At 35.5% G+C, this 52186-nt stretch overlaps 1 protein-coding gene across 1 annotated transcript; it reads right to left on the bottom strand.

Annotated features, from left to right (window-relative positions):
• Positions 1–9176: 9176 nt before the first annotated feature.
• LOC140148020 (ADP-ribosylation factor 6-like) lies at positions 9177–42202 on the bottom strand. Its single transcript, XM_072169849.1, is given in 8 exon segments — positions 9177–16983; positions 16985–17020; positions 17023–17090; positions 24938–25111; positions 25114–25135; positions 27066–27169; positions 38829–39032; positions 41766–42202. Coding segments are annotated over 7 exon segments (525 nt in total). The 5' UTR covers positions 38911–39032; positions 41766–42202; the 3' UTR covers positions 9177–16944.
• Positions 42203–52186: the final 9984 nt, after the last annotated feature.

Below are 52186 nucleotides of genomic sequence, written 5' to 3'. Positions count from 1 at the left end.
GTAATTTTTCCGAGTAATTGAAATGCAAGATATTTTATTTTAGGCTGGGTTTTAGGTATGTTTTTTACTGCTGAGAATTTTGTGCTGAATGTAATATGGGATCAGTTCCGAAGGATTTGAAGGAAGTGGGATTGAATTACATTTGACAAACAATATCAAAACATTGAAAGAAAGTATATTCAAAATATCATGAATATTGATTTGTTTGTTTTGTTTGTTTTTAATTCTTTTTGGACGGTGAAGTTATAGTGTGTGAAGGAAAATTATATCCCCACCCCCAAAAGGGTACCCAACTATAAACATGATAAATCTAAAAATCATTTTGAATAAAATTTCAAGCAAATTATGCCCATAAATCAGAATATTCTTTTACTTCATTTATAACAAAGTGAATCTTGCTATATATTTGGCTTTTCATTGGGACGTAGAAGAAGGAAACTTGCACCCAAAAAAGGAGTCAAGATTCTTCATTTTGTGGAGTTTCCTAAAATTCTATCTATGAATAAAAATTGTAAAAAAAAAATCAATTATGTTTTTATTCTATAGTAACTGCAGAAGTATCGTGATAAAATAAAGCAGGGAATTGGCAGAAGAAGGGACGGCAAAAGAATTATTAAAAATAGACATGATAGAAAAAAATACAAAAACATTTGTGCAGCTGAGAGAAAAAGTTAACATATGCGTATAGTAGGCCTATGCCTAAAAAACATACAGTCGGGTCGATCGAAGTAGGTCTTATAATAGGCCTGCAATTACTTTAGGCATTGCTTGAAGGCGGGTCCTCGTCCTAAAAGCATGTGAAAAAAATATTCAGGGCCCGTTAGCGTGTCACATTTTGTGACCAAGTCAGTATATATTAAGACGGACTCCGTGCTGACTTTAACACCAATACATGCATGCTTTAATATTGTGAGTCTCAACTCTCAAGTCTTGTAAAGCAATGATTTAAATAGTGTAAAAATGATGCACCAAATGGCTTCAATTGGGCCTTCATTTTGAACAATTTCGCAACTTCTGAGGGGGGAACATCCCCCTCAAACACCCCCCTTTGAGTGGATAAACAATATGCATTTTAATTACTTACTGCTAATTTGACTTCATAATTTATGTTAAAATGGTTGATGCAATCGCTTCAATTATCAAGCAAAAAAACTCTTTGAACAGCTTATCTGGAGATCCGTATAGCCATTTTCGCTTCTGCTTTCAATATTTGCCAGACTTCAAACTAAAATTTTACAAAATAGTGCCAAAATGGTCCACCAAATCGCTTCAATTAGGTCTTCATTTTGCCAAAGTTTCTTACAGCCCCCCTCGGACACCCCCCTGTAGTGCACAAACAAGTAGCCATTTTTTGCTTTCGACACTTTCCAATTTATGTTAAACACAATTTATATAAGCTAATATGTAGGGAAAACTTGTCCATTAAATTAGCACGAAAGGCTTCATGGACCGCCCATTTCATTTCAATTTTTTTTCGGCTTTTCAAACTAAAATTGTACACTCTAGGCCTTTAGTGTCAAAATGGTCCACCAAATCGCTTCAATTAGGGGCCAGACACCCCTCTGCATTGTGGCCAAACATATTACCATTTCCGCTTCTGTTTGCAACAGTTCCCAATTTTTGTTTAACACAATTCATAGGCCTACAATAATAGGGAAAACTTGTCCACAAGTTTCTTACTCCTCAGGAGGAACATCCCCCCTCAGACATCCCCCCTGCGTTGTGGTCAAACAAATTACCATTTTTTGTTTTTGCTTTCGCCAGTTACCAATTTTTGTTAACATGTTTAACACAATAAATTTATAGGAAAAACTTTAAAAAATAAAAACCTGCTTGAAATGCCAAGAAGGTATGACGATCCCCAAGGTGTCAAATGAAAACAAAGTCCCCCCCCCCCGGCTGATGCAACATGGTTCAGCTATATAGTGACAACTTGCTCTAGTAGGCCTATTTGGTATGTCGGCACACAGACGGCTAGCTGCTCGTCGGCAATCATTGACTCTTATACACCCCCCTAATGAAAAAGGTCTGGTGATGCCCCTGTATCTATGAATAAAAATTGTAAGAAATTATTAAATTTGGAGCTGGGGCAAACATTTTTTACTCAGGTCAAGGGTGGGGTGTTACTTTTTCCAGCCGAGAAGGGGAGGAAGCGATTTTGTCACATATTCATGGGGCGTCTTCAGTGCCCGAATTAGCCATTTCCCGGGGCAATGTGTGACCCTTTGATCAGTGATGTGCAGGACTTCATAAACAGTGATAAGTGTGTGTGTGGGGGGGCAACAACGGAGGTTGGTGTAAAATCCTTAAACATAATGGTGCAGCAGAGCAAAAGTAGCATGTTTAGCTGCCAATAAATCAAATATGAACATGACAAATGACAAAAGCAGCACAAATTTGCAAAGATAAAGTCGCTTTGTAAAGTATAGCAAAGTAGTACTTTTGGTCAAAATGAGTGATAACCAGATTGGTAAAGGAAGCATCTTTCTGTTTTGATTTATTTGATGAAATAGTTCAAGTTTGGTATTGCCAAATTTGATTTTTCAGCAACTGAACACACGGGACCCTTTGATCAGTGATGTGCAGGACTTCATAAACAGTGATAAGTGTGTGTGTGGGGCAGAGGAGGTGGTGTAGAGGGACGGAGGTTGGTGTAAAATCCTTAAACATAATGTTGCAGCAGAGCAAAAGTAGCATGTTTAGCTGCCAATAAATCAAATATGAACATTGAAGGAGACAAATGGCAAAACGCGCACAAATTTGCAATTCTAAAGTGGCATTTTGCTCCCAAATAAAGTTTCTCTTAACAAAAAAAAAAAAAAAAAAAAAAAAAATTGCCAATTTTAAGCCAATTTAAGCTAAAATGATCCAAGTATGAATCGTTAAGTTGGTCAAAATTTGCAATTTGAATTAGCTTAGTTTTGCTCCCAGATTGGACTTATTGACTTAGGTATTGAAACAAACTCCGTGCGAAGGGCTGAAAAATTGCCAATTTTAAGGTAAATGATCAAATAGGCCTAATAAACTGATGGGCACAATTTCAAAATGTGCAATTAGTGTTCCCATGATTAAGCTGCACTCTCCTGATTTCTCAAAGATTTCATTATATCGAGGATGATCAAACAGAAAATCAAGTGAAATATTTATTAGAGGGTGTGCTTCAAAGGCTATCTTGGTTTTTTTAAATGCACGCCTCTTTTCTTTTGCTTTTTTTTTTTTTACGGGCCCGCAATTTGTTTGATTTTTATGAGCCAACGCGTAAGAAGAGCAAAAGAAAACAGACCTTATAATGGACCCGTGCAAAGAAAAGAGACCGTAGTGGGCCCGTAAAAAGCAAAAAGATACCATAGGCCCGTAAAGGAAAGAAAAGAGACCTCAGTGAGTATGTAAGCAAAGAAAAGATACCTTAGTGCTCTGCGTGCTAGCCATGCGCTACAATGGAAAAAGTTAAGTTTTGAAATATTTTCTCAAAATATCAAGAGCTATCTTAAGAACTACTGGATCAATACTAGGCGTGTTTGTACTCATTTTAATGCATTTTTCATGCTGATTCCAAGTATGGTCATGAAAATTTACATTTCTGAAATTTTTGAATTAAAAAAATAATTGAAACTTGTCGCCGTCTGTAGTCGATACCAGGAAGAGAGTTAAGGGATCTAAAATGAGCGTTTATTATTTTCGACAGCATTTTCTGTGGGACATGAAATCGAAGTTGCATTCTGAATTGCATGTCTTTCTGATATCAAATAATTTTCATTTTTTGAAAATCACAATAATACAAATTTTATGACAAATTATAAAAATTTGATATTTTCAAATTTTTTGATATATAACAGTCCTCGAACATGTCGAAGTAAATTATATAAATCTATAGCAGGAGGAAAAGTCATTGATTTGTCAATTTATTGAAAAACTTATTTTTGTTATGGGCTGAAAAATGAAACTTTATTTTGGGTACAGTCAAATTTAAAGCCAAATAAAATTTTGGAAGGTCATTTTGGGGTCATTTTTTTAAGGGGTCATCTGAGGTCAAATTAGTAAAACTGTTAAATGGACATGAAACTTGGTGGGTACAGTCAACATTTAAAGCCAAATTATATTTTGGAAGGTCATTTTGACCTTTCATATTGAAGATATGGTCAAAAAGACCTTAGGGTCATCTGAGGTCAAATTAGTAAAACATCAGATTTATGGACAAGTATGTTAAAATCAAAAAAATATCAATTGGTAATGATTTGGTAAAAGTATTAAAACATTTCAAAAGCCAAATTATTTAAATGTCATTTCAGAATGGTCATCTGAGGTCCCAAAATTACTGTCCAAACATTCATACCCCAGCCCTTAAGGGACCCATAAAAAAAAAAAAAGAGACCTCAGAGGGCACGTAAAAGCAAAGAAGAGATACCTTGGGCCTAATGGACAAGAAAAGAGACCTTTGGTGGCCCAGTATATAGTAAAGCAAAGAAAATATGCCTTAATTACAAGGTATCTTTTCCATTCTGGCCCCTGAGGTCCCTTATCTTTTCTTTTACTGCCACATAGTAAAGTATGTTTTCTTCACTTTTTACGGACCCGGTAAGCATCCCGCCCCCCCTTGTCGGCACTGGCGCCTTTGAAACAAAATGCTATAAGACTTAGGAAAACAGCACGGAAATCCCCGCTTGCTGCACTCGCAATATAGGCAGGTCCTATCTAGACCTTTTAAAATTTGCAAATTGGGATCCCACAAATTTGACATATGCAAACTGGAGGGGGGGGCAAGTGATTTGTGGCAGGCCGGGAGGGCAAGAGATTGTTATGCTATTTGGAAATCCCCATAGCCCAGCTCATAATTATTGCACAGCCCCTGAAGTGAGGGAGATTGTCCAAAAAAAGGCCATAATATGGCTGCATAAATCGTTTTAGTACTTCGAGTATCCTGATATATTGGCTAAAATAAGAAATAAAAATGCTGATCGACACATAGATAGGCCTAAAAACTTTATCTTTTACCATACTTAGTGTATAAATTTATGCATAATGTTCATTAAACTTAGAGTAATTTTAGCATTTTTTAACACTAGCTTACGGCCTTTTCATGACAGATAAAACACGTTAATAGCCCTGAGAAACTGTAGAACTATGAGAAGAGAAAAACGTGCAAACGAGACCTTCATGTTAACACTTTCTTTGCATAGTCTTTTTTTAAATACATCCTTACACCTCATATTTTCAACTTGCTAAATAAAATCATCTGAATAGGATTTATTTATGCAGTGCAGTGAACTTAATATTGTTGGCATACCATGTCCCCAGACCAGCGTCGGCGTGCCAGATGAGCTCAATACCGTTCAGTTGTTTACAAGTGTCCCAAACTCGATCTCCAGCGCAGCGCTAACAGTTTTGATGAAATCCCATAGCCCAGCTTTCATAGTCTCGATGAAACGTGAATTGAAACTGGGGGGTATCATGTTAATTGACGGCCAGATAATCGGCTTAGTTGATAACCGATTCCAAATTCATTTGAAGTGAAACTCTCTACCAGAAACAGTTGAATCGATTTTTGGAAGTGAAATCTCTAAAGAACAGTCTCGGCGTGGGGGCGGTCACTGAAATTTAGCGTTCAATATAGGAGGTGTGATTAGTGTAGTGGCATCAATTTGTGTAGAAAGAGGAATTGGTTTTTTTTTTTTTTTTTTTGGTTTTGGGCGCTGTGTATTTAGAATCGGGGGGTGAAGGACTATGGCATATTTTGATAGGCTATTATGTTATTATGTAGGCCTATACGTTCCATTATCCAGGCCGGACCGAACCGAGACTGTGGGACAGTCTATATTTTCACCTGTAAGGACTCTAGTAATGCTTGTTTTGTTGTGTGTACCTATAAATAGAATGTATAAATGTTCTTAATTCCAGACCGTAGGGGCTGTGCAATAATTATTTGTCCCCCAAAATGGTGTATCAAAATGCTTGCCTACCCCGGCATGTTAAAAAACCTTGCCCTCTCTTTTCAGCGTGCTAAAAATTGCTTGCCCCTCCCCTCTCAGCATGCCAAAAAATCCTAGTTGCAAACCTTAAATAGTCTAGATATAATGCAAGCGTAGCAAGCAGGAAATTTTGCCAAAAATTAGAATGTTTCCGTACTATTTTCTCAAGCCTTTTTAAGCATTTTATTTTAAGAGGTTTACCATCAATGAGTGCCAAAAGTCTCTTGCCCCGCTTTTGACTAGACTTGCCAAAAAATCTCTTCCTGCCCTTTCAACCTGCCAAAAATTGCTTGTCCATCCCTTGTGCCCTGCCAAAATTTGCTGGGGGGGGGGGCAGATGATTATTGGACAGCCGGTGAGCCCCAACAGGTGTGGACCCACACGTTCTGTAATTTCATTTGAAGGAAATTTCAAAATCTTCAAGAAGGTTTTGTCCCTACTGTGGAGCTCTATAAACCAGCTCTATGGTCCCTACTGTTCATCTCCTTCATGTCCATGTGTAATGCTCATTTCCATCTTAAATATTTTCAATATTTTTGTCTGAAAATATTACCAAAGAAAGAGTGGTGTTATTCTGATACTGTTATGGTATTAATGCCATGAAGTGCCAATATGTGCTATGTGTCAAAACTGGCACTGTGACTCTCCTTATGACCATGCAATTCTATAAGTACTAATACTATCCATTTAATATAGCAGTGGTAATATAATGCTATATTTAGCTATATCATTGTTTGTAAGTTAAAATATTTATTCAATTTTGTCCAAACCTTTACTGTAGTGTTATTATTCTAAGCTATAGGGGAAGCAGGGTGTCTTCCACAATTTAGGCTTCCATGCCATGTCCTTATTAAAAGTATTTGGTAATGATGGCGAACTTTAAGATAAAAACATTATGTAAGTTGGTGCTAATTTCAGCAGCTGTAAATAATTATTATATGGTTAACTGTAACCTAAAAAAATTGAATAACAATTTGATAAAATATGGTTCGAGAGAGCTGTGCTTAGGCTCCAATTTTGTCATTTTAGATTGGTTTTTGGTTCTTAAACTTGGACAATATTTTACCCTATGGTGAAATTGCCATTTAGTAATATTTTTAGTACTTTCAGTGTAAAATATTTTACCTTTTGGAAAATGACTGAGATATGTCTACCTTGTCAGTAATGTGTATGCAATTGGGCTATTCAGTTGAAATCCATACACCCCCTATGGAAGACATGCCTTAATTGCCCACACAGGGAGTGTGAATTTCAAATCAGGTTACCTGAATGGGTGAAATTTGAAATCCACCCCCTGTGTGGGAGATTAAGGAAATGTGTTCCATAGGATTGTATGAATAACCCAATTGAATCTTCTGCTGTTGCCAGTGGGAACAAAATTGTGTTTAAAACATTTACCAAGATCAAATTTTAACAGATTATTTATTGAACAATATTAAGCTGAAATGTTATATTTTCTAACAGTTTGTACATAATAACTGTAAATATATGACTAATAATATTAACTCTTGCATAAAGGATGTTTTGTATTTTTTAAAGTACAAAGATCAAAATAGTGTCCACAAAAGTGGACCCAAACAGTACCGCTAAGAGACTGGGTTTATCGAGACACCTTGTAATAGAGCTGTATAAAAACAAAACTAATTGTGAAGAATGAAAATTTATTATAACATTATGCTGTTATTAAAAAATAACATAATTAACATTGATATCTAAGAGTTGTGTCAATATGAATTATTGTGGTGTGTCTGAAATTATAATTCCATATGAGTTACTGACTACTGAGATTTGTAAAAACAGGTTATGGGCATTAACATAACAACTAACATGTTATTTTTCCAACTAAAAATTAATATACATAATATCACAGAAAAAAACCTACATACTGCTATTTAAAAGATATTACCGACTTTGTGGATCAAATTTGAAAAGTGAATAGCAAAATCAGGATGGTAAAAAAACATTTTCGGTTAAATCAGCCCTTTCTGAGCCGTCTTTCTATTCTAACCAGGACAAAATTCTCAGTACATCAAAAACCTCGCCCATAATAATACAATTCAAATGAGGGGAGGATATTATGGCCAACTATTATAGTACTAGCATCCTGTGCTTTCAGGTTAGAGTTATAGGTTCAGGGTAGTGTTAAGATGCCGAGGGTTTTAAGCTAAAATTTATAGGGGTGCAAAATTGCCATTGATTCAAATGTGACGCATTATTATTGTTTTGAACGAATTTGACCCATGATCAAATATCAACCAAGGTGAATTTTGATATTGAACAGGCTTGTAAACTGCAGGTTTATGTTGATTTCCTCTCAGAATTTTATGCCAGAACTAGGCCCCCAGTCACCTGCTTCATGCAACACCGCATGTATGCGCTGCTAATGACTTATCATTATCTATCTCTATGTATGAATACATTTAATAATTCAATCGGGGTAGCTTTTGGTGGAGGGTAAGGTCACCTACTTTGAGGCCAGAGTTTTCAGTTATTGTTACGATTACGGTTATACAAGGTATTGTTGGTCGAAGCAGCCAAAAAAAATTGATTTTCATAATCTGAATCAATATATTATTGAAAAATAACACTTGTGTTTTGCAAAAGTTCATTCTACAAATCATATACTTTGAAAACCTGCTTAATTTATTGTTGTTAATGAGTTATGTACGTTTTACTAAAGTGTTGTTGTTTCAGCCCTCTTTACAACATAACTCAAGAACCACAGGACCTACAAAAGTATATCTGTGATATTTGAATTCTTCTACACGCTCGCTACAAATTGAGGAATGCAATTTTTGCTGAAGCTCACTACCATTCGCAAGATGCTGTGAACTAAATTTTTTTTTTGCTGCTTTAATTCACTGTAGAAGTGATGTAACAGGATTAATTACCATACCGGTGGTGTTTTGAATGTGTTGCCCTCTGGGCTGCCCTTCACTAGACATTACGCTGTTCCTCTGTATTGCACCATAGATTATCAAAGAACCAGGATAAAGTACATGGATCGTAATTCTACATAGAAAAGCCAAATCCATGTATGTTTTACTAGCAGCTGCAAGATTAATTTCATGGAAACGACTATTGTATTCAATCTAACGAGTGCATAGCAATACATTAAAAAATAGTGTAGATGCATCACTATGATAATTAATCCTGCTATGGTGAATTGTTATAACTACAAAACTAATCAATCACAAAGAATACAGCAGATTCAGTTTTTATAACATTGCTCAGTTTATTTCTTCCAATGACTTATTTTATACTTAAAAGAAACATACTAGCATATGTTTTACATAATCATCACTCTTATAGTAATGAAAACGGCCATTTGCGTGTACAGCAACTTGTGAATTCAAGATAAAACTTACATTAACCATCAATGTGAAGTGGCTGTGAATAATTATCATATTTTTTGACAATATGAAGATGGGGATTTGACAAACCTAACACTTTGACTGCTCAGTGTCAGAAATGGGTAAGTGCAATAGCTGCCATGTGTAGATGAGTACAATATAGTGTGTGTAAATTGCCAAATGTTCACAGGGCAGCTAATGCACTTACCCACTTCTGACACTGAGCAGTAGACCCTTAAATGTTGGGTTATATAAAGCATATAAAACATTTTTTTAAACATTCAAAACATTTTTTGATACCTCTGCAAATATTCTAACATGTTATGTAAGTGGTGGCAAATTATAATTTGCAATGTTTGCAGAAAACATTTTATATAACATTCATACAAACTGTTCTAAATGTTTTCATGACCTTTTATATAACCCAACACCACAACATTTAATATGATGTACCCTATAGAAGACATGACCTTAATCTTCCTCACAGGGAGTGAGAATATCAAATGAGATTCCCTGGATGGGTGGCTCCATTTGAAATCTACACCCTCTGTGGCGGATATTACATATGGCTATGTCTTCCATAGAAGGTTTATGGATTTCAACCAAAGCAGCCCATTGAGCCCAATATCTTGGAGAAATCACTCATGTCATGATTTCCACGTTTTTGTGCTTAAGCTCTAGGTACAGGTTGGGAAATCACCACCTTGAGTTGATGGAAATATACAAGTTTTAGTTCAATGAAAGCAATTTGGTGTTTCTCGCTTTTTGTGCTTGTTCAGCGAAACATGAATAGCTTGACTTAATTTGATCCTGGTTGATCAGGATCCCCACCTTCAAACATTTACTGCATGACTGACCATTTTATTTGACAGTATCAAAGGTTGTAAAAGCAACAAAAATCATCTCAAAGAAACAACCAAATCTGTAGCAATAGGCTATTCCAGTTGAAATCCATCACCCCTATGGAAGACATGACCTTAATCTCCCATACAGGGGGTGTAGATCTCGGGGGGCGTCATTCAGGTAACCCCATTTGAAATTCACACTCCTTGTGAGAAGACGAGAGTGTGTCGATTTCAAATGGAGTCACCCATTCAGGTAACCCCATTTGAAATTCACACTCCTTGTGAGAAGTTTAAAGTCATGTCTTTCATAGGGATGCATGGATTTCAACTGGAACAGCCCAATAAGTTTTTGAATTCACAAACTTAAGTACAAAAACCAGTTTTCATTACTTTATAATAAAGAGTACAAACTCCCAACTTGTAAAACAAAATTTAATACACCACTGGGCGGGAGCAGTAAGAAAAATCCTTGTCATTTAATGTGGCTAATAATAATCTTCAAGGACTATTTTTTTCTTCAAATTATAAAATTCCAGCACATTTTATTCTCTTTTGGTTTACGATGAGCTACTGTATTCATGCCAGACTAAATGGAACTTGTAATAAAAATAGTTTGGGGGGAAAATCACCTAATAAATTTAATATTTATTGAGAAAAACAACTTGCTTATTATGGCATCAAGATGAATGGGTCTACTATACCCCTTACTGCAGGGCAAAATGTAAGATTATCATGAATATTCATCAAGTTAATGAATATTTATAATTTCATTTTTCATCCAGCCTTATTAGGTTCACTGCCACAATAAACAAAGTCTCCAGAAATTTTGATAGGTTGTTTTACTACAACAACTGCATTTCTGGGTTCTTTTTTTGACATTTACATATTTTCCCTTTAATCATTACACAACTTAGCCTTTTATGAATGCAACCGAGTATAACAAGTTACAACCAGCTTTTTGAAAATTTGCCACTGAAGCCATGAACACTTTTTGTTTGAATGATATTCGATGAAAATAACATCACACAAATGTCTGCAAACATTGTGCAAAATTTACACAGACACTAAATTTTATTATTTTATTTTCACTCCTTGCCATTTGAACACTACCAATATAAATACATGGCAATTACTTTTCACAAGCACCCATAAATGTCTTATTAAATCTGTTTTATCATCTATTTTTTTTTCTTATAATAATAATAATCCCATGGAAGTATGACATCACTTCATGTCATATATAAATAGTTCCTCCTATGACTGACTGAGTAGTAATCAGGTATATACATACATCCTCAGTTCATATGTCAGCAAGTATTGCCAGTCTTTTTTGACAGCATAATTAACACACATTGTTACTATAGTTACCCTTACAGCTTGCCATGAAACAAACTGGACTATTCCAGTTGAAATCCATACACCCCTGTGAAAGATGCAACCTTGACCTTCCACACAGGGAGTGTGAATTTCAAATGGGGTTACCTAATTGGGTTGACTCCATTTGAAATCTACACCCCCTGCGTGGGAGATAAAGGTCGTATCTTCCATAGATGGTGTGTGCATTTCAACTGGAATAGCCCGAATCAGTGTAATAGCACCAATACAGATGAATTAATACTGTACAGGCGCCATTTTGAATCAACTCGTTGGTTGCCACATAAGGGTTGCTATAATTATATTCATGTTTGGAAGTAGTGCATCAACCTTTTTTTACAAAGTACACCAGCACTGCAAAATCCAAATTTTACAATTTGTTCTGTAATCTTTATACAGGACTTAATAGACGCTCCTCAAATTGGGGGAAAAAACTATACAAAAATTGAGGAGGCAGAAAGCCCTTATCATTGAGTCTACCATGCACTATTGTAATATTGTAATATTTTAATAAAAGATGGTGTATGACACTAGCCAGTATGATTGTTTAGACAACCTAGGACATGCCGACACGCCCTTGATATGCATGCAATTACAGCCCCTATGCAAAGCAAGTCTCTCAATGAAGAATACACCAGTTGGGAAATTCCCAAAAGCCTTGGCAAATTTTACCAAGAATACATTGTTGTTGTCTCATAGCTACTTCAGTTCTAATGTGCACATCGCTGAAGATATACTTTGCACAAGATTCCTAGTAATTACCAAAAACTGTAAACCAATTCAGTAATGATCTGGTAACGTGACAATAAGCTAATCATTACCACAGGCATGAAAGTGAGTGGCTTTGCTTGAAAAAAGCTAAAGTGGAACAAAAAAGCTGAAAAACAATGTGAAATTGGCAACAACAAAAAAGACCCTAAATTGGGCTGAAAATAAATTAAAATTTTTGTCAAAAAAGCTTAATTCAGCTGATCAGCTGTAAAATCTCATGCCTGTTACCAGTGTCCACATGTTACCAAGTTAGGTGTAACTAAAAAAAATCCCCTCACAAATTGCAACTACTTGCTTATTATTATCGATGGTTGACATGCATTGTGTACAATTTTTTCAAATCCCTCACAAATCTTCTACGGGTACTTGCTTATTTATCATGGTTCACTTCCATCATGTACTAGATATGTGAAGAACAAATCCCTCACAAATCCCAACAACTTGCTTATTATCATTGGTTGACATCCATTGTGTACTAAATTTGTGCACAAATTTTTTTCTTCACCCAATGATGAACAAATTCCTCACAAATACTATCAATGGTTGCCATCCACTATGCACTAGATTCGTGTACAATTGGTTTTTTCACACCATCCAAATTTGTGATAAAAAAAATTCAGATGATTTGAGTACAAAAGGATTTATATTACAATACTGACATGAAATGTATGAGAAAAGCTTGTTATATAAAGAACAATGTGACATACTGACTGACTGACATCTTTATTAGAATAACTACTTGGGTTCCTCGAGCCAAAATTGGTTTCATTCCTCTTTGCTGTGCGGAATAATTTACAAACAGACATGACAGAAACATGCGGTTTTTATGGCATCACAATATTCCAATTAAAATACTCACTTTTCAAAAAAGCATATAGTTTTGAGAGGGGGAAGGGGGGGATTTGATTATGAGCATTAAACTTTTGCACAACCTACCAAAAACACATCTCTTCTTCTCATTAAAATATTGTACAAGTCGCATATATAAACTGGTTTCCTCTGTCTCAAACTTACTACCAAAAATAATAAATAAGATGGTCATAATCGTTTCAAAGTATATGCTTTTCCAAAATGTCATACTTTTATATGCAATATTTACAATTTAATAATTAGCTATATACTATAAGTGCAAAAACAAAACAAAAAACCACAAAATCAATTTGTTTCTGTCATATATAAAGAGCAGTTAATGCTACACTTGAGGAAAGCGAAAGTAAAGATCTGAATAATGCACCATAGCAACAACAAAAAAAAGTAACAAAATAATAAAGTTCTAGAAGAGAAAGCCATTACAATTATAGGCACAGACCAATCCACTTATACCTCTCATGAACTACACTGTGTTCTGTGTAACTTGATTTGTGACCTTAACTTATTATAATGCTGTTCCACAATTCAGCTTCCACTGAACACATAGCTTCTTACAATATTGAGCCTGCCTAAACCATTTTTCTTTGAATACCCTTTTAATCTATTCAACTTGACACGCTGCGGCATAGTCTCCTCCTACTACAAATCGCATGCTTTAAGTCACTTGGATTGAAGAAGGTGTCTACTGGGTCCACTCCGCCTCGTTTAAAATCACATTTAAACATTTGCCATGCAGTCTATGTCAACACCCGATGTTATTTATACTATACAATATAATTGTCAAAATAATAACAGTTCCTACTGCAAGAGTAGTACCACTTGGCACTACACTACAATAGCATCGTTGTCATCAAATTCATTCCAATTCTGAAAGGCTGATGTCAATGACCCTAACATACTTTCATACACCAGCCATGACCTCATCAGATATAATGGTACTCATTTCAGACTCCCAATACAAACAAGCGAAACCTAAAAAGGAAGTGAATTTCCTGCAGCGCTGTATATTGACACAGAGCAGATGCCGGCACATCCCAACAATTTCCTGGAACATTATCCTGGATTCATTTTCTGTTCAAGATCATACTATATTCACTCATCAATCCTGTCCCACTTTTGTTTAAAAGTTTGCATATCGTCTCTCCCTACATCGTAAGTCGGAGGTTTTAATTCTATTGATTTTATTGGTTATTTTTCAACCCTGTGTGGCAGTCAGTTACAACAAATACAGCACTATATGAAGGATACAGCATGTAAAATGATGCATATATAAAGAAAAACATTGATACACCCGTATCAAATATATTAATACACAATGATTTAATGCAACCCAATTAATTTAACTGTCTTGGTTCAAAATTATCTTAACTTTCTCTAGGAAAGTTCCCACATTTTGAACCATTGTAACAGCTCACTGTACTGGGTCAAATCAACAACAAAGAAAAAAACCCATGAAAATAAAGAGTACTACAAACTTCCATTTCAACCATTTCAGACACCTATTATTAGGTGGTGAATTGTTATGTATCTAATTTTGTCTGTTATTATCAACAGGTACTGGAAGACTGTATAATTATTTGTCAGCAATCAATAACCAATTGATCAATATCTTTGGATACATGCCTAGTTATTAAACAGCACCTCATGATATCCAACTTAATTAATAGTGAGTGTTAGCCACCAACTTCACCATGAAACTTGCGCAGCAAGATAATAACACTAAATTTTATAGGATGATAATTAATAGACACCCAATGAACCGGGTCACGTTGAAAATGTTCGCATGAACTGGGTCGGACTGAAAATGGAAGTTTGATGTTCACAAGAATAAAATAAGTCAACCCATTCTAGTTTTGAATACAATAAAAGCAATGTTTATGATACATGTTTCTCTTCAGTTTAATTTTCCTGCATGAGCTTCCATCAAACGTAACAAAAAAATATAATCATGATGATGCACTGAGGATCACATTAAAGAAATTAATAGGATATGGGGTAATTAAGAAGTTAAGGTAACAGTTAGCTTCCCTCAAAACATATTTATATCAAGGTTTTTAACAGAAGGGTTTCCAATTTGCAAATCAGCAAACAGCGGCATCAAATTTATACAACATTCAACTACGGACACATTTGATGGCCAAAAATATAGGACTTGCTTAGCAGAAAAAAAGCTTAATATTTTTACCATTTCTCCAAGTCCACAAATTTTAAGCCATTCATATGAGCAGAAACTATTTTCTCTTACTCATTCCCAAAAACTGGATCAAAATGTTTTAAACACTTGATTTACAATAAAAAATAAACATAAAAAATGTTGATCTAGCAGCATTTCAACTGCAACATATTTATTATTATTATCTTACAGTGCAGTCAACACACTTATTTTTTTCAAACAATTGGAAGGGAGACAATTCGTGTACAGCAACATATTTTCACACAGATATTTAAAACCAATTTTTAATTTCATATTCAGCTTTTTCACTCTTGTTAATTTTTCTTGTCTGCCTGAAGAATCTCAACACTAAATATGGGCACCTGCAGTAAAAATTTCATTTGAATGAACATACCATGGAGAATGTCCGCAGAAGTGAATCCAATGCGGTCTAATTGGCTGGTATTTCAAATATCTTTCGTTTGTCTTGATCAATATTTTTGTCCGCACACATAATTTTGTATTTTCAAATACAATCGCGGTCGGATTGCATACAGCCGTTGGCAGCTGTGTTCATTCAAATGAAATTTTTACATTATAGCTGACAAACAATGGCTCGATTCTGTATTCCAAGAACGCCAGGATTAAGGTGAGATTTAGGTGCTATTATTGAGGGGACCTGATACATGTATTACCCATGCCTTGACTTTAGGGCCAACTCTATGCATGGCACCATTTTGGGTCAAAACACAGTAGATACTTGCAAATAGATACCATATATACTGTGTTTCGACTTTGGATTGGGACGCGCTTATTTTTGAGTACTCCCAAAGTAAAAATGCAGAATCTACATAAACCTACAATAGTAAATCCTGCATTTTTTGGTGTTTTTTTATCAGTTTGCTCCCAATTAATCATCAATAAATCAGACACTGGGTGACCGACCATACACGGGAAGATGGCTGCGCATCAATGTGATCTCTTCTTGTGCACGACAGTGCAGGCAGGTGGAAATCGTGACATGAGTGCCCTTCACACACTGTAACACACTTACAAGACACGCACAAGAGACACTTGCTATTATGGACGTGCATCCCCGGCGACTACATCGATGCGTTATGATGTGGGTAGCACTCTCATGTGAAGTCACCCAATGTGTTTTAACTAGGGGGCAGACTATGAAACATATTAGTACATCATTGGGTAGGAACACCCAGCTATGTGCTGGTGGCCCCTGAACATGTTTAAAACAAAACTGCCAACAGATTACATGGGAGGTTTTGCTTTAAACATGTTCAGGGGCCAATGACAATAAAGAAATACATCCAGTGAAAATTTCTTGCTATACAGTATTGTAAAAGACACAAATGTTGCACTCATGATACCAGATCAGAATAAAAAATAGTTTGGCAACCCCTGTTTTTTTTTGTCTTCTTTTCTGTACAGAAGTAGTTTGTGCGCGAAGAAGGCTTGTTGTTGTTGTTGACGTCACCGGGGCCACCGCCGTCGTCGTATTCTGCGTCCTGATGATACATCTATTTTTTTTAGCATTATGAGCAAAAAAGAGTAGTTCATATGATACAATGTGCATAACGTAGAAAAACCAGGGTGTGTTAGGATTTATGATTCGACATGAGCCACGTGAGACCTTCAGTATAATCCGTCCCCTGATGTCGCGCATGAAGGCTGTATGCGTACCAGTTGCGATCCCGTATCCGTGTCAGACCAAGCTTTTCCTGTATTTCATGTGGTTTCATAGCTGTGTCAAATAAACAAACGACAAAAAGAATGTTTTAGTAAAATAATCATAATCACTGAGCAGGGCATGGGATAAGCAGTATTATTCATGCATAAATGTCACATTTTCATTTCAGACACATCCGCTACAAACTAAATATTACATATGGAAACAAATTTGTAGTTCTAAGAATATGGAAACAATTTGTTCTTATCATTGTTATTAATCAGGCCTGGAAAAATAGGCAATTTGGTAAATCTCCTTGCTGGGAATTTTGGTCATTTGCAGGGAAATTTTGCTTTTCTGGATTAAAGAAATACACAAGTAATGGTGGGAAATCCTGCGAAGGTGGAGGGAAATTGGTTTCTCTTGCCAGGAAATAAACATATTTTCCAGGCCTGGTTATTAAATTAATATTGGTAATTTCAAACTGTAAACTATTTATCAGACAGAGCGAGCAGCTACATGTTTTGGTACTCATGGAAACAGATTAGTTATGAAAACTAGCATGCTTAAAACTTGACATATTTTTAATGGAAAGGGATTTTCCCCTACTCTTTTGTATACATTATGTGAATGTCACATTTCAAGCTGTTAACTTATTTTTCATCCGACAGATCAGCTGTATAGTCATGGAAATGGATAGAACTTCTGAGAATTTGGTTAGAGTATGAAGTTTACCGTTTTCTAAAATCTATTTTCCGTGTTGTAATCCGTGTTTTAAAATTTGTAAATCCGTGTCATTAATAAAGCTTGAATGTATAAACAATGATATTAATATCACAATAAAGTGTTACGATGTTTGAGGGATATAGGGGTTCATGCCTTGGTAATATACTAAAGCTAAGAATTTTCGCGTTACAGGAAATTCCCGCTAAAATCATGAATTCGGAGGTAAAGCGGAAAACGATTTCTGAGAAAAAATAAAAAATATAAGCAAAAATGACCTAGAAAAAGGAAAAAAATGAAATGGGTCTTCAAAATTCATCAAAATAAAGTAAAATCCGTCACAGATTTACCGTACAATGCCTGTCCTACCTCCCATTGCAGCCATGATACCCAACCACCCATCCCAACTTTGCAAATCGCAATGATCGTCACAAGATTCTTGTGAAAGTTTATTATGTCCGAAATGTGCTAAAATTACAAAGCGGAGAAAAGCGGAATTTAGCATTTGTAAAGCAGAAAATTCTTGGCTTTATAATATACCTTTATTTCGGTATATTAAACAGTATTTTTATCATAAAAATTGACATACACAACTCATGATTGTTTTTAAAATTTATTTCTCTTATCTTTTAACAATTTTTGTCACATCATACAAAAATGTCATTTTCTGTGTTGTACCTCCGATTCCGTGATTTTCTTCTGTTTTCCGTAAAACGGAAAACTTCCGACTCTAAATTAGGTGTGTGCTTTGGTTTTTGTTTCAAAACAGAACAAAATACATGATATAATTTGATGAAAAAAGAATGTTCTTGTCTCTTACTAGTTTGTTAAAATCAAATTTCATATAATTTTTTTTTCTTTAACCAACAGATCAGCTTTATACTTAATGTTACATATGGAAACAGAGGAACTTCCGAGAAATAGCATGCTTAGGTTTTGATGTATACATGACATCATGTATATATGAAAAAGGAAGTGTTACATGTATTACACCACATGGGTGTTTACATTATAAATTTCCACTGAAAATCTATTGTATGCTAAAGAATGAGAATGAAACGAGAAACCACAATAAATTTCAAAATATGAAACGAATCTTTTCACACAGAAGTTGAGGGTGGTATGGTTACATATATATATATATATATACTGTAAAACCACTTAATTTAAGCTAGGGATTTAATTTCGCTAATTTAAGCTAGAAGCCATAATTCGCATGAAATTAAATACCAACAAATTGAACAGTTTTACATTGAATTGTACACATAAATTGCTGGATTAGCGAAATTAAATACCCACAAAAATAGTGGTCATTGGCAATTAGCGAAATTAAGTACTAGCGAAATTAAATAGCTTTACAGTATTCAGAATTTTGTTAAAAAACCTGCTCAGTGTATGCTAAACAAACATGCACACATACACAAACAACTACTGTTTGGTTCCAACACATGAACCTGGGGCTCTTCTTGCTGCTGACTCTGCTCAAATTGTGGGCTGATATATAATTTCCCCCTCCCTTTAGGGTCTAAAGGTGGGTTGTTCAGATCACCTGTTTGCCACAGCTTTGTCGCTGGTTAATAAAACTATGTGTGCATTTGCTGTATGGTCGCATGTCACAAGTTGGTACCCTAAAAAGGTGGAGGTGTTACAATTTTTCGAATGTAGGCGAATGAAAAATGTCATAGTGAACCAACCCCTTGTCCTATTGAGCTACTTTGGGTCTCATTTTAGAGCTAAAGAACAGGGCTAAAACTGTGTAAACTAGTACTGAAAAGTGAGTCAAACTAAATAAATGACATCAGCTGGAATTGAAAATTGATGGGGTGGAGGAGCAGGTGGGTGAGGAGCAGGTGGGTGAGGAGTAATGTATTAGCATAGGAAAATGTAAGATTTCCATAGTGTTGGTTTGAATAAATTATTGTATCTTCATAACTCCTTGTCATATTGAGCTTTTTTATGTCTCATTTTAGAGCCAATTACTCAAAGAAACAAGATTGACTTCAAAATTGATCAATTTCATATTCCATATTAGTTTCTCATTACATTTTGTACCACGGGTTGCCTCTAAATGCACAGAAGTCAATGCAATCACATGCAAAAACTGCAAAGGTCCATATCTCCTTTAATATTCACTGTATCATGATAAATGTATATATTTTCTGAAAGGAAATTGCACAAGGAAACTAATTTTTGCATTATAAAAATGGTAGGAAGTAGTGTTGGGAAAATATGAATTATTAATTAAATTTTAATTTAAAAATATCAACTTTTTTGGAGCACCATGTATATCGTGAATGCGATTACATAATTTTTTTTTTGAAGGGTGAGACTGATGCATCACTATGTTGTGAACATATCCTAGCACATTGGACAAAATCCAACTTCAGACATTTGTTGTGGGGTATTTTATGTGAATAAGGTCCAATTTGAGAAAAACACATTTGAAAATTTTGATTTACATTGCGGCCTATGGGCTAATTAGTTATTAATTAGGCAATTACGCCCAAACCATAAACATTTTTGAGGTAGAAATGGTATGAGATGTTGCAGTTTTACAATATTTATAACATATTAAAAAATAATTTTTTTGACCATTTTGACCATGTAACACAAAATGGACCACCTCATGACATGCGACCGTATAGTTATTGTGTGCAATATATTTAATGTTTTAAATTTTATGTTCAATGTTTAATAAATAAATAAATAACCTACCCAGCCCCCACTCCCACACACGTAGTCACATACTATGGTACACGCACACCCACAAACTTTAGCTTTTAAAACCTTGTTCCATGAAGTCAAAAAATTTGATTGAAAAAACCAAAAAAACAAACATACATTGTACATGTAGTAAATGAATGATCGAGGGCTGTGATCATTTGAAATGGCGCTATATAAAAATCTATTGTATTATTATTAATAAATGCAATCATCCAATTATAAACAATGAATATGTCACCAAATTAAGCTGCAGAATGCAGATGTATAGAATCCACAGCAACAGAGCAGACGCACTGCCATGCATGTATAATAAGATTTAAAAAACCAAAAATAGAGACCGACTTGCTGTATACAAAATAGGATAAATTGATCCAATTTGGGCTAATCTTAATGTGAAGAAAGGAGGTTCAAAGGCTAAATAAATTAAATCTTCAACTTACATTACATTTTTGTTTTCATTTTTTATGTTTGTTTTTTTGTATTTTTAGACATGCTACCATGTACAAATCTGGTATAACCAGAAACCAAAAATGTATTCCTTTCTCTTGTTTCATTTAAAACCACTGAAGTACATTTAGCTTACACATAGAAAATGCTAAGGTTTGCTTGCAACTGTAACAAAAAAAACTGAATGGCACAATTAAATAAGGAAATTGATTCAAAATCAATGAAAACCAAATTCATGAATTCCCTAATAAATACACACCTCAGGCACAATGAAGGATATCCAATTTTATCACATAAAGGAAAATGTCATTGATTTTATTTTCAACAGAAAACAGCAATGATATCTGTACAAAGTAACTAATATGATGTTTTTCTAAAATGCAATTGGCTAAATTTTTTTTCTTTCAAAAATATTTTAAGCCATTTATTTTTACATTTGCTGAGGAGAAGGCTCTCAATTTTGTCAAAATTCTGATTTTTACATGATTAGTAGTAGAAATACAAATATCTACTTTTTAAGGAAATTTTATAATATTGGCAGAAGTCACATCACGGTATATAGATTGTGAAGAAAATTGGTGATTCTCCTGAAGTTATAACAAGAATTTCTTGCAAATTAACTAGGAATATGAGTAAAATCTATACAAGTTTGCAGCCTTTTAATATTCATTGTACACTGTACTAGTTAAGAGTTTCAGACAATGATGTATTATTAGCGATGCTTCCCAGTATATTTGAACACAGTTTACTCTATGCAAGAAACATAATCCAGAATTCTGTTAGTCAAACAGAGACCAAAATTTGCCTAGGTGTGCTGACGGAAGAATCAGGATTATGAGCATACACAAGCATTGTATCCATTTCGCTCAGCGCATAAGGTCTCGTCGATCGGCAATTCGATCTGTAATATGTGCCGAGGCTGTTGCAGGTGCTGGGTATTGACATTTAATGCGTTGCAATTATAAATCCCCGATATCTTTTTATATTTATATTCCTAGTCGTACCAACATCAGATAGAATCCAATTGGGGGGATATGCCTCAGATAGTTTCAACAGTACACTTGACCTCTGTACACACTGATTTTAATAGAGGACAGGCAGTTATTTAGAATGGTTCACTTCGGTGGCAAAGAACAGTGCAGGCAGGTACCCAACTGAAACCGAATCATTATTTATGCTCGGCAACTCTTCAGTTATTTCATTCATTCACAAAATCTATGTGGTTCACTGAAGGGGTTAAAAATTAACACTGAAAATTGTGTAAACTGCTTCAAAAGACAGCCCATATGTTATCTTTTATTTTCAAATGTAAGGCCTCAAAAAAATTGTTTGATTGGCGTAACCCGACCGACCCTAGAAGATGGCCCGACCCTAGACTATTTTATGGCATAAAAATAATACAAAAATAAAGAAATTAAAAAAAATAAAAATAAATTTTAAAAAAAGAAGAAAAAAGTTCCAATGCCTTTATTGAACGCAATTTACAGCTTTATTTTTTTATGTTTCGCCAATCAAACAATTTATTTTTTATGGTTTAAATAAATGTTACCAACATTAAGTCCATTCACCATCAGGTGGCACATTCATGTAGAATACATGTATGTAGAGTGTAAGGCATAGGCCTATATATCCTCACCATTTTGGAGCTCTGCTTGATTTTTGTCACTACTATTAAATGCTCCGTGTCAAAAATATTTACACATGAAATTATTCAACAATGTGAATTAGGGGTTCATTCATAGGATTGAGGGCATGATCGCTGTTTATGCCCGAGGCGTTAGCCGAGGGCATAAACAGCGATCATGCCCGAAATCATATGAATGAACCCCGCTCATACATACCCAACATTCTTAGCAATTCAATACAGATGAAAATAATAAGGATTTACAAGTTTAAATAACATTTCCATACCGTTTTCCTTAATAAATTGGAAGAAAATGAGTAGGCCTACTTGCAGGAAGCAGCTCGGCTCATGAGGTCAACGGCCGGGAGTCAACGCGTGTTACGCGTCATCTTTGGCGCTCCGCGTGAGATGGGCGCGGTGACATGCGCGGTACGCAACACTAGCAAATCGTGGATCGTGTTAATTGGGTTCCAACGCTGCGTGATTTAGCTTGTTTATGCCCTCATACTGGTCATAAACGGTATTTATGACCAGCAAAAAAGGGCGCAAATCCAATCAGAAACGTCGTTATATCGTGAGTATGTATGAACTATAAATCACAATCCGAGTTAAAAATTCACCAATATTAGACCCGTATTAATTTGTTCATTAAAATTTCACACACCTAATTTGTTATTCTTTTTTCTTACAAAAATTTCAATTCATCTTGAAACTACATACATGTACAGTGTTTCATGCCTACATGTATTAACAAATGCCACTTTTGGGATATTTTTTCTCTCAAAAAAGTTGCACTATAAATGCCAGAAAATGCCTCTAATTTCTGCAAGAATTACAAAATGGAGTTTGATTTGGCAAATTTAAAATAAGAAATCTTGAAAAATCAAGTAGGCAGGAATATTAATTACTAATCAAAATTTACAATCAATTAATTTGTTTCTGCATACATAATGGGCTTCAATAATATTTTTACAGTTAGCATATGCATGCCAGATTGCCAGTCCAACCCACACAATTCAAGTTATTTCCAGGATAGTTCATGGACAAAAGTCAAACATTCCTCTAGTTAGTCATAATTTACAGGGTCCTAGGCCTAACTGACGAAGTTCACATTTGGTTGGCAAACAACAATGAATGGGCATTTTCAGTTTGAAAAGTGGTAGACCGTTACAGCCCGGGCGTTACAGACACTTGTGCTGAGCAAACTTCTGTACTGGGAATGTTTATGGTAAAATGTGAACAGGTTTGATTTCATGCTCTGAACATTGTATTTTCACATGCATGTGAATACTACACACTTTTTTTTCTTCATTGATTGATTCCACTCAATACTCATTGCATTGTTATGAGTGTGAAGAAACATTAATACAACACATAACCACAAATAGGTGTTACAAATACAAAAAAAAAAAAAAAGTATTTGCTTTATTGGAGACTGTAGAAAATTGAATGATTTAATTTATGGCAATTTCAGGAAACATATACATGTACCGGTACAGTACAGTAACCAGTCTTCATGTATGAGCTTGACTATCCCTGAACTTCCTTGAACTTTGACTCCCACTCGTACAAATATTTTTCCCTGACAAACACTATTCAACAAAAAATGAAATAAATCTGAAACCAGGAACACACTATATTTTTTAGACAAAAATATTGCATGCAGTTTTGCAGTACAAGTCAGTGAATGACAATTGCACAATTAGTCTATTATTAGCATGGATCCCCTGCAGAGAACATTCGGTCTGCTTTCACTACACAAATCCGGTTGAAGACAACTCAATCACAACTTCTCCCCCCCCCCCCCCTCAGAGACTCTAGACTACCATACATGTTTGCCCTTGTGTCACATTTTTCTATGTACCGTACTTATTTTTATTAAAAAAAAAAGATAAATATGATGCTCCACTTGTCACCACACTGAAGAGGACATGCCCTGGCCGTAGAGCATGATGTCCCAACCCACCCCTCGGACATAAAGGGTGGGGGGCTGCTGGGGGCATATATATTATGCACTGCAGGTGGGGTTTTCAGGTATGTATTGCCCCACCTGCCACCACACTGAAGAGGAAACCCTGGGGTTTTATAGGGGTTATATTAGGGTAGTACAGAGAACATGATGCCTCAACCCACCCACCCCTCAGATATAAAGGGGAAACCAGCACTACGGGTGGGTATTACAATGTTTAAGACCTGGGTTATTCAGTTGAAAGCCATACACCCCCTATGGAAGACATGGCCTTAATCTCCCTAACAGGGAGTGTAGATTTCAAATGGAGTCACTCATTCAGATAACTCAATTTGAAATTCACACTCCCTGTGTGGAAGATTAAGATCATGCATTGCATGTCTTCCATAGGGGGGTGTATGGATTTCAACTGGTAATAGCCCACTCCATTCTTACCATCAGGTAGGTCCTGTTTGTTAGCGTATATTAATATTATTGCATCCTTCATTTCTCTGTCATTGATTATACGGTGTAATTCTTGCCTAGCCTCGTCGATTCTGTCTCTGTCTGCGCAGTCTACTACAAAGATTAGACCCTGTGTGCCCGTGTAATAATGCCGCCACAGAGGCGGATTTTGTCCTGCCCTCCTACATCCTGTAATACATGAAATAATGAAAAACGGATTATTATCATAATGCCATTTTTGTTATGAATCAGTTGACATTATTAGGGTGTATGGTTGGTGTATAGTTTTGTTTTTACTGCAACATCCTGCATGTGTTTCTTCTAAAAGCCATGATCAAGTATTTATACAGGGCTGTGAGTGTCCACAGACCAAAAAAAGAGGACAATTACTAACAAACGCCAAAAAACAGCGTAAAATCAGGGTAAAAACACCAAATATGAGCTGAAAATAAAAGTTAACACATAAATTTTGGCAACAAAAAAGAGGAAATCAGCTGAAAAGAGGAACTCTCACACATCCCTGCTTATATTATTATGAAAGTAAAAAAGAAGTGAAGCTCACATAAACTGGCACTATAATAAAAGAGAGAGAAAAAACCCATCTGGATTCGAACCAGCGTGCACTCACGATTAAACGTCGTTGGGTTCATCACCACAACAGCTCATGGCTGTATTTCAGCATGTTGGGTAAAGAATAACAAACAAGGGTGCGAGGCCAGACCAAAAGAGGAAAATTACTAAAAAAAGTTGAAACACAGCATATAATTAGGGGTAAAAATGCCAAATATGAAATATGGATTGAAAATAAAAGAAAATACACACATTTTAGCTAAAAAACAAGAGGAAATTAGCTGAAAAGAGGAACGCTAACATCCCTGAACAAAATTAAAATTTGACGGAAATCATACATTATGGCTTTAATACTTACCCCCTTATAACCCCTGTGTGACAAACTATCATTAATTATGTACAGTGTACATCAAGCCAGACTGCACACTGTGACAGTAGCAAAGCATTTAATCACTCCCTTCCCATGTACATGTAGCGCTGGCATCGATGTTAATGAATATTATGCATTAGTACATATGCTATAGGCTATTATGGGGTAATTGGAATCGAATGACACCGCTGGGTTTACACTACCTTGTAGGTTCAATTACAATATAAATTGGCATTCGCGATCAATCACAATTCATTACAGTTTTGAATGTCTCTCTTATGTAATAACATAACAGATTTTCAATTATAATTAAACTTCATTATTAATCGGAGTTAAAATAAAAGCTGATCACCGTAACCAAAATATCTTGGTAAATATATACCGGTATATTGTTTAAATGTAATTAAGGTTTGCATTACGTGATTACATGTACTTACAGTACTTTCACATAATATCTTAATAGTAGATATTTATTGTTTAAAAATGTAATTAAGGTTTGCATTTACATGTAATTTCATCATCTTGTACTTTCAAAACCCTGATTTTAAGTGAAACATATATCAATTTAGAATGATATGAAATATTATGGCTCCATGCTGTTCTGGAATCAAAATGAAATGAATATGCACATGAGGAGAACAACTGGACTCATTCAGAATAACTTTTAAAACCAAATATCCCAGCAGTTTGGATAGTACATGTACATGTAATTGTAAATATGTATAGACTGCACTACATTCAATGCATTGCCTAGGTGCGTGTGGGTGGTAAATGAAAATCACCACGATACCACATTTTTTTTCACATTGTCTAAATGAAACACATCAAGCCAACATTTTTAATGTGGTTATGAGATAAATACACATGTTTTTAACTTCTTTTGTGCCAAAATCCTTGTTTTTTTTAGTTAAATGGGATAGGGGTATATATTTTCACAATAGGGCCTGTTTTTTCCATACTTATATTTCCATGACTTTACATGTTTTCCAATGGGTAAGAGGGCTTTTTCTTCTGATAATTTCACAAAGTGCTTTTTTTTTCCACACCAAAAATCAGAAAAGTTTCAAGTTTGTATACCCCCTGGTGGGAGGACAAAAATTCTAAAGATGAAATGATATATATATATCAAACCTGTATTAATTTAAATAATTATAAAGAAATGTGTAAAAGAATACTTACCCAAACATTAAATTTGACTTTTTTGTATGTGACTGTTTCTACATTGAATCCCACTGTTGGAATGGTTGTTACTGACTGACCAAGCTTCAGTTTGTATAGAATAGCTGTAGTACACGTAAGGTTAAGGGAAACAATTCATATCATATGGATCAAAAACAATTATGCCAAGGATCTTGTCAACCAATTGGCACATGAAGTTTAAAATACTTCATTTACTCTGATAAGATGAATCATGTCCAAAGACATTCAGTATTATACCAGGCTGTGATGTACCGTACACAATTTGAACTACATGTATAAATATTGGGTGATTTTTGCAGCTAAATATGTGCACTGCATACGGTACATGTACATGCATTGTAGATTGTCCTACAAATATGCACATGTCCATAAAACAAAGAATATCTTAAATCTTCTAACTATATTTCTTTTTAACAAATAATTCCAACTTCCTACAGGCCTGTTACTGACATTTTTGATTCTTTCACCACTACAAGCTCATACTAGGTTCCTCAAAATTGAGGGAGACAACAAGGCTATTGGCCTCAATAATAGCCCACTGTTTGTCAGGGGGACAAACCCCCACCCTTTTAGCACATCACATCAAAGCTAACATTGGACACCACATTCCTTTTTTAAAGGAATTTTTATAATCCCCCCAACACTGTTTTATAGTCAGACTCTTTTTATCAGGAATTTAACCCCCACCCAAAGCTTACGGTACAACATTGTTTGTCAAATTCAGAAGAACATTGTCGCTATTGACTCGCTATCATAAATTTCAGTCATTTTCGGGTTCATTTAACACTATGTGCAAAATCACTGTTTATTTCATAGTCTGAATTGATGCAGAATTTATCCTCATCTAATGTGACATTATTGTAAAGCCAAGAATTTTCTGCTTTACAAATGCTAAATTCCGCTTTTCTCCGCTTTGTAATTTTAGCACATTTCGGACATAATAAACTTTCACAAGAATCTTGTGACGATCATTGCGATTTGCAAAGTTGGGATGGGTGATTGGGTATCATGGCTGCAATGGGAGGTAGGACAGGCGTTATGCACGGTAAATCTGTGACGGATTTTACTTTATTTTGATGAATTTTGAAGACCCATTCCATTTTTTTCATTTTTCTAGGTCATTTTGCTTTTATTTTTATTTTTTCTCAGAAATGCGTTTACCGCTTTACCTCCAATTCGCGATTTTTGGAATTTCCGCAACGCTGAAAATTCTTGGCTTTACATTATTGGCACAATTACTCGCCCCAAAAGGACCCTGGGGCCAAACTGTACATCATCCTTTTAGAACTCATTTTCATCATGAATCCTTTTCGTTCAGACAACACATATACTCGTGCACATGGCTGACATCCTGAATCAATTGCGATACATTCAATACGGCAGGAGGAATGTCAACATGAATCGGAATTATCGATTCTATTATTAATGAGTGATGTTGTACGATTTGCAAATGTCAGCAAATTAATTTCCGTAATTTTCACTCGAAATTTACCAAGAAAATATTTTAATATTTTCTTGGTAAATTTCGAGTAAAATTAAAATGTTTTTGAAGATATCAAATTACTTTATTACCATTATTTTTTCCAATTGGTAGCTTTACCCACACACTTTATAAGTTTATATTTTGCTCCCACGCTTTTTAGAAACCCATCTTTTAATACATCAAAATTTTAACCCAACGCTGTAGAAAGCCCAGCGAGCAGAAATATTTAAAGTAATTCTATCGTGGTAACTAGAGTTGTCCAAGATTCTGCTTTCTGCATAGAAAGCGTACTGGACAAACAGTGATTCATGTAGCAAAGCTGAAGAGTCCTTCTCAAATTCCACCTTGGTGCCTCAATCTTCAAAGCATTGTTTTCAGCATTTGTTGGTGTTCTTATTTAATGATCTTGATTCAAAACAAATCAGTTTGTTTCTTGGATGATCCTTTCCCTCCCCACATTCTTCAGACCAATGTCATTTTTACAAGGTTTACAAACATTTAATTAAAATGTTATCCCCAACAAAACTGTTTCTTTTACAGTATGTCATCAAGGTTGGTTCTTTACTTTGATCATCACCAGAGTGTACACAACTTCATTATTTTAGGCATTTCTATACTTCCTAATCCTATGCACCAATACCCATGGATGCATTTCGCCTGCTTTTGTTTTTAAGAGGCAGATCCAGTGTCAACAAATTAATCCTGAAAGAAGCTGCAGTGTTTCATGTCCATTGCTGCATTAATAATTTCAATCATGTCATTATATCCCCATCTTGACAGCCACTTTCTTATCATTTATAAATTGATAACAAGTGTGAAGTCATACATAAAATTAGTGCTAGCTTCATTTTAAAATCTGCTGGCAAAATTACACCATGGATGCATAGTGACCGCAAGTATAGCATTTTACACAACATATATTACTTGGCATTTAACACCTGCTGCATTGGGTTTGGTGCTTTTCATGCTTTGAAATATTTTATGAATACAACTAGAATTACGCGGTTCGTAATTAAAGGTGCCCCCAAGGTGTGTAACAAAGGTTTGTAAATACAAGTAATATTCAATATGCAAATAAGCTAATTAATATTCATAAATATGCAAATAACATGATACAAAACTATACCGCACATCAGGCCACGATACACTATCACAATACCGTACGGTCCGTACCAAGTTAAGAAGGTGACCGGTTATTGTGTTTAGAGAGTGGATTTATGAAAATGTAGGCAAAATATGCAAATCAGCTCATTACTATTCATAAATATGCAAATAATAAGGACACAAAACTATACAGCACATCAGGCCACCATATACAATCACCTAACCTTTTTTCCCTCTTTTCCGATGTTGAAGTTCATTTTGTGGAATTCAACGAACTTCTATGGCATAAAGCAACATTTTTATAGTAAGTATACTACTTGGGAACTTTCTTAAGGGGGTACTACACCCCTGGCAAATTGTGTGCCTATTTTTGCATTTTCTCAAAATTATAAGCGCATTGGTGACAAGTAAGATATGTATATTATAGGGCAAGGACTACAACTACTGCACTGAAAATTCAGCAACTCAAGGCAAGTAGTTATTGATTTATTGATCAAATAATGGTTTTCCCTCATTTTGACTGTAACTCCACAACTGTTGTTTGTGCTGAAATAAAATTTCCAGTGCAGTAGTTGTAGTCCTTGCCCCTATAATATAAATATCTTACTTGTCATCAATGCTCTATAATTTGTGAGAAAAATGCAAAAATATGCACAACATTTGCCAGGGGTGTACTACCCCCTTAAAAAGGGCTATTTCACATTAAGTGTACACTTTGAGTCCCACAGAGGGTCAAAATTAGAAGTCCTTTCCAACTTATGGGTGTCTGGAGAGGACATTTTGTTTAACAATCAGTTTTTCACTTTTTTTCACTGATATTCAAGCAGCATACTTATCTTCATCAGTCTAAAAGTTTTCATCATATGTTATTACACACAAATACTGCTAAAAAGCATACCATCTCTTGTATTTTACTTTTAATGAAGGCTCCTGTAAATCCAGACACAGGTCACAGCTATTTGGTGAGGCATGAAATCCACACTTTCACCATCAAAACATATCTTGAAAATAGATGTTTCTGACTACAAATGCTCACTTTAGATGTGTTGTCAATATCTAGATGAAACATTCACTTGAAATAAAAGTACATGCTTTTTGTGAGCTGTTACAGACCACAGTTTTTTTTTGTTTTTGAGAGGACATTCTGTTTAACAACATGATATCATCAGATATTGGCTACTTTGAGTATTGTGATTAAAAACTAATGCCTTGTCTTGTTAGAGGGAAGGAGAAGGTTAATTTTGTTAAAATAAAGTGAAACATTTACCCTTGATTTTGTGTCAATTGCCGATTTACCCCATTCTGGAGAGGACACACTTTTAACGCGGAATCAAGACACCAAAACTGGCAGGTTGTGATATTTTATACAAATATCCTCAGAACTAATTGTCCTGTTTTATGATTGCGGAACACCCTGAAGATTCTACAGATGCAAATTTTGGCAGGAACTACCAATTTAGTTTCAATTTTGATAGTACTTGTTTTGGAGAGGACATCGCTTTTTTTGTTTAACACAGAATCTACATAAATTACAAAAATGGTCATAATTTTCGCAATACTGGACCAATTTATGCCAAATAACTTGCATTGCATTGTGTATGCTTCATACTTTGTTACCAAAGCAATAGCTACAAAGGAGGCTTATTTATATTCCTTAGAAATCATTCACAAGACATTCAAAATATGAAGTGGGACTCCAGAAATGTGTTGAAAATGCATGTAAATGCAAAAATCTGATATAAAAAGTTGTCAGAATTTAATGAAAATGCTCCTGTAGCTTCTCCTCCATAACACCCATCTAATAAAATCACCCACATTATATAATGTTCCAAATTCAGGTAACCAGAAATGCTGAAGCACCATTTTGAAAAGTGCACACTTAACGTGAAATAGCCCAAAAGCGAGATAATTGGTTATTAGCGAGAATCACAGCGTGAAAACCGAGATCTCGTTTTTTTGTTTGCCGGGTCTTATAATACTTGTTTAGGGTACGGTAGCATTAGGAGTGCATTTTCAGTCCTCGCAATTTTGCAATACCTTTGAAATGCTAGCCGCTAGAATTTGTTTCTAGGTTTAGGACTTTTTGACCATTTTTGTCCAATTTTGCCCCTCCTGAAAGACGCCATGCCCCCTTTTGACCCCTTTGAATAAACCTGGCTACGCTACTGACTCCATCCATGGTCACACATGACTAGTGCCAACAAAAAAAACCCATTAGAGTGTACTGCGCTATCACAATTGAAGTTTATTTATGCAAGGCTTAAATTTATGAAATTCAAAATGTATGTCAAAAATCACCACTGTAGAACATTTAATCAACACAATATCAATGTTACAACCTTTACAGTATCATGGTAGTCTACTTCATAGCACACTTGTATTATTCACAAGTCTTGGAATATTCACTGTAGAATAGAATGCAGTCCAGAAACTGAACTGAGACCACACAATGTGACCAGCTCCAACAAAACCTGGAACAAGTCGCCAGACATGTTTTTGAGTTATAGGCCTTTAAAGATGACATTCCCATAAAAAAAAATCTTGGAATTCTTTATTTCATGGTATGTAACTGTGGGACTAAGCGGACTTTCAAATCCTTGAAGTTATTAAAAAGAGGTTTATTTAAAATCAATAATTAACAGTTGGACTATGATAATCCCTATTCAATCCTGTGTAAGGCAGGAAACTAATTGGCCTATTACTCAGAATAGCCAATTTAGCTATTTGACAAAAATATCAAGGTATCATTTACAAAATTATCCATCTTGAAAAGTATTGATGCTATTTATATAATTTTGGCATCATTTTAAAGCTTATGGTTTTGTCAGAGCGGGTCACAAATGAGTTTTGCTTACTTTCATCTATGCTCATTTATCCACATCAAAGCACTGTTGCTTACAGTCTATGCCATGCCTACAAGATGTAACTATAGCCACTTAGCTGGCTTCAAAGTAAAATCCAAAACCATTTAATATGATCTACACCTTCTGTGGTCTAGCTAACAGCATACCATGTAGTCAATATATGCTGTGTCTGACAGTGACAGCTATCCAGGAAACAACTATTAGCAACCACAAATTCATTGACACCCACAAACATCAAGGGTATTTGATCATTTTTAGAGTGAAAAAGCCCAAACCATAACTAGAAAGACGCATACCTGGAGCAGTGGACTGCAATGTTAACCCCAACACCCGTGGGTTTTTTTTTTTTTTCGGGAGGGAAAGAAGAAACAAATAGGGATTAGGGAGAGAAGAGTTTTTTTCTGAGAAGATGAACAAAGAAGTCACTTGGTACCCTGGGATTTGAACCTTAGACCGCCCTTGCGTGACAAGCATAAGATCACCGACCAGTAGCCATGGGTGTTTTGCTAGCCTAGCCAAAGATTCCGTAGGTATTTGACTTAGGGTAGGGCTACTAGGAATACGCAATTGCATTATTTGGGGTGCAAATCAGCAGACACTTTGGCTCCAAATGCATTTTTTGATATCTGAGGAAAAATCTAATAAATCTTTTGGATACAAAATTGTAATTGTGGCTGGACGCGGCGAATGAGCCGTAAACTCAGCAAACTTCATTCGAGCTACAGGTGAAATATATGCAAATCTCGTATTTTGCAGATTTGAAATGTTTAAGCTTTCTTCTAAACACATACAAAGTTTTATTTTAAAGAAATTAAGTGGAAACATGAAATAATTGCTTAATCTCGTCTTTCAGAAGTTTATTGTGTTGCACCAATTAGTGCTTAATTAACAGCTCATTAAATATGCAAAACAATAAAATATCAGTCTCAATCTTGTTTTATTATTGTAATAATACCCATAACGTGTCTGTCTAAAATTTGGTGCAATTAGTGATGTAAGGAACATACTGGTTACTATGGAAATATGCTGGTTTTCATCAGGGTTTTGATTTAAATCACGATTTAAATCAAATGATTTTTTTTTAATCACTGATTTAAATCAACTTTTTCAGTTTTTACCGTTTTTGATAAATTTAAGTTAATTTTATCTTGAATTGCCTGTTTTACTTCATTTGTAATGTTTCTACACCTTTTGGATACAACCTCTACGATGTCATTTTATCTATTGCTAAAAATAAAAAGAGGGGGACTTTACGGCTTATTCAAGGTGCCAGGCACAATTTTGTTTTCCAATTTAAAAAAAAATGCAACAAAAATATTGAGGTGGGTTTTTTGGCCTCCAAAATTGCATATTCCTAGCAGCCCTAACTTAGGCCAAAAAAAAAGTTGTTTGTTTGTCCTCCACCGCCCGCTCCTCAGATTCAGGCCTGACCAATTTTTTTTCTATTTTTCTTTTTCAGATTTGGAGTATCTCTGGACCTAGCTAGAGCTAAATACTAAGATCTTTCATGGTTGAAAATTAAAAAAAGCCCCCATAAACATTTTGTTTCTTCAATATGCAAAGTTGTAACTTGTGTTCATGTCATAGTCTATTATTTTTAGTGACTTCAAAATACATTGGAAATCATTAAAAGAACACAAATTATAACTTTAGCTGCATATTAAAGAAACAAAATGTTGGTTTTTTTAAGTCACCATGAATTATTGTAGCATAAATTTAGTTCTAGCTAGGTCCCGAATATGCCAAATCCGAAAAAAAAAATCCACCCACCCATACGTCCTCTTTCAAAGCTGTGGAGGACAAACAAACAATTATTTTTTTTGGCCTTATGGTGATTGCATCATTTGCTTGTTGAAAAGAAGTCAATCATGTTTCACCTTTGTTCACCACCAGTTGCACCCAGTGCGTCTGCTTGGTTTACTTGTCAAGTCACATTCTCTTGACCGCCTTATATATAAATATAATAAAAAAATCATCTTTTCTATTATGGTTAATCACATTCTGGTCATATGATATCATCTCTTACACCGTAACATTCATTATAATATACATAGGTTTAATTATGCCCGAGAGTATTTCCACTGAATTACATCCAAATTATCCAGGCCGACCATGCATTAAATGTACTAATGTAAACACCCCTAGGATATATAAATGTTTGACAATAATGTAAATAAAGCCGCACTTTAATTTCACCTGAAACAGTGAAAGTCACTTACCATATTGTCTGTAATAAACGCTCCCCTCTAATAAAAACAAAAATGCAAACATTTCCACGCCATGTCAGTGATGATCGCTAAATTGCATGGATAAAACTAGGCCCCGGCAAAAAACGCAATTTTTTGAAGTAAAAAACGAGATCCAAAATTTTGAAAAGTGAGAAAAGCGAGATTTTCCCCGAAAAATGGCACAAGAAGCTTTCAAAACGCCCGTAAAAATGAAAAAAAAATCCCTCTATAGTTCATAGTTCAGAACAATGTCAGATGGAAATAAACAAACCTGCCGACGGCCGGCCGGTGTCAAAGAAAACTTGGAAACTTTTTTAAAAAGCGAGATAGTTGGTTAATAGCGAGAATCGTGGCGTGAAAAGCGAGATCACATTTTTTGCCGGGCCTTAGATAAAACCTATTACATGTATGATTCAAACCATTATGGTAGAATTTCACTAATTTCATCAGATTCTTGCTTGATGATGCACTGGGTAATTTTGTTGTATTTCCCAAGAAAACATCATTTTCCACAAGATTCTGTGGTCGCCGCCATCAGTAGTAGTATTATTAGTACAGTTATAAATCCCTCCTTTCTACAGGAGCACCATTGGGAAATTGATTAAGTTTTTTTCACTGAAAATTCACTTTGGAAAAATGCAACGCTCCGGGGCGTTTATTACAGACAATACTGTATGGTATTTCATCTTAGGCCTTGTTGAAGTTGTTGGTTAATATTGGTAAGAGTTTAGAACCAATTAGAAATTTAAGTTTCCTAAATGAAAGTTGTGTGACTGATCATGAGTGAACCTGTACAAAGAAAGAGACAGATAAGAGCTTGTAGTTTTGTACAAATACGGTATAATTATACATGAGGCAGCAAAGCAGGCTTCAATAAATTGTTCAAAATGACTCACTGTATGGGGCACTGTTTGATTTATTTTCAAATTTTCCCAGCACAGTAAACATGTGCAAACTCTACCCGTCATTGATATTTGGTTCTGAATTTGTCACTCAAAGTTTTCACCAAGCAATTATGAAAAGCTTTCAATTTTCAGAAGGAGAACCTCACAAATTTACTAGCTGGGACATAAAAATAATGCAAGAAATCTATGAAGTCACACCATTATCACGAAAAACCAATGCCAAATGTGGTATGTCACACCAGGGATAGCACTAGGTTTTAAAACCAGGGGTTCTCAGAACTATTGTAGCATAAATTTAGTTCTAGCTAGGTCCCGGAATATGCCAAATCCGGAAAAAAAAATCCGCCCACCCGCACGTCCTCTTTCAAAGCTGTGGAGGACAAACAAACAATTATTTTTTTTGGCCTTATGGTGATTGCATCATTTGCTTGTTGAAAAGAAGTCAATCATGTTTCACCTTTGTTCACCACCAGTTGCACCCAGTGCGTCTGCTTGGTTTACTTGTCAAGTCACATTCTCTTGACCGCCTTATATATAAATATAATAAAAAAATCATCTTTTCTATTATGGTTAATCACATTCTGGTCATATGATATCATCTCTTACACGTAACGTTCATTATAATATACATAGGTTTAATTATGCCCGAGAGTATTTCCACTGAATTACATCCAAATTATCCAGGCCGACCATGCATTAAATGTACTAATGTAAACACCCCTAGGATATATAGAGGTTTGAAATTATTGTAAGTAAAGCCGCCCGTTAATTTCACCTGAAACAGTGAAAGTCACTTACCATATTGTCTGTAATAAACGCTCCCCTCTAATAAAAACAAAATGCAAACATTTCCACGCCATGTCAGTGATGATCGCTAAATTGCATGGATAAAACTAGGCCCGCAAAAACGCAATTTTTGAAGTAAAAACGAGATCCAAAATTTTGAAAAGTGAGAAAAGCGAGATTTTCCCCGAAAAATGGCACAAGAAGCTTTCAAAACGCCCGAAAATGTGAAAAAAAAATCCCTCTATAGTTCATAGTTCAGAACAATGTCAGATGGAAATAAACAAACCTGCCGACGGCCGGCCGGTGTCAAAGAAAACTTGGAAACTTTTTTAAAAAGCGAGATAGTTGGTTAATAGCGAGAATCGTGGCGTGAAAAGCGAGATCACATTTTTTGCCGGGCCTTAGATAAAACCTATTACATGTATGATTCAAACCATTATGGTAGAATTTCACTAATTTCATCAGATTCTTGCTTGATGATGCACTGGGTAATTTTGTTGTATTTCCCAAGAAAACATCATTTTCCACAAGATTCTGTGGTCGCCGCCATCAGTAGTAGTATTATTAGTACAGTTATAAATCCCTCCTTTCTACAGGAGCACCATTGGGAAATTGATTAAGTTTTTTCACTGAAAATTCACTTTGGAAAATGCAACGCCCGGGCGTTTATTACAGACAATACTGTATGGTATTTCATCTTAGGCCTTGTTGAAGTTGTTGGTTAATATTGGTAAGAGTTTAGAACCAATTAGAAATTTAAGTTTCCTAAATGAAAGTTGTGTGACTGATCATGAGTGAACCTGTACAAAGAAAGAGACAGATAAGAGCTTGTAGTTTTGTACAAATACGGTATAATTATACATGAGGCAGCAAAGCAGGCTTCAATAAATTGTTCAAAATGACTCACTGTATGGGGCACTGTTTGATTTATTTTCAAATTTTCCCAGCACAGTAAACATGTGCAAACTCTACCCGTCATTGATATTTGGTTCTGAATTTGTCACTCAAAGTTTTCACCAAGCAATTATGAAAAGCTTTCAATTTTCAGAAGGAGAACCTCACAAATTTACTAGCTGGGACATAAAAATAATGCAAGAAATCTATGAAGTCACACCATTATCACGAAAAACCAATGCCAAATGTGGTATGTCACACCAGGGATAGCACTAGGTTTTAAAACCAGGGGTTCTCAGAACCCCTGAACCCCGTGAAAGTGTTAAAAATATGCGCTCAAATCCTAAAATGAGGGGTTCTCTAGTCAACAAATATTGAATGCCCGTTTCAATATATCAGTATCAGATTTTGTGATTTTGGTTATGATGTGTAAATAGTTAAGGCCTGGCAAAAACGCGATCTCCCTTTCACGCCGTGATTCTCGCTATTATAAACCAACTATCTGGCTTTTAAAGAAAGTTCCCACGCAGTGTACTTGTTATAAAAGTGTTGCTTTATGCCATAAAAGGTCGCCGAATTCCATAAAATGCAGTTCAACTTCGGCAAAGTGCAGAATTCAACAGCATTGCAAGTCACATGTGACGAGTGAAAAGCCATGATTTACTCAATAAAAAATGACATTTCATTGCAAATGAGTTCAAGTTTAGGCCAAATATCATGATATTTATTGAATTACTGGAGTATTTTGACTATAAAACATAATTCAAGGGCAACTTTTTGTCACTTTTTCCTTCTACGGCTTCGTATTTCACTGCTGGCATATCTCTACACACCACCCTTGAAGCATTCCTTACCGATCCCTAGAATTAGAAATTACCTACTCACGTACGTGTCGTCATTCAGTACTGCAATAAAACTCATCTGTGATTCTAGACAATATCACAATCTGTGTTAAATTACGCTGGAGGTGTGTATTTTATTTTTATTTTTAAATTATGTTACAATGCTACGGCGACTTCACTTCAACATCTATGTTATTGCATTTTATGTTACATAATTTCTGGACAGGTCGTAAATATTGGAGATCAAGCTTTTATTTTTCTTTCACATGTTTTCATTTTTCTGCGCATGAAAACCCCTGAACTGGTATGCAAAATGAATAGATGCGCTCAAACTTAAAAATATGCGCTGTACGCGCAGAAACGCAGGTTAGCGCGACCCCTGTGTCACACAACCAGTAGAAATCATGAAAAGGTGCACAGCTTGAAATGAGAGATTGACCCTGGACCCAAAAGTAAAATCGTTAGTCACACTTTCAATCGCCAAGTCTCTGCTTTTACGGTATGTCGGTAATTTTCAATCGGGCTGGTGATTTATCATGGACTGTTTTCAGACCTGTAAAAATTGTTGAAATTTGCTGTACAGCGTACAAAACTACAATTAATACATAAACACATTTCATTGCTCAAAAAGGATACTTGTCTTTCCAGCAGCATCTAGACCTAACATCAGAATACGCATCTCCCGGTTCCCAAATATTTTGGCTAACACCTTCCCCATCTTGCTCTTCCTGTTATGTAGCTCTGTAAATCAAAATCTATAGCCCACTTTTTTCAGTCCTCTTGCACTATTTAGAGCTCACAGAGAAGAATTCCAATCACTGATGCAGGTATGTGATAATCCTGTGTAGCAGAAACAAAAGAAAAGAAATTTGTCAATGGCATTAATTAATATGACAATGGCAGCATTCCACCTGCAAGGTTTTTTTTTTTACAACTGAATTCTGAATCTTAAGGTGGTACTTCACCCCTGACCAAATTTTTTGGCTATTAAAAAAATTATATAATGCAATGGTGACAAGTAAGATATGGGCAAGGACTACAACTACTGCGAGTCTGCGTTTAAGATTCAGCAACTCAAGGCAAGTAGTTATTGATTTATTTATCAAATATTGATTTTCCCTTATATTTGACTGTAACTCCAATAACTGTTGTCTGTGCTGAAATAAAATTTCCAGTGCAGTAGTTGCAGTCCATGCCCAATGCCCATACATCTTACTTCTCACCATGCGCTATATTTTTTGAGAAAAAAAAAAAAATAAGAACAAAATTGGCCAGGGGTGTAGTACCACCTTAACTTGATATCTTTAATATGGTACCAATGATTTTGCAGAGAATCAAGGAGTAAATGAGAGTCATGAGGCAGGCAGTCAATGAATTTTTTGTTGGAGAAAATAGCTGAGCAAATATTTCCACCTGGAAATCCGACTGACTTCACACCCGGTCCCGCGACTCCATGCATCCGCTGGTATTCATGCTCGTCGAAAATTTCAGCGAAATAAGGGGTGTTTTCAGATGAAGAAACGCGATTCGCGAAACACACAAAAAAGGGGTGTTTTTTCAAACCATATGTGTTTGCGAAATTGAAAAATAAGGGTATTTACATCGAGCAGCCTACGCGTTTCTGCCAGAAAAGGGTATATTAGAAATATCGTTCGCGTTTAAGCGAAAATAGGGGTATTGTCGAACGGCAAATAATTCGCAAAATCGTTAAAAAAAGGGGTGTTTTTTCCCTAAAAACTTCGCGAAATGAGATGCAAAAGGGGGTGTTTTTAAAGTTCACCGACAAGCATGAATACCCGCGGATGCACGGAGTGCGGGGACCGGGCTTCACACGCAAAAGTTTCAAGTCCAGCAGGACTCTGTAAACTTTTATATTCCGTGAGCACATTCCCGTCTCTTGTCTTGTCTTTTGGTTATGTTTGTAAAGTTGCTTTTTATTTTTTTTGCTAATTTCATTTGATTTTAGGCAAAGGCTAACTTTCAGGTCTTTCAGCCTTTCCCTCCATATGTATCGCGTTTGTATATTTTTTGATGTAATATAATAATTTTACGGAAATAAAATATGAATACGAGTATGAATATTCTAAAGTGATGGAATCTTCTACCATATTTTCCTAACTGTCATTATGAAAGTGTCTTTGAGGATCAGGTGAACAAAAGATGTGATAGGAATTTATAGGCAGATATTAACATCAGCATGAGGTCAACAGGTAAAATATTTTCAGTGAATAGATTTATCAGGTTTGTACTTCAAATCAATTGGTAATTTTTGCTTGACAAAACCAGGAAGACTGGAAAAGAGACTACTTCAGTCAGTTTCCCAAGAAAGTGGATCAGATGCTCACATCTGATGAAGTCCTCCGATGAGATGAATGAAATATCAAGTAAAAACTTAATGGTTTTGTTTTAAACCAAAAATTACAAATTAACTCCTTTATTTGGCACTTGAATTTGAAACTAGGCAACATAAACATCAATACCCCCAAGCTTGATCATGTCTTTCATGTAGATTTGTGTTTGGCTAAAAAGTTGGGTTTGTAATTGAAGCGCAAACCAAGTCATCCATTTATAAGCGGCAGCATGTCTTCGGAAAACTTTCATTTGAAAAGATCTACGTATCCCCATAGTACATGTATAATTTAATAAATATTAATTGCAGATCCTGCAAGCTTAAGCACTGGGAAAATAATTTGCCATATTTTTACCAAATTCTAAACCTTTGCAAAGCGGTGCAGAATTCGCATCCAAATAAAAATCTCAGATCTTGGTACTTGGTAGTGTAATCCTTTTACAGCTTCATCTTGAGCTAAACTTTGATCTTTGCGATCAAAAACAGACAATTACAACTTTGAACAATAACATACTATGGCTTGAGAAACAATTACCCAACATTGTTTGGCAATATACATGGAACATTCAAAATCAACATGTCAAAATATTGAAGAAAATGTGCTCTTCAGTTATGGCATGCGTGGGAGGCTGAAAGTCACTCAATGCATGAAAGTGCCCAACCGGGGGTTAACCGGTCTTTAAATTCTCTGTTAATGAACATCACAATCATATGCCGAGCTTTTTTTGCGCCGACACATAATTGGCCAATCAGATTACCATGTCTGTTGTCAACTTGTTATGATTGTCAGATGATTGAATCATTTATATCAGCCAATCAGAACCACACTTCCATGACCTCCGTGTTTACGCTGTGCACGCAATCTCAAAACTGTAATGCGCGCATGCATGTCATGAACATGCATATTATGCATTCGATGAACACCGCAAACAATGTAACGAAAATAAAATGCCGCATGCATATCACGGATCACATGATGATCATCGTCGTCGACATCGTCGGACGTCGCCGATTCACAATATTCTTGTATTATTATTATGAGCTGAGGCTGCGCAGAAAAAACAGGCAGTACAACTCAAAACTGCCTTACCTATTTGGAATTCCAATCATAAACTTATAATACAAATTCCAAATGAAATGAAACCAATATGATCGAGACAATGAATTGATATTTATTATAACATGAACTGTACATGTACTGCACTGTGCAGCTCCATACCCACCTTTGCCTTTTGGCAACTTCCGGGATTTTTAGTCCACGAGTTGACGATGTTACAGTGACAAATGCTGACACAATATATTTCATTCTACGACATTTCGATAACCAATAGGGTTTCTTCTTTCATTTTGTTTCAATGGATAAACGTATGATGGTCAAATTTCGTGTTAATTTGATATCATTTCTCCCTGTTCCACACGACTATCGTTGGGAAGTCGCGGCAATTAATGGCGACGGATCACTCAAAAAATTAGTAAATATCATATATATGTGCACAAATGTAATAGTTCATAGATTTCTCTAAAAATACTTATAAGAGCTTAATTCTCTATCAGTATGTTCATTTTATTTTACTGATGTCATTTATTGTAACAGCTAAATCTTAGATCCTCATAATAACTGTAATTTTTCAGTCAAAGTAGCGATAGAATATGAAATTATGTTGAGGTGAAACGGCCAGGGCGTGGTGACGTACCTTTCATCCTCGTCCAAGAATATTCGGCACATGATAAACTACCACACCGCATTATGGGTGATAACCCCGGAAGCAAATGTCAGTTTGCCCAAATATTTATCACATGAATAATTAATTACAGAATGTCTAATTATCGAATACTCTAAATTGCACTAAACCAGATGTCATCTTCTTTTTATTATCATTATAATAATCCTATTATGACATATTTATTTTTCAAATTCTTTCTTTCAAAGTTTTTTTTTGTTGGAAAAAGTTTTAGGGGCTGTGCAATAATTATTAGACTATGCCATAGACGAATTTTATTAAAAATATGTATGAACCCATTTCGTTGAACTCAAAATTATACTGATGTTTATTAAAATTAAAGTATTCAATAGTAAAATGGTCATAAAGAGTTAAAAATATCAGATGATTAGTGACAATAAAAGTAATTGAATGCAACATTATCTTGCATAATTATAATGGCTCACTTTAAGGGGTGGGGTATGAACGTTTGGACAGTATTTATTTTGGGACATTAGAGCACATCAGACATATCGAATTGCATTCTGAATAGGCCTACGAAGAATGTCCTTCTGATATCAAATAATTTTGATTTTTGAAATTCGCAATTTAATACACATTTTATGGCAAATCATTAAAATTGATATTTTTGATATTTAACAGTAAGCCCTACTCGAAGTAAACTTTATAAATCTTTATAAATGATTTATACTTAAAGTGTATGTAGGTGGGATGAAAAGCCGACGATCAATTGAAAATTTTGACCTTTCATATTGAAGATATGGATTTTTTTTTAAAAAAAAAAAAAAAAAATTAGGTCTTTTGGGAAAAAATCCATATCTTCAATATGAAAGGTCAAAATTTTCAATTGACCGTCGGCTTTTCCTCCCAGCTACATACACTTTAAGAATATATCATTAGATTTATATAATTTACTTCGAGGACTGTTCATGTTATATATCAAAATTTGAAAAATATCAAATTTTTATAATTTGTCATAAAATTTGTATTATATTGTGATTTTCAAAATTGAAAATTATTTGATATCAGAAAGACATGCTTCGTATTCAGAATGCAATTCGATAGGTCTGAAGGCTCTCATGTCCTACAAAAAATACTGTCGAAACGCAATAAACGCTCATTCTAGATCCCTTAATACTGAACAATTCTGATTTTGGAATCTACCAGTTTATTGATAGCGAACCCCGAAAATCCGTCTATGGACTTTGAATTTTAAGCAGAACTTTACCCCCTGGACTTCGTGCTCTCTAAAAGCACACTGTCAAGCATACTTGTTTATCAGTCCATTAACCACAAGTACTAAGCATGCAGCTGCATGCTATAGACTACCCCGTAGTCCACTTGTCCATTGTGCATAGGCCTACTCTGGATATTGTATTTAAGCTTAAAACTCTGATTTAATTAATGTGTGCACAATTGATGGATTTTCACATCTGATCAGTCACCCTACTCCCTCTGTTTGTTAGCTTCCCAAGTGGACTACTGACATTGCCTTGCGGTTAAGATTTTTAACACGGGACTCTATGGAGAGTTAGGCCAATTTCTGGCCTAACTAAAATTGGCCATGATGTAATGCATCTTTAAATGGATCTGCCTTGTGATTGGTCGCCCATACCTCGCTATGGTTTAAATCGTCTGGGCCCGCGCCATTACCATTAACTACACCGTAAACAACTGTCTGTGGTATTTGCGGCGCTTTTGTGTTGACGCGAAAGTTAATCTCTTATCAAACATCTATCGCGTAGGCCTACTTGTGGTTAATGGAATGATAAACAAGCATGCTTGACAGTGTGTTTTTAGAGAGCAAAGTCCAGGGGGTAAAGTTCTGCTTACAATTCAAAGTTCATAGTCGAATTATCGGGGTTCGCTATCAATAAACTGGTAGATTCAAACATCATAATTGTTCAGTATTAAAGTGAGCCGTTATAATTATGCAAGATAATGTTGCATTCAATTACTTTTATTGTCACTAATCGTCTGATATTTTTAACTCTCTATGACCATTTTACTATTGAATACTTTAATTTGAATAAACTGCAGTATAATTTTGAGTTCAACGAAATGGGGTCATCATGACTAATAATAACAAATTTTGAATAAAATTCGACTATGGCATAGTCTACTGCATGCTATAGTACAAGACGCGCTTGATGTTTGATGAGAGATTAACTTTCGCGTCAACACAAAAGCGCCGCAAATACCACAGATACTATGTGTACGATGTAGTTAATTGTAATGACGCGGGCCCGGCAGATTTAAACCATAGCGAGATATGGGCGACCAATCACAAGGCAGATCCATAAAGATGCATTACATCATGCCCAATTTTAGTTAGGCCAGAAATTGGCCTAACTCTCCATAGAGTCCCGTGTTAAAAATCTTAACCGCAAGGCAAAGTCAGTAGTCCACTTGGGAAGCTAACAAACAGAGGGAGTGCGGGAGTCTATGCCCCCCCCCCCTTTTGAACACAAGATTTTGGGGATCGAGCGCAGCTTGCAGGAATTTTGCACTGAACATGTTTTGTTTTCCTACACCTCATTAGGGCGAAGTTCTATATAATAAAGAAACAGTGCCAAAAACACCTGTGCCAAAAATCGCTTGCCCCCTTTTGACCTGCCAATGCTTGTTCCCCCAATTTTCCTCCTGAAAGTCACTAATTGTATAGTAGAGAAAATAAAATTTTGTTCAAGTTCTTTGACATATTTTGACACAATTTTTAAACACCCCAAGGGGAAATGCTCTTCTCCCACTGCTCTTTTTACATACTACATATGTACTGATCCAATGCGCTAAAATTATGAAAACCCAATTGGGTGGGAGTGGGTCTGTAACGGGATTTCCCCCCTATAAATAGCTTGTTTTTCCATTATTTTGCAAGCCAAATAATCACGTGTTTTGCGGCTACATCAAGGTATTTTTTGTACCATACTTCAGTTATATTTAGAAGTTATCCATTGTATTCAGCGCGTACTGGTAACATTGTAAGCTGTTGTACAGGAAGCGGCATCGCCGTTGTGAGGATTTAGCAATCGCGGACGCTGATTGGTTAACAGTCAGCTGATCCAAACTTTGGCGTGGGTCTTGAGGTGCGCGATTTGAGAAACTTGTCAGACTAGACCAGGGGACTGATGCAGGACGACCAAGACTGATTCAGGAGACCGAGAGACCGGCCGACTGAGTGCAGACCGTGTGACATGATGGACAGGGGAGTGGAGGACGACCAAGATGAAGACAATTTCGACGGGTGGACAGATACATTTACCTTTGTGTGCTTTTCTGAAAGAAAGACGAGAGTTTAGAAGAGATGGAAATTACTGGCAATATTTTCGTGTGGAATTGGAAAAGACCAAGTAAATTGACAGCAGCGAATGGACGATACAAATTTACCAAGTTGACGAGTTTTAATTGTGACGACATTCACTTCGTAGTATGAGAAAGATTCACATTTTCCCTTTATATTTGAGTGGATATAATCGCCTGGATTGGAGTTATATCTTCAATGGAGTTTTGGCAGCTCATGACGCACGCAATGGACATGATATTTTCAAGTGATTTAGCGAAGACGCCGTTTTCTTCCATCGCATGTATTTCTGCAATGGACATTTCGCAATTAAAAAGCTGGCCAGCAAAATGTCGGATTTTAATTCAGTGCACTTCGCGAGAACGACAGACAAGCAAGATCGACAGGCGACGACATGGGACATTGTGTGTATATTTTTAATGTGAGTTTATGATTTTGATATGCATATCTAAATGTAAACAAACAATTTGTGCTTCTTGAGGGGTGATGAGTTACACAAATGTTTGCCAAATTGGGATGTGTTTTGAGCAATGTTTTGGCTTGTATTTGTTTTGAGAGTAAAAATATCTGAAATTGGGTCAGAGTTCAAGTTCAGGTCATTGTTTGGCAGGGATTGGGACAAAACCTTGTGGAAAGTAAATTGGGTTGAAATATTATGTTTTTGCAGAACAAGCAGCACAGATGATTGCAAATTGTCATGACATTTTGTGTACAGAAAGTTGATCTTTGTGTGAATAGAGATTTTAAGCTATTTTATCATGTTGATTGACATTTTGTAGCAAAAGTATGGTGCGCCAAAAGCGTCATAATTGCAATTGTGAGCATGGTTCAGATTTTGTGCTGTGCACTTTGCTTGAAGTAGGCCAGCAGGTTGAAATAATGTGTGACTTTAAATAACATGTAGTTGCATAATTTACCAAATTTGTGCATGCTGATTGCGTAATCATATTTTGGGTTTGGCTAAATGCTTTGTGTAGAGGTATATTAGTGCATCATTTGATTCAAGATTTGTAGGCCTATAAAAAAATGTGTTGATAAAAATGTGTATTCATGCTTTGTAAATAACTTGTGTACAAGTAGAAAACCATGTTGTGTACTTTGGCAAAACACTGGTAAATACGATTGTGTATTTATAACTTGGTTATGGCAAGCCATTGTTGACAAAATTAGCACTGAAATTGATGATTGGTGTGACAAAAATAGATCATTAAAAATGTGATGAATGATGCAGCCATTGTTGAAATATTGTACAAGTGTGTATAAAAAGCTTGTTTTATATAAAAAAAGATTGTCTTTCAAGTCATCTGCGCAGTGGTGCAGAATGTGTTGATGTGGCTCCCCGCATCAACTCCCGAAGGTTGTGCGCAACATAGATTTCCATGAGGACATTCGTTAAGCATGTGTTCAGTGTGTAGGCGTAATATGGTTTCAAAAATAATGCTTGCAGTGTGCATTCATGTCATTTTTGTGAAATAATTGTAAAATGTAATATTAATGTTGGAAATTGCGCTTTTGTGGTTTATGCATTTAGGAGTTGCAGATTAGGCGAGTTGTGAGAGAGCTTTAGTGAGAGTTTAGAGACGCGAAGGTTTGAGGCGCTCAAATTGCGAGTTAACATTGTGTACAGTGTTAGAGTCGTAATGGATTGTGTGGTATTAAAAGATTTTACATGTACGTGAAAGAGTGGTAATGTAAATTATATTGCATGGGATTGTGGATTAAAACAGTTATCGCGGGTACGGATTTAATAGGTGAAAAATGGTTTGATTCATGTGTTCGGTAAACTTTCGGGTCATGTGACCATTAAAATGATTTAACCTACGTGTTTTAATTAACTTTCAGGTGTGACATTAAACATGGTTCGACCCACGCATTTTTGCCAACTTTCGGGTGAGACCATTAAAATAGTTTAGGCCCAGGTGTTGCGGGTAAAATTATTAAAGGAAAGAAAGGTGATGAAGTTTGAAACAAGGGTTTCAAGCGAGAATATTGGGAAACGAGAAGTACAGTTGTAAGAGACATTAAGGTTCAGGAGTAAGGTAAAAATCAATTGTTGGAGGTTTGGCATTTTAAATAGTTTGTGCATGAAGTTAATAGTGCAGTGACCTTTGTTTATGTATTTACATGTGTCAGGTGCTTTGATGAATCCTAAAAAAAAAGGTACCATGTATTACTTGTCATTGTGTAGGATGCTTTGATGAACCATATAAAAAGTATTCTTTGTCATGTAAATTGTGAAACTTTATGTAAAATGATGTAATGTGTTAAAACAACATAAAGTATGGCAGGCCATTTGCGTCATAAAATAAAGTATGGCAGGCCATTTGCGTCATAAAATAAAGTATGGCAGGCCATTTGCGTCATAACAGCAGATAAAAACACACTGTTGCTAATTGTTTAATTAAACAGCTGTGCATTTTAAAATCAAATCATTCCTTTCAGTCAGGTATGGTAAGCCATTTGTGACATAAACTGTTATTCATGTAGTAGAGTAAGATGCATTTTGTAGAGTAAAAACTTTAATAAAACTTGTTAACAAATAATAATATTCATTGTTTATTGTCTTTATAAGCCTGACCAGGATTCCTTTGACGGATACCTCGGTGTGTTCTGCCACACCAACTTACCCTGATGGTGGCAATATTTTCGTTCGCATAAATCTGCGCTTTTAGAAACCAGTCTTCGCTACTTTATATTTTCCCCTAAAAGGAGGGGGTGGCGCTGCTCCAAAAATTTTATGGCAAATCCGCTCGGCCATCAAAACAAAATAAGGGTAAGCCAGCGCACCACCCCTGCATTCCTTTCACAGGTCTCTAGGGTGTGGAGATGGTATGGTTTTCACCACATATTTTATTTAAAATCAGTGTTTACACCAAATGGCGTGCAGTTCATCTATTATAAAATTATCTGTTATCTTGGAAGTCAAATAAATGACTGATATCGGTCAAAGTTGATTTTGGGGTGGTATTTTCAACATTTCACACTTTTAAGTTTCAAGGGAGGGCAGCAGTGGTGTATCATGAGCTATCATGGCTGCTCCTACCCCAGGGGGATAAAGCAAATGTAAATTTGCAGCAACAGCCCGAAAAGGTTGACCCATTTAAAATCTAAAAAGGGGGGGTGGAGGATAAAAAATTCACCATTTTTAAAATAATAATGAATTAGAGGTGTTATCCCCCCCAATTACACCCACCACCTCGTGCAATGATAGCTAATGATCCTGTTGGCAAACAAAAACATATATTTAGGCCTACATTAGTTTTCCATATTTTTCCGCCCTTTTTCATTGCTAATTATTCTTAGAAGTTCTTTTTTGCCACCCCCTGCTCTTCAATAATGAAGGAACTTTTGTTTAAAGGACATCAAACTTTTCAACATTTCTGTGCAATTGAGAGCTATTGAGGCCTGGGAATTGAGGTCATCGCTGGGAACACAAGTTTGGGCTAAGCCAGCTAGATTAAAGATCTTTGTTGCAACCTATTGTGCAAGACCAGCTATCTATGCAATAGATGAAAACATATATCAGTAAGGAATATATTGAGGGCTATAAAATAAGAACCATCCATGTCAATTTATGCCCACAATAACTTCACTCATTTCTGTAACAAATGGGCGGTTAATTCTGTCCTCCATATTAAATGCAAGTGACTTTGGGATATATAAACACATCACAAGAAATAAGTCCCCCCTCATCATTTGGTTATAACATCGAAGGTAAAATGTTGTACCAATAAAACTTAACTTGGAAATTATTATATGACTGTTGACTAAGTGATATGTGAAAATTAAAGATGTCCATGACTTCATGGCTGAATGAGCCCAAATTGAAGACAAATCTGCCCTTTCCAAAAGTTACGAAGTAGGCCTATGCTTGTTAATTGCAAGGTGTATTGGGACAAGGAATTGGACTGGCCAACTTACAATCACTGTGCCAAGCTCTCAACCAAGAAGGGCATTTGCATGGCTGAATGATCATGAATTGATTACACATTAGAGTAAATGTTCACTTGGTGGGGATTTTAAACTGCACTCAACCACATGTGCCTTTTTTCCATTAGTAACAAGCCATGAATCAACTTTTGTGACAATCATAGGCCTACTTTGTGACTTTTAAAAAGGGCAGTTTTGTCTTCCATTTGAGCTCAGTAAGCCATGAAGTCATGGACATCTCATTTTCACACAACACTTAGTAAACAGTCATATAATTATTTCTAAGTTAGTTTAATTGGTACACAGTGTAACCTTACAATGTTATGATGTAATGTTGAAAGGGGACTTATTTCTTTTTACGTGGTCACTTTCAGTTAGACGTAAGTGAACATGCATATACATTTCTTATGGAGGACACAATTAACTGTCCACTTGTTACGGACATACAATGTAGATGGTTCTAGTTTTAAGCCCTCGAATTACATCAGTTTATAGAGCTGGTTCATAGGCTAAAAAGGCATTCACACAAGAAATGAGAAAACTTTATGCATCTGTACTTTGTTGTTGGGTAAACAGAGACCAGATACTTTATTTCTAAACGACAAAGAAAAATACACAACAGTGAAGATAAAATGGGTTGGTGATCAAACTACATTGGCTCATTCACTTTAATTCCAACTGATAGCTTGTTATTTTTGAAAAACACAGGCTCTGTAACAAAATGATCATGTTTTTGAAGAGCAATAGATATGCAGATGTTATCAATGTGCTTTATATAATTATAGATTTATATATAATTATATGTAAAGATACAAAACATTCTTCATCATGATCTCTTTTCTAATCATTGTTCCATAATCAGTAATTGAGTCAAACTAATGACCTGAATCTCAGTTTCAAAGGATTTTTCCAACTTTTTCTCAATCATATTTTCTGCTTTCTTTGGATTAGCATGTGTTAGTACACCTCCACCTTTAAGTCCATATCATACTTGGCTATCACACAGAGCATAGCGTTTTTTTGTTTTCAATGGCATACACTAGTGAAAACAGAAACTCTACGCTCCTTGTGACTGCTTCGTATGATATCGACTTTAAAGCTATAAAAAAATTTAAGCTAATAAAGTTTCACATCTTACTTATTCACAACCCACATGCATGTTTTTGGTCCAAATAAGGAATTATAGACATGACTTGTAATGTCTAATTGAACAACAAATCAACTGCTCAGTGCCAGAAGTGGGTAAGTGCAATAGCTGCCTTTTGAACAATTTACACACAGTATATTGTACTCATCTACACATAGCAGTTACACATGGCAACTATTGCAGTTGAGCTGGCACATAATAATGGCATGAAACTCTACTGCAAAACTTAAATTGTACAACAATATTGCACCACACATTCTTCATTGTGGCAGAAGCAGAACATTTGTAATGGAATACAAAATTGGTAATTTGAGGTCCACATTAAAGCTGACTGGTACATTAATTAATATCATCAAACTCCTTGTTTTTAATACTTATCATGGTTTATGAATACAAAATCTTATCCTTGAATTAATCAAGTTGTACCACTTTTTGACTTCACCATTTTCAGTCAAATTACACAATGTATACACAACCAGAAGACAGAATGCAATTTATCCTTCACCTATTTGTCAACCGATTATAAAGCTGAATAGTTTTCTAGCAAGTATAATACATGTTACCATGGTTACCAGTATCAACCAGGGATCGACATGGAAACACACAGCGACCTCTATTTATTGATATGCATGGAAACCAGTGAAAAGTAATCAGGGTTGCCAAGTCCACAACTTGGAAGCCCAATTGGGCAACATTTGAAAATGATTTTCCCTGCAACTGTGACAATTTTCTGTCATATAGAAACCAAATGGGTAATACAAATTTGGTGATTTTTCAACATTGGGTCATTGGCACCTGTGACTTTCAGTAGTTTCATGTCTCATAGAAACCAATGGTTAAGAGAAGAATTGGGGCATCTTTTTGTTGATTTGACCCGCGCTTCAGTCTGAATATTTTGAGCAACACTGAGAGCAAACAGTAGTACCTTAACTGTTGATGTAATTCTACTACATGGCAGGAAATTTGGTGGGTAAAAGCTGCTCATGCACATGATCCAATTGATTCTGCTTGCATCTGCTTCTCCAAGACTCTTAGATTGAATATCAATTGTTTTGAATACAGTTTTGAATATCTTGCATGCAACTACTATAATTATACAGTAACATAATAAAATCAGTCACAATATACATGAATACACTTAAAAAATAATCCAAAAAGGCCACAAAAAGGTGTTGACAAAGTTTTACATTTTTTTAAAAGAATCCTAAATCAACTGCATGTAAATGTTTTGCAAAATCCTTTTTAGCGTAGTCCTCTCATACTCGTAGTACCGGTACGAAAGAGACATCAAGCATGTGCATATAGGATCATTGTGCAAACTAACACATGCTACCCGGCTGTGTTGGACGGTTAGTAGTATGCCTAATTTGTAACCAGGATTTGACAAAACATTTTAGCTTATTTCTGTAATTTTTTATTTATTTAAAAATATTTCTACTGGTTAAGATAATTTTCTATGAAAACTACAATTAACATACGTCTGTTCTTGTTTGCGTGAAGGAGTAGAAATATATATATATATATTATAGGATACTACATGTATAA

Source organism: Amphiura filiformis, chromosome 3 (assembly GCF_039555335.1).
Source record: "Amphiura filiformis chromosome 3, Afil_fr2py, whole genome shotgun sequence".
Lineage (NCBI taxonomy): Eukaryota > Metazoa > Echinodermata > Ophiuroidea > Amphilepidida > Amphiuridae > Amphiura > Amphiura filiformis.
Note: the sequence above shows the minus strand (reverse complement) of the source record. Positions and strands in the feature narration are given on the sequence as shown.